Source organism: Lolium rigidum, chromosome 3, assembly GCF_022539505.1.
Source record: "Lolium rigidum isolate FL_2022 chromosome 3, APGP_CSIRO_Lrig_0.1, whole genome shotgun sequence".
NCBI lineage: Eukaryota > Viridiplantae > Streptophyta > Magnoliopsida > Poales > Poaceae > Lolium > Lolium rigidum.
Genome location: NC_061510.1, coordinates 310,751,040 through 310,823,128, shown reverse-complemented (window position 1 = coordinate 310,823,128; position 72,089 = coordinate 310,751,040). Strand labels below are relative to the sequence as shown.

General features: G+C 43.1%; 1 protein-coding gene across 1 annotated transcript; it reads right to left on the bottom strand.

The window, feature by feature from the left end:
• Positions 1-44,704: 44,704 nt before the first annotated feature.
• On the bottom strand, positions 44,705-50,382 carry LOC124699856 (protein PHOSPHATE STARVATION RESPONSE 1-like). Its single transcript, XM_047232085.1, has 6 exons — positions 49,852-50,382; positions 49,528-49,586; positions 49,116-49,164; positions 48,706-48,790; positions 45,415-45,547; positions 44,705-45,181 (listed from the first exon to the last, which is right to left on the bottom strand). Exons 1-6 carry the CDS (start codon positions 50,210-50,212, stop codon positions 44,795-44,797), a joined length of 1,074 nt encoding a protein of 357 aa, XP_047088041.1. The 5' UTR covers positions 50,213-50,382; the 3' UTR covers positions 44,705-44,794.
• Positions 50,383-72,089: the final 21,707 nt, after the last annotated feature.

The window sequence follows — 72,089 nt, the reverse complement described above, 5'->3', positions numbered from 1 at the left end:
GATTTGCCTTGTAACTAGCGAAAAATTTCTTTGCCTCCCAAACTCAATGACACATATTTATTTATTTATTTTTTAAAAAATCATATTCAAAGGCTTCAAACAAATCTGGAAAAATATCTAGATGTGGTCGATAATTTATCCTATAAACATGCAAAATTTCAAAGCTAAATTCTTTAAATTCTAGGCTACACAGAAATGACAAAATTAGATAAATTTTGGACCATTCAAAATAAGCATTGTTGACTAGAACCAGATCCATATTTTTCCCCATTTTTATGTATCTGATAATACAAAGTGTTTCAAATCAGGATTTTACACGTTTAAATCATTGACTACATCCAAAATATTTTCTTTGGTTTTTAGTTATAATTTTTCTAAAACTGTAGGAATGATTTTTTATTTTTAAAAAAATAAAAGGAGCATTGGAACTCGGGATCCAAAAATATATATACTATGTAACTAGCCACAATAAATAGAGGATGAGAGGAGTAAAGAGATTGAAGATTGAGACAGACTCACGTGAGACCTCGAAGCAATTCCTCAAGGGCATGTTTGGTATGATGGGCATTTCTATGAGGGACATGCCTTGGGAGGCATAGCCAGTCCAAAACAAGCTCCGGACCACGTCGTGGAATTTGTTTGGCAATCTATGAAGGAACTTTCTACAATAGGTAAGCAACTATTGCCCCTATGTTTTGTAGACTGCGCACTATCTTTTTGGCTCGGGTGATGCACGTCATTGATGTTAGGTTGCACAAATGAGGTTCCATATTATTACCATAGTCCAAACAAGATGAGCTTACCATGCCATTGCCTATTGCATCCAATCATAGAGGAATCTGAAGAACACGATCTTGACGATCACCATGATTAGGCCGACGATGATGAAATCTTCCAGCCTATACTCTCTCAAACCTGAGGTGCTCCTTTGCATATAGGCATAGGTACAATAGCCAATGGCTGATTAACCATTTCCTTATTAGCAATAGCATGACCAGCCAAGATGCTATGGTACTCCTCTTGTGCGTCCACCAAATTATCATATCCTCTCTTGCTGTTGTTAGAGAAACCATTCATTTGATCTTGTCAGATCCTCCATGAATTGTAGATATCTAGATGCCTCCCTCTTAACACCACATACCACTAAAATGGCATAGGAAGAACAAGTAAGCTCGAGCATCACAAGCACTAATGAAATCATAACAAAGTATCACAATTCAAAGCAGATCATAACTAAGAGGGGCATGCATGATCATTACCATAAGTGGATCACAAGTTCATCCTACCACTACAACTATGGTTTCAACCTACAAAAGTGGGTGTCATCCTAACATCGCAAGTTCATCATCACTTGAGGGGTTTAGTATATATATAACGTCATCAAAATATACAGGACATCAAAGGTTTGTATGCCCTAGATAGAACAAAAGTGTACATCATCATCATAACCTCCATGCATGCTTCCCTGCTCATGGCCCAAAGGCCACCACAGGTCAGGTCTACAGAGTGTAGTAGTACTTGGCCAGGTATGTCGACATGAAGGGGAGCAATTCCATTGTCCCCTTCTGTGTAGCCTTCTTAGCGTCAGCGCGGTTCTTGGTCTTTGTCTTCTTTGTGGGCGGAAATCCTTGTCGCAACCTATGTAGCAACCTTGTCCACCAGGATAGACAGAGGGCCCTCCTCCACCGGCAGTTGCACCACCTAGGTCTCAGCATTGGGTTGCGAACCGGCCATAAAGGAAGGGTTAATGAGTCCCCAACGCAGATCATGGCCTGGGTAAAATCGTCACACATCAAGTCCTACATTCAGCACTCACCACATATCATTGCAACAACATGCTAATCCACTAGTACATAGGATGCAAAGACAAAATATTTTACACAAGAGGTAGGACATGGTGTTTTGGCTCATAGTTCTAAATGCACCTATTAAGAAAAATGATTTTTATGTTTATTCGAGAATGTTGAAAAATTATGAAGAAAAATCCCGGATTTACATTTGAACATTCTATGTTCACACACAAAATTTTGTGGAAAAAAGACATTTTGTGTGGCCTATGTAAAAAGATAAAAACATGTCACGTACAAAGCTATTTTGAATCACCGGGAATTTTCTTTTTTACACAACCCATAAAAAATATCATTTCTTTGCGAATCTTACTATCTGAACATAGAATGTCAGGATATACATCCAAAATTTAATATATTTTTTGGAATTTTTAGATGTTTTGAAATATAATTTTTCACAACTGGTGCATATACACCTATGAGCCAAAGATGATTTCCCACAAGATGTGAATCTATATAGCTACAAGTTGAAGATAAACAAGACACCACACATGGCAGTGATAGATCTCATGAACATTTATACTATAAGAACATATCAACCCTACAAATGCTACATTAGTTCGGACCCTAGCACACTAAGATCTAGCTAGATCTGCCCTACCACACCAAGATCTAACCGTAGCATACGAAGGTTGAGGTGTGGTTACTTATAGTCATAAATGGATGCAAAGGTGAACTCCGCAAAGAAGAGGAAGTAGCCTTGCCACCGCCGCTGGCCAAAGATTGGAGCGCCTCTTACCTTCTGAGCAACCCTATAGTGGAACTTGAAAGGGGGTGGGGGGTTTGGAATCGGGTGGTGAGAGTGGAGGGTAGAAATAAGGGGAGGGCATTGTGCACCTTATTTATGGTATCCATCTCATAAAAAACCACTCATTTTCCCTAATTAAATAGCTCTAGTTTGTAAAGTTGTCTACCTTGACAAGATACATAACTCTGCAAAAAATGGGGTCATTATCATGAAGTGTGCCATGGATTTTGCCATCACCAAGGTCACTCATTCATGGTAGAAATGATTTTTAATAAGGTTTTTTTTTCCTCAACCCACCATATGACTAGTTTATTATTTTGCATCGGACTACAAGCCATATTGTGACTCCTTGCGCAAGTTTTCCAATTTTTGATTTTTTTTAGATTGGATTCAACACTTGTGGGATCTTGAATTTGTACTAGGAGGAAATAGAGCATGTGTTTCGTCATTATTTTGGGCTTACGCACCATCAGGGCACCTCCTTGTATTTTTCAAAAAATAATTAAAGCGTATTTTTCAGGGCACCTCCCCCGTTCAAATATGAATTTAGTCGGACTAAACACTACAAATAAATCAGTATATGGCTGCACTGATGACGGGAAAATGGCGGCGACAAAAATAGCTAATGCGGGTCCATGTCATAGAGACATATAGTATATAAATTTAAAGTTGCGCGAATGTAAATGACTAATATCAAAGATTGCGGTTCATTACTTCCGGAACTCATACATTTGCATATAAACTCCGTTAATTACATCTCCGAAGAGAAAACCCCTGATTAAGAATTCCAACATATCTATTACATAGCATTACATCATAGGGATTTCTATTTTCGTGCCCTCAGGTCCTTAGTTGTACTCAGTTTTCCCCAGCTCCTTAGTTTTTCCTCAGTTTTCCCCAAGCCCTTGTTTGAAACCCGCAGAAGCAGCTCATACGGCAGGATTCCCGTTTAGTTGACGTTCTGTCACGTGTGGGGCCGCGTCTTGTGGGGCCGAGTCGTGTGGGCCCGCGTCGCGTTGGGCTGGTAGAAAGGGACCGCGTGGGACAGGACGAGAAGCGTTTGGTTGCACGTGAGCAGGAGCTGGGTTCTGTCTCTCTCGGCCCCAAATTGGCATTATTAAGTGCACCTTTTTCCCCTCTTTCTCTCTCGTCCTTTTCACCAAATTAGTATAAAATCTAGAGAAGCTTGCATTTCGACTTTCTTCAATTATTTGTGCCTTTTGGCCCTCGTTGTTTGCCCAATATGGCAGCAAATCTAGTACTCCCTCCGGTCCATATGTATGTAGTTAAATCTAGAAGCAAATCTCCGAGGATAATGTACGATAAATTCACGGTCATAGTAAATCAAGAAAACTAAGTACGGCCAACAAAATATAGTAGACTAGGGATAGATAATCCCTAGATAATATGGATAGATAATAGGCTGCATACACAGCAGCCAACATAGTAACGAGGTTCTTCACGGCACCATCATACTAACATAACAACAAGGGATCCCTAGCTAACAACAAAGGGATCCCAACAACAAACTAGGAGGCAGCAGCGGCGAGCAGCACACGTTCGGGACTCCGCCTACCCCATCCGGCTCTCCCTCCACTTGTTGCTCTTGCTCCCCTTGGGAGCCTTGGGCTTGAGCGGAGGCATGCGCCCGACGGAGATCTCCACCCGCTGCAAGCTGCGGAGGTGCATGCCGAACGCCCTGTGCTTGGCGCGGAAGGAGTGGACGTTCACCGTCGTGCCGACCTTGGGGAAGGTGTTGCTGATGTTCTCGGCATGCGTGACGAAGCAGTTGAAGTCCGTGGCGCCGAGTCTCCGAGTGCGGAAGGGGCACCTGTACACCTCCTTGGCGAAGTAGGAGATGTGCCGGCCGACCTGCAGCCTCCGCAGCACTCGGCGAGTCTTGACGTCCTCCTCCTCTTCGTCGTTGCCGACGTCGCTGCCAGTACATCCGATCCATATCAAACAGAAACTAGTGAATGAGTTGCAACGATGACTAACGTACATGATAACAAAGTTAAGAAAAACAGAGTCAGCCTCGGTTAGAGTGGACATGATTATATATCTACGGGGAAGGTATAAGCGAACTAAAGCTCATGCACAACAGATTTGTACACAGCAATGGTTCGCTGAACCCTCCTCGTAAAAATTTGTGCCCAACCATTCATCATAGGCAAAGAAACAGATTCTAGATCTGAACTAGATCTGAACTTGAACACATTCGAGATTATTTGCAAAATTAAACGGTTGATATCTTTTGATTAGTGCATAAAATAACTGATTGAGATCCCATGATTACTTGCATAAATTAACTGATTGAGATCCAATATTACTTGCATAAATTAACCGAACAGCCGAACCCCAAATCTTAAACGAAATCAAGAAGTGATCAAAACAAAATGGAATAAAATCGGCGCAAATATTAGCCCAATACTCATCCATCTACAGATCCATCTACACCAGCAAAAATAGGGTTCAAAAAGGAATGGGGAACAAAAAAGGAAGCAAACCGTAGTTACCTCGTTCCATGGGTCCTCCGGGGAGGTGTCGTAGGGGTTCGGGGGCGGGACGTACGGCACGGGGTCGTAGGGGTCCCATCCCGCCGGGATCCGACCGCCACCGGCGGCGGCAGCCTCCGATGCACCGGCGACGGCGGCGGCGGCGTCGTCCGTCGAGGGGACGGGGCCGAAGATGGAGGCGTCGCGCTTCGAGCCAACCTCGACGATGGGATTGGCATTCCCCTTGTCCATCTCTCCGGCGGAGGAAGAGGAAGAGGGAGAGGGTTTTTTGCTTTGGAGAAGATGATGGGACGTGAGAGAGTTGGCGATGCGTGAGCGAGTGAGAGTGACAGAGAGAGTGCGAGGAGGCGTCTATAAAGGCGAGGGGTGGTTAATGCGACCCGCGTCCTACGCGTGCACAGGTGCACGTCTGCACGTCTTGGATTTCTGCAACGCGATACGCGTCCACGATTGCACGTCTCGACTTCTCCACCGCGACCCGCGTCTACGCGTCAACAATTGCACGTGTCCTCGAGTCTAACCCTGGAAATTTAGATATACTCAGGTATACCCTCGAGTCTTATACTAGCATTTTTTGTGTGCTCAATTTTCCCCTCGAGTGCTAATACTGGCTAGTGCAATATACTCAGTTTTACCCTCAAGTGGCTGGTCAACGGAGAGTCAACAAATGGGATTAACTAGTTAAATGAGTCATTTAATGTGCAAAAAAATCCTAAAAAGAGTGGCACTTACTCATGGAGTCTTTACCACAAATTGCCACTTCTCAAATCATAGATAAATCATAGATAAATCATAGATAAATCAAGTTTTACCACAAATTGCCACTTCTCAAATCACCTAGTAGCTATGAAGGTGCATGGTTTTCCACAATAAGCCCTTCCCAAAACAGCTTCCCCCAAATCATACTTTGTCTAAATGAGGCCACAATTCTCACACCGATGTATATTGGTATTGCAAATAGTTTGAGGTAGGCCAAGATGGGTTTCATTGTACAAAACACGCATTTTCCATTTTTTAAATCTCATATTTGAATCCCTTAGTCTATTTACTACTCGGGTGCCCTTGGTTTCTTGATAGTACTCAGTTTTGCCCTCTCTCTTCACAAATTCTCGCGGACGTGCATCATCGCTCCGATTGGTCTAGCCCATGTCACGCGGATCGTGCCCGCCGACCGTTGATCGTATGATATAGGGAACGGGCAGGATAACCCCTCTCTCTCTCTGTTGGCGGTTAATTAGCTTCCACCCTCTAAGTATGTCTGAAGGGCGGTTTTTCTGTATTATTTTTCACGCGCTAAAAATTATAAACTGTTTTAGGCGTTATTTTTCACGCAAAAAATGATAAACCATCACCGATTTGTTGTTACCATTACTTTTCACGCAAAAAAAAATGATAAACCATCACCGATTTGTTGTTGCCATTACTTTTCACGCAAAAAAATGATAAACCATCAACAATTTGTTGTAGCCATTACTTTTCACGCAAAAAATGATAAACCATCAACAATTTGTTGTAGCCATTACTTTTCACGCAAAAAATGATAAACCATCAACAATTTGTTGTAGCCATTACTTTTCACGCAAGCCCAAATGATAAAACATCAATAATTTGTTGTTGCCATTACTTTTCACGCAAAAAATATGATAAACCATCACCGATTTGTTGTTGCCATTACTTTTCACGCAAAAAATGATAAACCATCAACAATTTGTTGTAGCCATTACTTTTCACGCAAAAAATGATAAACCATCAACAATTTGTTGTAGCCATTACTTTTCACGCAAGCCCAAATGATAAACCATCAACAATTTGTTGTTGCCATTACTTTTCACGCAAAAAATATGATAAACCATCACCGATTTGTTGTTGCCATTACTTTTCACGCAAAAAAAATGATAAACCATCAACAATTTGTTGTAGCCATTACTTTTCACGCAGAAAAAACCTAATTTGTTACAAAAGCTGGTTTCAGTGAGACCTAACCAAGTTTGGCATACATGATGGCATACCTATAACAACAAGGAATATCTAAAAGGGAAAGTTTCAGAAAATTTGAAATTTAGGGTGAAAATGATGCCATACATGATGCTTGTTTTTCGAGGTTTTGACCTGAAAATCAATTGGGTATTGTAAAGGGAAATAAAAAGTTCGAAAAATGTAAAAACGAAACAATCTATCTATCTATGTATAGAAGATCAGCTGTATGAAATTTGAGGTTATTTAGAGAAGGTAGAAAAAATCACCTTGTTAGAAAAGCTGGTTTCGAGCGAGACGAAACGGCATGCGCTTAAGCAAAGTGATTTTTTCGAACATCTCCAAATGACCCCAAATTTTCCATACATGATGCCATACGTGTAACAACAAGGAACCCTATCTAAAAAGTGTCAAAAAAGTTTGCCCAACCGTATAGCTCTATCAAAAAGAACCTCACCATGGCGCTAGTATAATTTTGGGATAGTTACAAACTTTCGTTACCTAACCTTCAACATGAAACTTGTTTCAAATTCATTTTGGCCTACAAGAAACAAATCCCAACTTGATTCGAGCACCACAGCCTCCAAACGATGCCGATGCCGATATCGACATGGTCAGAACGGCTATGCTCGCCGCCACTTGCTAGGTCAACGTCGGGATGCACCCTCAATCCCGTCCCCTCATTCGATCACCGACACACCGAGAGATACCGCCGAGGCCAATGCCGAACGTACATGCTGATGCCAATGCCGAACATGCATGCACGCCGCTGTGGGCACGGCCACGCCGACCCGCTATGCTTGGACGCCACGGACCGCCGCGAGGTCTTTCCCTTCGCCACCACACTCTCCGAGCACCCACCTATACACGCCGGAAAGGAGAGACACTAGTTTTCTCTACATTGCTCGCGTTCGTGTCCGACACGGTCGGTCAAAGTTTTGAGGTGGTCGTCGATGTCGTCGACCATTTCTTCTCTTCTTTGCATGGTTAAACGCGTCTAGTTCATATCTATCTAATGCGTCCGGTCTCGCCTCATGCGGTTCTTTGTGGACGTCGATCTCATCTCGGCACCCCGCATGCCACCTCCTCCGTGCCATCGGCTGTAGAGCTCCGTTTAAAAATCTAATCCTACCCGTGTATTGCCCCTTGTATCGGCGTCATGGCCCCACTTGTCATTTGATATACCGAAGCCCCACTCGTTCGCGTTTTTGTCGGGGATACGAGCGATGCTTACGGTCAAACAAAGATGGATGGTCTGACGTGTCTTTGCGGGCTCTACGTGGCCCCACTAGTCAGAAGATAACGGTCAACCGTCGGGCAGCCGGCCGTTACATCACGTGTGATGGTTTCAGACAAACGCTTGGGTAAAACTGAGGAAAAACTAAGGAGCTGGGGAAAACTGAGCACAACTAAGGACCCGAGGGCACGAAAATAGAAATCCCTACATCATATGACTATTACAAAAAGGTGAAATAAACTAAGAAGTCCTCCTCGCGGTCGTTGATGAAATCTGCTCGCCGAACTTGAAGTTTGTCTTCCTAGATAGTTGGCATCTTTTTTTTAATATATGTTTTCCTAGCATGCTTCATTTATTTTACTACTTAAATATACGTAGCATATAATGAAGTTTTGATATAGCTAGGCATAGTATTTTCTTTGATCCTACATTTGCTGGATAGGATATATGCGCATGCATCGTCATTTATTCTTGCACTAGTATTATCAGTACAAGAAGCGCATGCAAATTTAGCTATGGAACATGCACATAACTTTTTAACTTGCATATAGCTAGCAAATATTAATTTCCACATATATGGTAGAATTTCTTTTGATGGCATCATTGTACAAAATATTGTCATTTACTTTAATATGGCGCAACTGTATTTCATAAGGTTTTCTCGGTGATGCTGATATATATTTTTTATCCGGAGGTCGAGTATTTATTGTTAACCGCACTTTGTAAATTTTGATCAATATTAGACCATTACAGTTGGAGGCGGTGCAATGTCTAGATTTATTATTATTTACATAAGAAAATCCCATTTAAATGATTTATTTAATTATCTAGTCATAATTATTATCCGAGACAAATCCGGTGTCAACATGCACATCGAGATAATTCATGATACCTTGGGAATGGCCATCCTACAAGGTCTATTACGTGTATTAGGCAGGTATTTGTTTATTTCCCTAGTGTTAGCAGCAAGATCTTCAATCCCTATAGGAATTTCTTCATTCAGTTGTTTATGCACTTCCTCTCCCGTGATTTTGTCCCCCTCCCTCCTTGCTCTTTTGTTTTTCTGCAATTGTTGCACTGGAACATCTGCCTCCACTTGTTGCACTACAACATATGCCTCCACTTGCTTCTCTTCAACATCAAGCTCTAGTTGCTGCATTTCAACATCTACCTCCAACCTGCTCCTCTTCAACATCTTCCCTCACTTTGTTGCACGTGAACATGTTGATCCACTTTCTCTTCCACAACTTCCTCAACCACAATCCCCACCACCCTTATTTACCCTCTCTTCTTGCCCTTCTTATTTCCATTCCCTTGTCTTCCTTTCTTTTGAGGATAAGCTTCAATTTCTGCATCTTCCTCAATGAAAACGGGGACATCTTCAAAGTTATGTGGAAAGGTTTTTTGCATAATTAACCTCTTGATATGACCAAATCATCCATGCCTCTTGCATTTTCTATGCTTGCTCCTAACCTTGAACCTTTTTTCCTTGGAGGCTTTCATATTAAGCCTTATGGTCCTTCCTGGGGCAGGGGCTCCTAAGAATTGGTGGTTCAAGTTTGAACCTTGTGCTAACAATCTGAAAAATAATTTTCATATGCCATTGGTGGTACATTTTCTACACATGTTGCAGCTAACTCTAACAAATTGTTGCAAACACAATCCACCTTGCTTGACTCACCAAACTTTCTTCTAGCCCATAGTTTGATGTGATGTTCTTCTAGGTATTTTTTTTTCACCTTTGGTTGTGTATATATGTTATTGAAGAAAGTATCATGCCTGCTTGGGGTGTATGTGTATGCTGATGGCCACAAGTTGTCTTCAAAGATCTTTCCTATGAATTTCTTCATGAAGTTAGTAGCGAGGTGCCACATGCATTCTCTATGATCAACCCCATGAAAAACAACATCAGCAATATTATATAGCCCCTTGCATGCATCACTGTGCATCACCAATCCTGGAGGTTAACCTATTACTCCACGTATCCTCTCTATGAACCATGTCCAGCTTTCATTAGACACACCCTCAAGAATTAAATAAGATATTGGAAAAAAAGAAATTATGGGCAGCTACAACACTTCATGTAGCTATATGTCATCTGAACTTCACTGTCAAAGAATTTGAGTCTATTGACAAGCTAGCAAGAGCGGATACGGAAGTTTTCTTGCGATGCGATACTAGATACACCCTCATACGTGTCACGTACACATTGTCCAATTTTCCAATAAAAAATAATAAAGTAGCAGAACCCGTGGGATACCTCTATAATATGGTAAATATACCAAAACCTAGCGGGTCCACTTGATGAATACCCTCAATCAACATGAACTACTTGCGCAACCCACTCCCTCTCGTTAACCTAGTATCAGCCATCATTGCCATGTATTTCTCGCCGGCGTCGCTAAAGAGGAGACGCCCCTCACCAGTGTGTATTACAACAGTCTAGAAACACGTTCCAACATTCCTTCACACAGACAAAACATCTCCTGAAGCATCTCTTGTCTACCATTTTACATTTCCTCCCTCTTGAGGATCTTACTCTTCCTCTCACAAATTTGTAATCAATGTCCACAACACTTCCGGGCGATCTCTTCTCTACCTCTTCTCCGAAACTGTATAACATGTGGAAACTATCATTCCACTTTACTTGAACTAGGACCAAAGCCATCTTCTTCCCATAATAAACTCTATGGTAGGGAATTACCACATTGAACTTCTCAGCAAGCTTCTTAATCAATTCAACAAGTCCAAATTCTTGATCTTCCCTCACCCCAATCAAGTATTGTAGCACCAATCCACTTTGTTGAAGAAGGTCTTATTTTGTCACTTGAAGCACTATTAGGAGAATTGGGTTTCTTGGTGTTCACCTTAATCAACATCGGACAATGATTTAATAAGATGAACACCATTTATAAAAAGATAAAATTTGAAAACAAATAAAAAATAGAGTATTGCAAGCTCTAGTGGGTACCCCCTACTCATCAGGGATGCATGCAGTCTCCACTTACACACTTTAGTTTCAGTACAAGGCAACCTTAGTATTTTACTACTTTCTGTGACATACTAAAACCCAACTTTTATTACGAAAGTAGCAACAGATATCTATAGTCCTCCACACTATCAAAGATAATCCCTTCATCTATTGTTGGGTTGTCCTTGTCAAAATGTATGATTGCACTGTCCTCATATTCATCCTGATATTGCAACCCATTTCCTCATGCATCCTTCTCCACATCTATCCCATAGTCAGGCTCAAAGTTTCGGGCAACAAAATATTCCCTACGTTCCATCCTATCTGGATCAGCAGCTACAATTAGGCATGCTTTCTACGTCGTCCTGCTAGCTTGGCATTATATAGCACACAAAATGAGCAGCTTCTTGGTAACGCTCGGTTGAGTAAGGAGAAGTTGCTCGGTTTCTCTAATTGATGGTCTGAAATCATTGATAGCACGCTATTCTCGTATCTCTTTGTTAACAATATGGACCGACATCAGCATAGTCGTCGTGCCCAGGTGTCTACCCAACATTAGGGACAAATTAGAGTCAGTTCTAAAATCGCAAAAACTGTTAAAATTGAGGTCATAGTACCTGGGAAGGAATCCCTCGTTTTGGCGACAAGGAAACTTGCCAAATTCCATTTGCAAGTAATCTAGAGTCAGGTCTACCGTGTCTACTGTCAATCGATAGTCAAATCCAACGCTAAGTGTAATTTAACCATCGGGAAGGGTTTGAGTTTGACACCCGTGCCAGATCTTCAATAGAAAAACCAGATGCAGCAAATGTCCTACGGTTACAAACACATATCCTTGTGATTACTAAGGGGATCTGAATCGCTTATTAAAGTAATAAACACATTAGACAAGGAATTTCAATTCTTACCCTTCACGAAGGACAAACGTCACATTCACAAAGCTCCATGGCTGCAAAACTTCCTGCAGCCTTTGTCTCTGCGTTGAACCCGCCCACAATCTTTGAGTTTGCCGGATCCATCTCCATATCAAGATCCGCTTCACATCAACCTTTGAAAACGTGACAACGATGACCGGGGCTCACACACTCCATTTCCGACCGCAAGAGGATAGGGACCATGAGGGAGGGCAAGAGGGCGTGTAGGCGTGCACGAACATGCTAAGGTAAGGCCCTAAGAGTGCACAATGGTGGGCAACAGAGTAGTGGTGACGGGAGGAGCAGAGTAGGGAAGGAGAGAAGCGAGCGACAAAGAATGAGAAATGACTATAAAATTGTGTGTCAAAACCTCGAACCTAGGACGTGAGCCACCTTTCCTACATTGGTGGGGCCATGTGTAAGCATAGCGGTTACAACATTCAAACGAGGTACAACCAAATGTAAGAAAATGAGTTAGAACGTCGACGCGAGGTGAGACCTGTGATATGTCCCAAACGTATCTATAATTTCTTATGTTCCATGCCACATTATTGATGATATCTACATGTTTTATACACATTATATGTCGTATTTATGCATTTTCCGGCACTAACCTATTAACAAGATGCCGAAGAGCCGATTCTTTGTTTTACGCTGTTTTTGGTTTCAGAAATCCTAGTAAGGAAATATTCTCGGAATTGGACGAAATCAACGCCCAGGGGCCTATTTTGCCACGAAGCTTCCAGAAGACCGAAGAGAAGACGAAGTGGGGCCACGGGGCGCCGCCACACTAGGGCGGCGCGGCCCAGGGGGGCCCGCGCGGCCCTAGCGTGTGGGGCCCCCGTGACCCCTCCGAGGCTGCCCTTCCGCCTACTTAAAGCCTCCGTCGCGAAACCCCCAGTACCGAGAGCCACGATACGGAAAACCTTCCAGAGACGCCGGCGCCGCCAATCCCATCTCGGGGGATTCAAAAGATCGCCTCCGGCACCCTGCCGGAGAGGGGAATCATCTCCCGGAGGACTCTTCACCGCCATGGTCGCCTCCGGAGTGATGAGTGAGTAGTTCACCCCTGGACTATGGGTCCATAGCAGTAGCTAGATGGTCGTCTTCTCCTTATGTGCTTCATTGTTGGATCTTGTGAGCTGCCTAACATGATCAAGATCATCTATTTGTAATGCTATATGTTGTGTTTGTCGGGATCCGATGGATAGAGAATACTATGTTATGTTAATTATCAATCTATTACCTATGTGTTGTTTATGATCTTGCATGCTCTCCGTTATTAGTAGAGGCTCTGGCCAAGTTTTTGCTCTTAACTCCAAGAGGGAGTATTTATGCTCGATAGTGGGTTCATGCCTCCATTAAATGCGGGACGAGTGACGGAAAGTTCTAAGGTTGTGGATGTCGTTGTTGCCACTAGGGATAAAACATTGATGCTATGTCCAAGGATGTAGTTATTGATTACATTACGCACCATACTTAATGCAATTGTCCGTTGTTTGCAACTTAATACTGGAAGGGGTTCGGATGATAATCTGAAGGTGGACTTTTTAGGCATAGATGCATGCTGGATAGCGGTCTATGTACTTTGTCGTAATGCCCAATTAAATCTCACTATATTTATCATATCATGTATGTGCATTGTTATGCCCTCTCTATTTGTCAATTGCCCGACTGTAATTTGTTCACCCAACATGCTATTTATCTTATGAGAGAGACACCTCTAGTGAACTGTGGACCCCGGTCCTATTCTTTACATCGAATACAATCTACTGCAATTGTTCTTTACTGTTTTCTGCAAACAATTATCTTCCACACAATACGGTTAATCCTTTGTTACAGCAAGCCGGTGAGATTGACAACCTCACTGTTTCGTTGGGGCAAAGTACTTTGGTTGTGTTGTGCAGGTTCCACGTTGGCGCCGGAATCCCTGGTGTTGCGCCGCACTACACTTCGCCGCCATCAACCTTCAACGTGCTTCTTGGCTCCTACTGGTTCGATAAACCTTGGTTTCTTTCTGAGGGAAAACTTACTGCTGTGCACATCACACCTTCCTCTTGGGGTTCCCAACGGACGTGTGTGTTTCACGCGCATCAAGACTGTTTTCTGGCGCCGTTGCCGGGGAGATCAAGACACGCTGCAAGGGGAGTCTCCACAATCCAACCTCTTTACTTTGTTTTTGTCTTGCTTTATTTTATTTACTACTTTGTTTGCTGCACCTAAACAAAACACACACAAAAAAATAGTTGCTAGCTTTACTTTATTTACTGTCTTGTTCTCTATATCAAAAACACAAAAAAATTAGTTACTTGCATTTACTTTATCTAGTTTGCTTTATTTACTGTTGCTAAAATGAATACTCCTGAAAACACTAAGTTGTGTGACTTCACAAACACTAATAATAATGATTTCCTATGCACACCTATTGCTCCACCTGCTACTACAGCAGAATTCTTTGAAATTAAACCTGTGAATCTTGTCATGAGAGAACAATTTTACTGGTGTTAGTTCTGATGATGCTGCTGCACATCTTAATAATTTTGTTGAACTATGTGAAATGCAAAAGTATAAGGATGTAGATGGTGATATTATTAAATTGAAATTGTTTCCTTTCTCATTAAGAGGAAGAGCTAAAGATTGGTTGCTATCTTTGCCTAAGAATAGTATTGATTAATGGACTAAATGTAAGGATGCTTTTATTGGTAGATATTATCCTCCCGCTAAAATTATATCTTTGAGAAGTAGCATAATGAATTTCAAGCAATTAGATAATGAACATGTTGCTCAAGCATGGGAGAGAATGAAATCTTTGGTAAAGAATTGCCCAACCCATGGACTGACTACTTGGATGATCATCCAAACCTTCTATGCAGGACTAAATTTTTCTTCGCGGAACCTATTGGATTCAGCTGCTGGAGGTACCTTTATGTCCATCACTTTGGGGGCGGCTACAAAGCTTCTTGATGATATGATGATAAATTACTCTGAATGGCACACGGAAAGAGCTCCACAAGGTAAGAAGGTAAATTCTGTTGAAGAAACCTCCTCCTTGAGTGATAAGATTGATGTGATTATGTCTATGCTTGTGAATGGTAGATCTAATGTTGATCCTAATAATGTTCCTTTAGCTTCATTGGTTGCTCAAGAAGAAAATGTTGATGTGAATTTCATTAAAAATAATAATTTCAACAACAATGCTTATAGGAACAATTACAGTAACAACTATAGGCCATATCCTTCGCTAATGGTAATGGTTATGGTAATTCTTATGGGAATTCTTACAACAATAATAGGAGTGTACCCCCTGTTCTTGAAGCCATGCTTAAAGAATTTATTAGTACACAAACTGCTTTTAACAAATCTGTTGAGGAAAAGCTTGATAAAATTGATATTCTTGCTTCTAGAGTTGATAGACTTGCCTCTGATGTTGATCTTTTAAAATTGAAAGTTATGCCTAATAAGGATATTGATAATAAGATTACTACTACAGCAAATGCCATCCAAGTTAGAATTAATGAGAATATAAGATTAATGGCTGAATTGCGTGCTAGGTGGGATAGAGAAGAAAATGAAAACTAGCTAAAGAGAATAATGTAGCTAAAGTTTGGACTATTACCACCACTAATAATGTTGATTCCTCACATGTTGCTGCACCTCCTACTATCAATGGTAAAATAATTGGTGTTGGCAATGTTTCTACCCCTAGTGCAAAGCGTACAAAACTGCCTGAAATTGCTAAAACTGCTGAAACTTGCTTGTGATAAAAGCTGCTAAATTTTTTCCAACATTGGGGGTGATGATCCCATTGCTGTAGATCATAATGGTTTGGATTTTGATGATTGTCACATCTCTGAAGTTATAAAGTTCTTACAAAAACTTGCTAGAAGTCCTAATGCTAGTGCTATAAATTTGGCCTTTACGAAACATATTACAAATGCTCTCATAAAAGCTAGAGAAGAGAAACTAAAACTTGAAACCTCTATTCCTAGAAAGTTAGAAGATGGTTGGGAGCCTATCATTAAGATGAGGGTCAATGATTTTGATTGTAATGCTTTATGTGATCTTGGTGCAAGTATTTACGTGCCTAAGAAAGTCTATGATATGCTTGACTTGCCACCATTGAAAAATTGTTATTTGGATGTTAATCTCGCTGATAATGCTAAAAAGAAACCTTTGGGGAGAGTTGATAATGTTCGCATTATGGTTAACAATAACCTTGTCCCCGTTGATTTTGTTGTCTTGGATGTTGAATGCAATGCATCTTGTCCCATTATATTGGGAAGACCTTTTCTTGAACCGTTGGTGCTACTATTGATATGAAGGAAGGTAATATTAAATATCAATTTCCTCTCAAGAAAGGTATGGAACACTTCCCTAGAAAAAGAATGAAGTTACCTTATGATTCTATTATTAGAACAAATTGTAATGTTGATGCTTCATCTCTTGATAACACTTGATTCACACTTTCTGCGCCTAGCTGAAAGGCGTTAAAGAAAAGCGCTTATGGGAGACAACCCATATTTTTACTACAGTACTTTGTTTTATATTTGAGTCTTGGAAGTTGTTTACTACTGTAGCAACCTCTCCTTATCATGTTTTTGTGCCAAGTAAAGTCTCTATGGTAAAGTTGATGCTAGATTTGGATTGCTGCACAGAAACAGCATTGCTGTCTCTCACGAATTCGCGCAGAAGTCTCTGTAAAAAAATCAGAAAAATCTGAAAATTTACGTGCGTGATCCTCAGATATGTACGCAACTTTCATTAGTTTCGAGTTTTTCCGTTTGAGCAAGTCTAGTGCCCCTTTCAGGTTCGTCTTTACGGACTGTTCTGTTTTTGACAGATTCTGCCTTTTATTTCGCATTGCCGCTTTTGCTATGTTGGATGAATTTCTTTGTTCCATTAATGTCCAGTAGCTTTGTGCAATGTCCAGAAGTGTTAAGAATGATTGTGTCACCACTGAACATGTGAATTTTTGATTGTGCACTAACCCTCTAATGAGTTTGCTTGAAGTTTGGTGTGAAGGAAGTTTTCAAGGGTCAAGAGAGGAGTATGATATACTAAGATCAAGAGGAGTGAAAGCTCTAAGCTTGGGGATGCCCCCGGTGGTTCACCCCTGCATATTTTAAGAAGACTCAAGCGTCTAAGCTTGGGGATGCCCAAGGCATCCCCTTCTTCATCGACAACATCATCAGGTTCCTCCCTTGAAACTATATTTTTATTCAGTCACATCTTATGTACTTTGCTTGGAGCGTCGGTTTGTTTTTGTTTTTGTTTTTATTTGAATAAAATGGATCCTAGCATTCACTGTGTGGGAGAGAGACACGCTCCGCTGTTGCATATGGACAAATATGTCCTTAGGCTTTACTCATAATATTCATGGCGAAGGTTGAATCTTCTTCGTTAAATTGTTATATGGTTGGAATCGGGAAATGCTACATGTAGTAATTCTAAAATGTCTTGGATAATTTGATACTTGGCAATTGTTGTGCTCATGTTTAAGCTCTTGCATCATATACTTTGCACCCATTAATGAAGAAATACATAGAGCTTGCTAAAATTTGGTTTGCATATTTGGTCTCTCTAAAAGTCTAGATAATTTCTAGTATTGAGTTTTGAACAACAAGGAAGACGGTGTAGAGTCTTATAATGTTTACAATATGTCTTTTATGTGAGTTTTGCTGCACCGGTTCATCCTTGTGTTTGTTTCAAATAACCTTGCTAGCCTAAACCTTGTATCGAGAGGGAATACTTCTCATGCATCCAAAATCCTTGAGCCAACCACTATGCCATTTGTGTCCACCATACCTACCTACTACATGGTATTTCTCCGCCATTCCAAAGTAAATTGCTTGAGTGCTACCTTTAAAATTCCATCATTCGCCTTTGCAATATATAGCTCATGGGACAAAATAGCCTTAAAAACTATTGTGGTATTGAATATGTACTTATGCACTTTATCTCTTATTAAGTTGTTTGTTGAGCGATAACCACGTTCCCGGGGACGCCATCAACTCTTTGTTGAATATCATGTGAGTTGCTATGTATGTTCGTCTTGTATGAAGTAAGGGCGGTTTTCACAAACAAATGGTTTGAGTATGCATACTGTTAGAGAAGAACATTGGGCCGCTAACTGAAGCCATGAATCATGGTGGAAGTTTCAGTTTGGACATAAAACCTCAATCTCTTATGAGAATATTAGCTGTTGTTGAATGCTTAAGCATTAAAAGAGGAGTCCATTATCTGTTGTCTATGTTGTCCCGGTATGGGTGTCTAAGTTGAAGAATGATCAAAAGCGAGAAATCCAATGCGAACTTTCTCCTTAGACCCTTGTACGAGGCGGCATAGAGGTACCCCTTTGTGACACTTGGTTGAAACATATGTTATGCAATGATGATCAGTGTTAACCCAAGCTAATTAGGACAAGGTGCGGGCACTATTAGTACACTATGCATGAGGCTTGCAACTTGTAAGATATAATTTACATAACTCATATGCTTTATTACTACCTTTGACAAAATTGTTTCATGTTTTCAAAATAAAAGCTCTAGCACAAATATAGCAATCGATGCTTTCCTCTTTGAAGGACCTTTCTTTTACTTTTATGTTGAGTCAGTTCACCTATTTCTCTCCACCTCAAAAAGCAAACACTTGTGTGAACTGTGCATTGATTCCTACATATTTGCATATTGCACTTGTTATATTACCTTACATTGACAATATCCATGAGATATACATGTTATAAGTTGAAAGCAATCTGCTGAAACTTAATCTTCCTTTGTGTTGCTTCAATACCTTTACTTTGATTTATTGCTTTATGAGTTAACTCTTATGCAAGACTTATTGATGCTTGTCTTGAAGTACTATTCATGAAAAGTCTTTGCTTTATGATTCATTTGTTTACTCATGTCATTACCATTGTTTTGATCGCTGCATTCATTACATATGCTTACAATAGTATGATCAAGGTTATGATGGCATGCCACTTAAGAAATTATCATTGTTATCGTTTACCTACTCGAGGGCGAGTAGGAACTAAGCTTGGGGATGCTTGATACGTCCCAAACGTATCTATCATTTCTTATGTTCCATGCCACATTATTGATGATATCTACATGTTTTATACACATTATATGTCGAATTTATGCATTTTCCGGCACTAACCTATTAACAAGATGCCGAAGAGCCAGTTGTTGTTTTCTGCTGTTTTTGGTTTCAGAAATCCTAGTAAGGAAATATTCTCGGAATTGGACGAAATCAACGCCCGGGGGCCTATTTTGCCACGAAGCTTCCGGAAGACCGAAGAGAAGACGAAGTGGGGCCACGGGCGCCGCCACACTAGGGCGGCGCGGCCCGGGGGGGCCCGCGCGGCCCTAGCGTGTGGGGCCCCGTGACCCCTCCGAGGCTGCCCTTCCGCCTACTTAAAGCCTCCGTCGCGAAACCCCCGATCCGAGAGCCACGATACGGAAAACCTTCCAGAGACTCCGCCGCCGCCAATCCCATCTCGGGGGATTCAGGAGATCGCCTCCGGCACCCTGACGGAGAGGGGAATCATCTCCCGGAGGACTCTTCACCGCCATGGTCGCCTCCGGAGTGACGAGTGAGTAGTTCACCCCTGGACTATGGGTCCATAGCAGTAGCTAGATGGTCGTCTTCTCCTTATGTGCTTCATTGTTGGATCTTGTGAGCTGCCTAACATGATCAAGATCATCTATCCGTAATGCTATATGTTGTGTTTGTCGGGATCCGATGGATAGAGAATACTATGTTATGTTAATTATCAATCTATTACCTATGTGTTGTTTATGATCTTGCATGCTCTCCGTTATTAGTAGAGGCTGCGGCCAAGTTTTTGCTCTTAACTCCAAGAGGGAGTATTTATGCTCGATAGTGGGTTCATGCCTCCATTAAATGCAGGACGAGTGACGGAAAGTTCTAAGGTTGTGGATGTGCTTGTTGCCACTAGGGATAAAACATTGATGCTATGTCCAAGGATGTAGTTATTGATTACATTACGCACCATACTTAATGCAATTGTCTGTTGTTTGCAACTTAATACTGGAAGGGGTTCGGATGATAACTCGAAGGTGACTTTTTAGGCATAGATGCATGCTTGGATAGCGGTCTATGTACTTTGTCGTAATGCCCAATTAAATCTCACTATATTTATCATATCATGTATGTGCATTGTTATGCCCTCTCTATTTGTCAATTGCCCGACTGTAATTTGTTCACCCAACATGCTATTTATCTTATGAGAGAGACACCTCTAGTGAACTGTGGACCCCGGTCCTATTCTTTACATCGAATACAATCTACTGCAATTGTTCTTTACTGTTTTCTGCAAACAATCATCTTCCACACAATACGGTTAATCCTTTGTTACAGCAAGCCGGTGAGATTGACAACCTCACTGTTTCGTTGGGGCAAAGTACTTTGGTTGTGTTGTGCAGGTTCCATGTTGGCGCCGGAATCCCTGGTGTTGCGCCGCACTACACTTCGCCGCCATCAACCTTCAACGTGCTTCTTGGCTCCTCCTGGTTCGATAAACCTTGGTTTCTTTCTGAGGGAAAACTTACTGCTGTGCACATCACACCTTCCTCTTGGGGTTCCCAACGGACGTGTGTGTTTCACGCGCATCAAGACTGTTTTCTGGCGCCGTTGCCGGGGAGATCAAGACACGCTGCAAGGGGAGTCTCCACAATCCAACCTCTTTACTTTGTTTTTGTCTTGCTTTATTTTATTTACTACTTTGTTTGCTGCACCTAAACAAAACACACACAAAAATTAGTTGCTAGCTTTACTTTATTTACTGTCTTGTTCTCTATATCAAAAACACAAAAAAATTAGTTACTTGCATTTACTTTATCTAGTTTGCTTTATTTACTGTTGCTAAAATAAATACTCCTGAAAACACTAAGTTGTGTGACTTCACAAACACTAATAGTAATGATTTCCTATGCACACCTATTGCTCCACCTGCTACTACAGCAGAATTCTTTGAAATTAAACCTGCTTTACTGAATCTTGTCATGAGAGAACAATTTTCTGGTGTTAGTTCTGATGATGCTGCTGCACATCTTAATAATTTTGTTGAACTATGTGAAATGCAAAAGTATAAGGATGTAGATGGTGATATTATTAAATTGAAATTGTTTCCTTTCTCATTAAGAGGAAGAGCTAAAGATTGGTTGCTATCTTTGCCTAAGAATAGTATTGATTCATGGACTAAATGTAAGGATGCTTTTATTGGTAGATATTATCCTCCCGCTAAAATTATATCTTTGAGAAGTAGCATAATGAATTTCAAGCAATTAGATAATGAACATGTTGCTCAAGCATGGGAGAGAATGAAATCTTTGGTAAAGAATTGCCCAACCCATGGACTGACTACTTGGATGATCATCCAAACCTTCTATGCGGGACTAAATTTTTCTTCGCGGAACCTATTGGATTCAGCTGCTGGAGGTACCTTTATGTCCATCACTTTGGGGGCGGCTACAAAGCTTCTTGATGATATGATGATAAATTACTCCGAATGGCACACGGAAAGAGCTCCACAAGGTAAGAAGGTAAATTCTGTTGAAGAAACCTCCTCCTTGAGTGATAAGATTGATGTGATTATGTCTATGCTTGTGAATGGTAGATCTAATGTTGATCCTAATAATGTTCCTTTAGCTTCATTGGTTGCTCAAGAAGAAAATGTTGATGTGAATTTCATTAAAAATAATAATTTCAACAACAATGCTTATAGGAACAATTCTGGTAACAACTATAGGCCATATCCTTCTGCTAATGGTAATGGTTATGGTAATTCTTATGGGAATTCTTACAACAATAATAGGAGTGTACCCCTGTTCTTGAAGCCATGCTTAAAGAATTTATTAGTACACAAACTGCTTTTAACAAATCTGTTGAGGAAAAGCTTGATAAAATTGATATTCTTGCTTCTAGAGTTGATAGACTTGCCTCTAATGTTGATCTTTTAAAATTGAAAGTTATGCCTAATAAGGATATTGATAATAAGATTACTACTACAGCAAATGCCATCCAAGTTAGAATTAATGAGAATATAAGATTAATGGCTGAATTGCGTGCTAGGTGGGATAGAGAAGAAAATGAAAAACTAGCTAAAGAGAATAATGTAGCTAAAGTTTGGACTATTACCACCACTAGTAATGTTGATTCCTCACATGTTGCTGCACCTCCTACTATCAATGGTAAAATAATTGGTGTTGGCAATGTTTCTACCCCTAGTGCAAAGCGTACAAAACTGCCTGAAATTGCTAAAACTGCTGAAACTGCTTGTGATAAAACTGCTGAATTTTTTTTCAACATTGGGGGTGATGATCCCATTGCTGTAGATCATAATGGTTTGGATTTTGATGATTGTCACATCTCTGAAGTTATAAAGTTCTTACAAAAACTTGCTAGAAGTCCTAATGCTAGTGCTATAAATTTGGCCTTTACGAAACATATTACAAATGCTCTCATAAAAGCTAGAGAAGAGAAACTAAAACTTGAAACCTCTATTCCTAGAAAGTTAGAAGATGGTTGGGAGCCTATCATTAAGATGAGGGTCAATGATTTTGATTGTAATGCTTTATGTGATCTTGGTGCAAGTATTTCTGTGCCTAAGAAAGTCTATGATATGCTTGACTTGCCACCATTGAAAAATTGTTATTTGGATGTTAATCTCGCTGATAATGCTAAAAAGAAACCTTTGGGGAGAGTTGATAATGTTCGCATTATGGTTAACAATAACCTTGTCCCCATTGATTTTGTTGTCTTGGATGTTGAATGCAATGCATCTTGTCCCATTATATTGGGAAGACCTTTTCTTCGAACCGTTGGTGCTACTATTGATATGAAGGAAGGTAATATTAAATATCAATTTCCTCTCAAGAAAGGTATGGAACACTTCCCTAGAAAAAGAATGAAGTTACCTTATGATTCTATTATTAGAACAAATTGTAATGTTGATGCTTCATCTCTTGATAACACTTGATTCACACTTTCTGCGCCTAGCTGAAAGGCGTTAAAGAAAAACGCTTATGGGAGACAACCCATGTTTTTATTACAGTACTTTGTTTTATATTTGAGTCTTGGAAGTTGTTTACTACTGTAGCAACCTCTCCTTATCATGTTTTTGTGCCAAGTAAAGTCTCTATGGTAAAGTTGATGCTAGATTTGGATTGCTGCACAGAAACAGCATTGCTGTCTGAAAGATCGAGATGTCGCCTAGAGGGGGGGGGGGTGAATAGGCAATTACAAATTCTCGCGGATTTGTCTTGTAAGAATGCGGAATTAAACTATCGTTTAGATTATAAGCACAAACCCTAAATATGCTAAGCTCAACTAAGTGTGACAATAGCAACTAGAGCTAAGCAAGATAGGCACAAGATATATGTAGCACAAGTGATAGCAAGATATATGTACTTCAAGCACGATGGCTATCACAAGGAAAGAGAGCTCGGGTATAGAAATAACCGAGGCACGCGGGAGACGAGGATGTATTCCCGTGTTCCCTTGCTTTGCAACAAGGTACGTCACGTTTGGAGGAGTGGAGGTCCCACGAAGGATTCCCCGCGCCACGAAGGCTCACCCTATTCTCCGAACCACACCCACGAAGGATAATGGCCCTTTCCTTATGGTTAGCTTTTCCTCCGCTCCGGAGATGGCAAGCTCCACAACCACTTCACAAGCTCCACGAAGGAGAAGCCCGGGCCTCTTCACAATCTTCTTGAAGAGATCACCGGAGCACCAATCACCAAGCCAACTAGGAGGTCACCCTCCAAGAGTAACAAGCTCACGGTCTCTCACTCGAACAAATCGTGGTGGAGAGCTCAACACTATGCAATGATGCAAAGCAAGAACACCGGAGGTGTTCAAGTCCTTCACACTCAAATCCCACCAAAGCAACGAATGCTAGGATGAGATTGGAGAGGAAGAACAAGGGGAAAGTCAACCAAAGACTCCAAGATCTAGATCCCAAGAGATTCCCTCACTTAGAGAAGAAATGGTTTGGTGGAAGTGTAGATCTAGATCTCCTCTCTCAAATCCTCAAATATGAGCAAGAATGGTTGGAGGAATCAAGGGGAGAGCAAGTTCTTCAAATAGCAACAATGGAGGTGAGAGAATGGGAAGAACTAGTTGCTCAAGGTGGAAGAAGAGTCTATTTATAGCTAGGAGCAAATAAAACTGTTGGGGGGGAAAAAGACAAGAAAACGGGCAAAAAAACTGCTCTAGAAAGTTGCCCAGCCGGCCGACCGGCCCAGGCGCTGAGGAGGCCGGTGGCCGGTCCGGTCGGGCCGGCCTGCCAGCCGGGCGGTGCACATGGGCCGCGTGGAGGCGCCAGGCCCAGGCGGGGCGAGCCGGCCGCGTGGACCGCGCGTGGGCAGCGCGTAAGGCGAGGGCGCTCGGTCCGGAGCAGGCCCGGCCGGGCCGGGGAGGTGGCCGGGCGGCCCGGTAGCTGCCGGGCCCGTGGCCGGACCGGACCGGGGAGGCCCCTGGATGCGGCCCCGGATGGCTCGAGCGGGCAGGCCGGATCTGGCCGGGTGGGCCGGCGCTCGGCCCGGCAGGCCGGCAGACCGGCCGGCTGCTCCTCCTCCTTTTTCTTTTTCTTTTCTTTTTATTCTTTTCTCTTTTTCCCTTTTTCTTTAATAACAAATGCTCCCGAACTCCGATTCGAATGAAACCAATTTTGTTTGGAAGATAACAACGAATGCTATCTAATAGAAAGTGAAAACCCAAGAATCTGTAGGAGGGGATTTTATCATGAATATAAAAGGTAGAACCTTATATCATGAATAACCGGTAAAATCACCCAACCTCGAAAACGCAATAGAAGATGCATGTGAACTCCGTTTTCGATGAACTTGGGCTTGTTGTAAAGCTAGCAACAAGCTCAAGAACCTCACATAGAGAAACACCAAGAAGCAATAAGGATATGCAAAGTATGCAAAGGGTTGAGCTCCCTAAGACGATGTGATCAAGTTACCCAACCGAAAGCCCCTCTTAATAGTGCGGCTATCTATCCTATAATCCGGTCTCCCAACATCCACCTTGAGACCGGTAAAAGGAAAACCTAGCAAGGCCATACCTTTGCCTTGCGCATCCCGCTTGATCTTGATGATAACTCTTCAAGCTTCACTCAAGCCGGAATGCCTCTCTTGACCAATGTTGCTTCGTGACGACTCACAAATGCTCCCCCATACACTATGATGGGAAAGCTCCATTGATGCACATCTTCACAAGTCCATTATCATAAAATGGACGGCAAGCTTCAAGTATGTGATTCACTTGAGACGCTCATCTTGAACTTGCCCAACTCAACCTTGTATCTTCACATACTCACATAAGATAGAGCATGGCTAATATTGAGTCCCACATAAGAACTCCATCTTCATTTCTTCTTATTGATCATATCACAAATATATATCTTCATACCGATGATCTTGATGCCAATATACAAGATATACCTTTATCTTCATGGCATCCATACTTGAATCCAACACATGGAGAGCAAGTAGTACCTATGGAATATTCCTTCATATAAACTCAATGAAAACATTAGTCCATAGGGATTGTCATTAATTACCAAAACCACACATAGGGGCAATGTACCCTTACAATCTCCCCCATTTTGGTAATTGATGACAACCACAATAAGAGGGTTTATATAATGAATATTAGTGACAAGTACGCAACTTATCCGAGAATAAGTTGTATACAAGAGGTTGTATTTGATATGGTCAAGTAACACAAAGCTACTAGCCCATATCAAAACCGGCTCTACTCACACAACTACAACAAATACAATGGATGTGAGTAGAACCAATATATATAGAGAAAACTCCCCCACAATGTATGCACGTGTGATGAACATGAATTCATTGCATACATTATCAAGATTAACCTTTGGGATAGTTTCCACTATATATATACAACCATGCAAGACATATAAATGTGGAATGCATGAGAGGCAAAACACTTAAGCACAAACCAAACTTAAGTAAAAAACCATTCCCTTAAACCCTCTAAACTTCTCCCCCATTGGCATCGATTGTCAAAATGGGTGAAAAATTTAGAAGGCCAATATAATGTGAGTTCCTCCCCAAAGTGTGCACTTCTCATAATTTGAGTGGAATCAAGTGCACATATCCAATGATGAATACTTGAAGGAAATCAAACTATATTGAGGATCAAAGATTGCATAAAGATAACATGGTGAAGTGAGCTTCAACAAATAAAGCAAGCAATCAAAGATCCAATTGGACAAACAAGGATATCATGATAAGAGAGATATAGTGCTTCTAGAAATAAGAAAGCTCCCCAAGGTTCGTGCACAATTTATAATGTTTGCATTTGAATACAATATGCACAAAAATGGAATCCTCACTCCCTATATATCATTTAGAACACAACTAAGATAAAGTGAATATGCTTATCAAGAGCAACTTGAGTCCAACAATTACGAGATATGAGTGCATGAAGAAAAACAAATAAACCAAGCACTCATAAATCTTCTTTACCAACAACACTAAAATCAAAAGGATAAGAAGATGGTTGGCAAAGAACAAGGATATCAAGGTGATGGATTAGCCCTCTTATGTATATGAGTTTCTAAAGTGGACAAGGTGGTCCATAAAGAAACATGCACACACGAGAGGTTAATAAAGTAAGTAAGACAAGATATCCAAGATGAAGTCATAGGATATACCAAAGGATGTTTGCTTAAAAAGCACATATAGCCTATGGCTCCAATTTTCACTTATGGTATATGAATGAGCTTCAACCAAGTAAAATCTCAAAAACATCACAACCAATAATAAGGGATGTAAAGCTAGTTGGAATGTTTTGAGAGAGGCAACAAGTATCACAAATGCGGATTTATTTCGCAATTTCATCAATATTGCACATAAGAGTTCTTTGAGGAATTGATATGCAATAAATTGCTAGAGGGCATATTTGGGATAAGTGAATCATAAACATGATATATATATATCCCCATCATATGCATCTTCTCAAATTACTCAAGTGTACAATAAGAAGTTTTCTTTAAAAGGATTTTTCAAGAATCTCAATATTTTCTAAATAAAGAATTTCATGCCAAGATGCAACCTACAAGAGGTTGGATGCTATATGAGTATGCATGAATAAGATACTTGTTACCGAGATAGCAATGGCATGATGTAGTAGATAGGAGTTCATAGATCATCCTAGTCTTGACTCCAATTCTCATATGGTGATAACACCTTCCTTATAGATGAGACAAGCCTCCATTGCATCTCCAATGTACCTAAAACATCATTCAAGTACATCTTGGTCCCCAAACTTATTGGGTCCAACATGGTTAGTCTAACCACAATATATAGGATACACTCCATATCAATATGTGCATATTTAGATGAAGTTTGAATTTCATGCACATCTTAGCCATTTAGGATTTGATGGAGTATATCCTACATAATGGATCGAAAGAAAGCAAGCATGCTACAAGTATAAACAAATTACATATAGGCATGCACCAAAACTTTTAAAGATCCAAGAAAGATATACTTTGGACAAAACACCAAAAGAATTAGATAAGGCATAGAGGTGCCACAAAACAAATTTGTTGTCCAAGTTACATCTAAGAAGCAAATCTCAAAAGATTTGTTCAACAAAGTTCAACAAATGAACTAAGAAGAAACCATTGAGCATAAAGGATGAAATAAAGCAAACATGCTCAAGGATTTATCTCATTCAAGCAAATAAATCATGTAAGAAAGAATGAGATAGCAAACTCCCCCAAAGAGCAAGGTTCAAACAAAATAAACCAAACCCTATACACTTTTCACAATGGCACAATGTACCGTAAGGAAAAGATTTGTCTTCCAAAACAAACACTTGATATGAATCAAGAGAATTTATCAAAAGATTTTTCAAAGGGACAAGGAAGACACATGGGAGCAACAAAGATTTGTTGGAAATAAAATAAGGCAATAAGAAACAATCCAAGGTGAAGATGATCCATGAATTCAACCACATACAAGGTTATCAATTGTCAAAGACAATGAATATATTGGACATAATTTCCGGTGGTGAATTGACAATGATAGTAAGGATCAACTTCACAAATAAAGGCATAGGATAAGTATATATAATTAAGCACTATGCACGGATGAAGATTCTTGATGGCTTCAATTAGTCAAACAATCTCGCACGGCAATGATTAGAATAACTTGAAGCAAACGGTGTCCCAAATAAGATATAGAGATATGTATTTGAGGAAAACCGTACCAAGAATTTCTTACTCAAACAAGAACCAAAAGATGAGCAATAAAAGCTTTTTACTACAAGTGGAGCTTGTTTGAGCAAACATGCCACCTAGGATCAAGATAATTACGTGTATCAACACTAAGTGGCATAACTTCATATGTTCACATTTTCTAGGCTTGTGATATGTACATAACATATTACTCCCCCATAATGTGATAAGTCATTTCTTCTAAAACAAGAGGCAACTAAAATTCGACTAGAGATGATTAATGGACATTAGAATTTGAATTTCTCATGAGTATGACACACCACATAGTGACTAGATAATCTTGCAATATCAATACTAAGTGGTGGTATCCATGTACACATATTTTAAAGAAAGAGAGATGCACAAAGCATATCACTCCCCCAAAATGGGATGTTCCATTAATCACTTCAAAGAGAGCCAAATAAGATATCATCAAGATGCATTAGGCTCACAACAATACACAAGTATATGATGAGTCAAACAAACATACTTGAATACACAAGATAGGTAAGTAAGACACAACACATACACACAAATATTTGGTACAAAACCAAACATGCAAAGGGGCAAGTAACTTACAATAAATATGATGAGTTGAAGTATAAGTTACCGCAAGGAGGAACATTGGATATAAGTTATAGATGATAATCCATACGACTTGGCTTGGTAAAAATATAATATATGAAGATCCCTTAATTCTTCATGAAGTAGCCAAGTATCCAATGCCCTCCACCTACACCTATTGATCAAATTTGAGCTTGTTGGTCCCCAACCAAGTTGGGTCCTAAGAGGTTAGTCACAATAGGCTTGGCAACCCAAATGGTTCTTTTCTTGAAACCACTCTGAGTTCCAACAAACTTGGCAAACACATTGCCATTCTTATCCTTCCCTAGAGAATAATCATCATCAACAATTATAGGGTTAGATAAGGTACCACCTAAGCAAGAAGAAGCAAAGTGCCCCTTCTCACGGCATAAGTAGCAAGTGTTCCCCTTTCTCTTCTTTATTGATTTCTTCTCTTGGGGAACAATATCTTGATTCTTCTTGGGAAGTGGCCTATCTTCAACTTGAGGTCGAGCATGAGCTTGACCTTGACCTTGTGGCCGTTTCCCTTGTTGTTTCTCACTCAAGTGCTTCTTCTTCTTCAATGGGCATGATCTAACATGATGCCCTTCAACCTTGCACTTGAAGCAAACCAACTTGGCCGGATCCTTGACTTTGTCTTGGCCCTTCTTCTTGTTGCTCTTGCTCTTGGACTTGTTCTTGTTATTGGAGTTGAATCCAAGTCCACACTTGTCATTGGGGGATTGTTGCACACTTAGCATCTTGTCAAGTGCGGATTTCCCTTCATGACGTTTTTTCAAGTCTTTCTTCAAAGAAAGGACTTGGGCCTCGAGCTCTTTGATTTCCTCTACATGGTTAGTAGAAATACAAGTACTAGAGGAAGTAGAAGCTTCATTGTTAGAGCAACAAGGCAAAGAAAGTAATCCAACACAAGGTGTATCACTAGTTTGACTAGATGGATTACAAGTACTAGCACATGGCAATATAGCATTTGTAGTAGAGATTGTGCTAACATCCATATGAGGCTCACAAGATGTTACCTTAGTGATACTTGCCTCATGAGCTAACTTTAGCCCATCATAGGAAATTAGAAGATCATCATGAGAGCTTGAGAGCTTTTTATGACTTTCTTCCAATTCCCTATAATTGCTAGTTAGCAACTCAAGTTGAGCCCTTAGCTCAACATTCTCCTTTAAGGTCGATGCTTCACAAGAATTAAAGTTAGTAGCACAAGCATCAACAATAGTTTTCTCATTTTCATGCATATAGGATTCAATTTTTTGTGTAAGCATGAAATTAGCATGCTTCTCATCTTTTAGCTCATGCTTGAGGAGAGTGAATCTCATTTCCCCATTTTCAACATGGGACTCCAACTCCACTATGGTTTCCCTATATTTATTCAAGGTATCCATAGAGTGTTCGAGATAAGCACGAGCTTCTTTATTACCACGAAGAGAAGCATATACCATTCCCATATCATGCACCAAGATATTATGTTCTTCATCATTATCATCATCATCACTCTCATCATTAGAGGATGTGTTAGGAGTCAAAGTAGGAGATACCTTTGGTCCATTTGCCATAAGGCACATGTGCATACCGGAGGATGAAGATGAATATATTCTTGAATCCTCATTTGAAAACATGTCTTGATCCATAGAGTGTTCGATTTCCTCTACATTGTTAGTCAACAAATAACTAGAGGAAATAGAAGCATTTTGATTATGGGAGCAAGACAAAGCAAGCATATCATCATGGGATCTATGTAAGCAATTTACACATGATATGCAAGGACTATCAACACAAGTATGTAGGTCATTTTCAATGCTAGATGTGTTTAAGTCCAAAGAGAAAGCATTACAATGGGATAGAGATGAAGAATCTTCACTATTGAGCACAATATCAACATTGCAATTTCCCTCACCACTCCCCATATCATTACCTCGTGTCTTGCTACACGTTGGTGAAGTGAAAGAAGATGATAACTCATCACGACCGGAGGTGGAAGCAACTTGGAGCTCTTCATGATGTGAAGGGGAAGAGAGCTCCTTGGAGTCACCACCGACCAATTGAGAAGTGGATCCACCAAACATTTCCTTAAGATTGATCCACATCTCATGAGACGATTTTCTCTTTATATATATCAAGAACCTACGAAAATCGGGTCTCAAGGAGAATAAAAGCTCATTAGATACTTGAGCTTCAAGATGTAAGTTTTTCTCATCCTCTAAAGATAGATTTTGAGGATCCATCGGAGGAGAAAAACCTACATCTAGAAATTGCTCAATGTTTGGACACAAGGTCCGAAGTTTACAAAGCAAGCAATTTCGCCACAAATGATAATTTGTGCCAACAAAGATAATTGTGTCATTGTGCACTAAATTACTAGCCGACATCTTTACTCTCAAGGCGGTGAAGCCTAAAACAAGGAGAGACCTTGCTCTGATACCAATTGAAAGATCGAGATGTCGCCTAGAGGGGGGTGAATAGGCAATTACAAATTCTTGCGGATTTGTCTTGTAAGAATGCGGAATTAAACTATCGTTTAGATTACAAGCACAAACCCTAAATATGCTAAGCTCAACTAAGTGTGACAATAGCAACTAGAGCTAAGCAAGATAGGCACAAGATATATGTAGCACAAGTGATAGCAAGATATATGTACTTCAAGCACGATGGCTATCACAAGGAAAGAGAGCTCGGGTATAGAAATAACCGAGGCACGCGGAGACGAGGATGTATTCCCGTGTTCCCTTGCTTTGCAACAAGGTACGTCACGTTTGGAGGAGTGGAGGTCCCACGAAGGATTCCCCGCGCCACGAAGGCTCACCCTATTCTCCGAACCACACCCACGAAGGATAATGGCCCTTTCCTTATGGTTAGCTTTTCCTCCGCTCCGGAGATGGCAAGCTCCACAACCACTTCACAAGCTCCACGAAGGAGAAGCCCGGGCCTCTTCACAATCTTCTTGAAGAGATCACCGGAGCACCAATCACCAAGCCAACTAGGAGGTCACCCTCCAAGAGTAACAAGCTCACGGTCTCTCACTCGAACAAATCGTGGTGGAGAGCCGTTGATCGCCAAAACCCACCGGCGGGCAGCGGCCTTGTCAACACTCGTAGAGCCGGGGGAGCCTAGAGCTGCGGCTGGCTGAGACCCCTCCGAGCGACGGCCCGCAATGCTCTTCCGGTCACACGCGGCGTTGCGAAGTGCAAGGGCGTGCCACCTGACCTATACCTGGTCGGGAAGGTGATGAGGTTGCCTCGCTTAGTTTCTGCAGGGCATACATGTAAACGTTAAATACGAGCCTCGATCGGCTCTCGGGTTATCCTGTGAATCGGCTCAAAGAGCCGATCCACCCATGATCCGTACGGGGTGCACGAATACTTGGTGGTCCTGCTTGATCAAGATGAAGCTAATGAGATCTACGACGATTTAGGGTTTTCACCGCATAACCGGATCATCCTACTCCGAGGTTGGGCCTTGCGGCCACGCACGGTGCTCGTAAGCCGATCCTAAACAAGGCCAAAAAACCAACATGAAGTTGATCCTAGGAACATCCCGTTTAGGACTTGCGAACGCCACCCTACGTGCCACTGGATCCTCCCCCCATTGTAAGGCCAAACTATTGCGGATATTAAACTAATCCTTGTAGAACAAGGAGCAATCGTAACGGATCGGATCTACTAAATAATGATCAAGCGGGGTGCCGCCCCACACCTGAGATAGGCGTGAGGACGGCTAGATATGCAAGGGTTGCACTACGTAAGCATGCTTAAACGAAGAACAATGCTAACCCTAACACATCTAATGATAACTACGTTGCTCGCCATCAAAAACGCTTCAGTACGAGCAACGCATGAACAACGTGGGGCTTGTGCTGCCTAGATCGCAAGATGCGATCTAGGAAGCATGTCGCTTACCTGATAGAAACCCTCGAGATGAAGGAGTTGGCGATGCGCCGAGATTGGTTTGTTTTTGGGGTTGAACGTGAGTTGTTGTTTATTCCATAAACCCTAGGTACATATTTATAGTCCGACGGACTCTCTAATGCGGGCGTGCACCAAACCGTGCATGAATAAGACTCTATCTCTAAACTAAAATACGATCTAATATGTTACAGATACACGGGCAATTAAGCCCAACTTGGTATAAAAGGCCGATCCACATACTTCTTCTATATATTTCTTCACACCCATCTTCGATCGCGGCCCACCTCTGACTTGGTCAAATTCTGGTGATAACACATGCCCCCCTGGTTTTGGAAATGATATTTCCAGAATCATTACGTTTTTCTTTCGTCGGGTCATGTCATGGCAGAGCAGAACCATTGCAGCATTTTTCGTCGGGTCATGTCATGGCGGAGCGGGAACCATTGCTCCGCACAATTTGACCGTTGTCTTTGAGTACCGCCTCCTCGAAAACTGCTTGTGGCATTGAATTTTTTCACCGTGGCCCTCTTTATTTAACCGCTCTGAGCAATTCGCCATTTCACCATCCTGCTCTGTTCTGGCCATCGGCACCCAAAAACCCCCAAACTCCCACAGCCATGTCTTCCTCTTCTTCTTCCTCCTCGTCGGTCTTCCACGACTCTTCCTTCGAGCTTTCCTACGGGTCTTCCTCCTCCCGCGAGACGCCACCGGACATCCGCGCCCCAGAAGCATGGGACCTGGAAGACCATGCCTCCTCTGTCTGGTCCGAAGACGACCAGTCCCTGACCAGCGGGGACGGAGATCTTCAGTTCCTCGCCGTCGGGGAACTGGAGTCGGAGAGCGAGGACGACCAGTTCCCCTGGGACGGCTGCCCCACCTCTGAAGAAGAGGAAGAGGAAGATGACGATGACTCACTCGAGGGTTATCCGCCAGCGAAGCGTCTCCGCATGTGGTGGGACGACGACGGCGGCGACGATGAAGACGAAGACGAAGCTCCCGTAGAGGGTTACGGAAGCGGCGACGAGGAACCCATCGGCGGTAGTGCCGATGAGAGTTCCGAGGACGACGACGAAGGAAGCGACGGCCCATAGATTAAGATCTACTAATATAGGCCTAGCAATAGTAGATTGGTCAATAGACCCTTCTTTTGTTCTCCCTTCCCAAGCAATCGGCTCTTTCTTTGTAAGGAATCCCCTCATCAATGAAGAAAATCCCTCAACTAATTTCCCCCTTGTCGATTGCCGAATGGAGTTGTCGTACAGGGAGCCGATGGCAAAATATCGGCTCATCTTGCTGTCTGAGGCCAAGCTGTGTATAAACTTATTTTGCTAAAGTCGATATCAGCGTACCGGCTCTGTTTTCTGAAGTCGATGCCCGTGCATCGGCTGTACTTGCAAGCTGTTAATCTCCATATGTTTTCTCAAGTCGATGCCTGTGCATCGGCTCTGATGTATATATATATTTTTTTTTTGGCCGATTCTGGAATCGGCCCCCACATCTTCTTGTCCATCATCCCACATGCTTGGGAAATATTTCTTGAGGTGTTGACCATTAACGGCCACGGGGAACTTTTCGCCGCTCAATTCCTCCAGCATGTACGCATTACCTTTCAAGGCCTGGACCACTTTGTACGGGCCGTGCCAATTAGGAGACCATTTGCCATATGCCTTATCCCTGGTTCCCAATGGCAACACAGCTTCCCACACAAGATCACCAACTTGGAACTCCTTTGGTCTAACCTTTTTGTTGTAAGCACGAGCCACCCTGGCTTTGTTTTCCTTAATCTTCTCCAACGACCAAAGCCTGAGTTCTGTTGCGTCCTCAATAGTGTCGCTCATCAAAGCTGCATATTCTTCAGCTGTCAGATCATTCTGAAACGTGACGCGTCTTGATCCAGCCGTAATTTCCCAGGGCAATACGGCCTCCTGTCCATATACAAGCTGGTACGGCGAGGTCTTTATAGCTCCATGACACGACATGCGGTAGGCCCATAACGCTTCTGATAGCTTCTCGTGCCAATCCCGAGGGTTCTCGTCAATTTTCCTCTTGATCGGCTTGATCGAGGCTTTGATTGGACGCCTCGGCTCTGTCCAGTTAGCTTGAGCATAGTAGGGGGATGATCGGATCGGTTTAATCCCGACATCATCACAGAACTTCCCGAATTCCTTAGAAGTGAAGACCGAACCTCCATCGGTCGTGATAGTCCGGGGATTCCAAACCTATGAATGACGTGTTCTTTCACAAACTTGATCACGTCCTCCGATGTTACTTTTTTCATAGGGACGGCCTCCACCCACTTGGTGAAGTAATCTGTGATAACCAAAATCCATTCATGTTTTTTACCTGATGCCGGATGGATTTTGCCGATCATATCCATGCCCCACCCCCGAAACGGCCAAGGTTTGATGATGGGGTTCATCGCTGATGCTGGCACCATCTGAATTTTTCCAAACATCTGACATGCTTGGCACCCCCTGTAATAACTGAAGCAATCTTCAAGCATAGTGGGCCAATAAAACCCTGATCGCCTGATCAACCACTTCATCTTATGAGCCGACTGATGTGTTCCACAGGCGCCTTCATGCACCTCATGTAAGAGCCGATTTGACTCGGTCGGTCCTAGGCACTTGAGTAACAACCCTTCTAATGTCTCGTAGAACATATCGTCTCCTATAAGGACATACTTCATGGCTCTGTATCTCACCCGTTTAGGTGCCCCCCGAGCCGAATCTTTCAAATAATCGAAGATCTCGGCTCTCCAATCATTCTGTTCCAGGAATTGTATCTGAACTTCTGCTCCGTCGGCTATGTCTATGTAGCCTGACGCCATTTGTGCGAGGTTGTTGGCATCGGTATTCCGGGACCTTGGGATCCAATTGAAGTTAATGTACCGGAACTGTGTCATCAACTCACGGCATTCCACCCAATATGGGAACAGCGATTCACTTTCGCAACTATATTCCTCCGTGAGCTGGTTAATCACCAACTTTGAGTCCCCGAAGAGCTCTACCGCTTCAGCTCCAGCTTCCAATAACAATTCCATTCCTTTACGTATTGCCTCATATTCTGCTACGTTATTGGTGCAAGGGGTAGATAATCTGATGGAGAAGGAGTATTCTGCCCCCCGAGGTGATACGAGTAAAATGCCGATGCCGCAACCACCGTCACAAACCGATCCATCGAAGAACATAGCCCATGCACGAATGGATAGATCGGCTAACGCTTGGCCCTTAACTGCCTTCGCAGGCTGGTACCGGAGATCAAACTCTGACAGCGCAAGCATCCATTTACCGAGTCGGCCTTTCAAAACAGGGGCCGACAACATGTGTTTGACGACGTCTGATTTACGGATGACGATGATCTCCGCCGTCGGAAGGATGTGATGGAGCTTGGTGCGGGTGAAGAATAAACGAGAGGCAAAGTTTCTCGACCTCAGGGTATCTTGTCTCCGCGTCCAGCATCCTCCTGGCTGAGGTAGAAAACGACTCTCTCAACGCCGTCGTAGAGTTGCACCACTGCTGAAGCGATGGACGTATCGGCCTGCGACGGGTAGATGTAGAATGGCTCTGTCTTGCTGGGGCGGAACTAGCACGGGCGGCGTTGTCGGATATCGCTTAATTTCATCAAACGCTCGTTGCTGTTCTGCCCCCGGTGAAACTCGTCGTCGGACTTGGTCTTCACCGGCGCCATGAACGGCTCGATTCGTCCCGACGGATTAGAGATGAACCGCCGGACGAAATTGATCTTGCCGATGAGGCGTTGAAGCTCCTTTTTCGTGGTCGGCGGCTGCATGGTACGCACCGCCTCCCGACTTTTCAGGCCGATCTCAATTCCCCGTTCATGAACCGGAAAACCTAGGAATTGACCGGCCGTCACGCCAAAAGCACACTTCTTCGGATTCATCCTCAGCCCGAATTTCCGAGTCCGTTCTAGGACGCGCCGTAGATCGTCCAAGTGCCCCTCCATGGATACCGATTTGACCACCACGTCGTCGATATAGATCTCCACCAACTTGCCGATCAGATCATGAAATATATAATTCATGGCTCGGCTGGTACGTTGCACCGGCATTCTTCAACCCGAAGGTCATGACCACGTATTCGAACAAGCCTACCGCCCTGGTACTCGAATGCAGTCTTGTGTATGTCTTCCGGAGCCATGAAAATCTGATTATAACCGGCGTTGCCATCCATGAAGCTCAACACCTTGTGGCCAGCGGCGGCGTTTATCAATGTTTCCGCCACGGGCATCGGATATTCGTCCTTTGGGGTAGCTCGTTAAGATCTCGGAAATCGATGGCCACGCGCCATCGGCCGTCTTTCTTCTCCACCGGAACTATCCTGGAGATCCACTCAGCATACCTGCATGGCCTCGATGAATCCGGCGGCCAACATTTTCTCAATCTCCTTCTTGACTTCTTCCGGAATCTCGGCCCTCATCCGACGTGCTCGTTGTTGGAACGGCCGAAATCCTTTCTTCAGGGGGAGGCGATGCTCAATGATGCTCCTGTCCAAACCAGGCATCTCTGTGTAATCCCATGCAAAGCAATCCGGGTATTCCTTCAACAGGGCTATCATCTGTCCCCTGAGCTGCGGATCTAACTTCTTGCTGATAAAAGTAGGTCGAGGCTTATCCCCGGGACCGATGTCAACTTCCTCTAGCTCATCGGCTGATGTGAACCCGTACCCCGGCTTCCCGTCACCCGTAAGGTCGACTCCGCATACTGGGAGAGCGGGCGATACGGATACAGCGGGCCGATTACTAGCATCGGCTTCTACCTTGATCATCACCAGGATGTTTTGGCGGTGTCGGGGCCGATCACATGGAGCAGCCTCTTCCTTGTCTTTGCCATAAGAGCGAGTTGCCCTCGCCTTTATCTTCATCAAGGGGTGCCCCGGTTCTATCATGTTGATGTTGAATGGATGTCCTGGTTGGCACCTCCGGGGGTGAGTACCGTTAATCCCGTCAACGGCACGCGCCGGTGAATTATGCGTTCCTGGTGTCGCCGATGTGCGCGACAACGGCAAGCGGGGCTGGAGTGACACTTTCCCTTGGTAGGTTCTGAGAGCTGACTCCAACAAAGAGTGCGGATTCTTCATGACCTCCCTGATCATCCGAACGGCGACATGCTCCAAAGTATTCACCGAGGCTCTCGGAATGGAGGCGCAACGAGTGAGCCACCATGCCACCAATCTCGTGGCGTACGGCCCCGGTACGTTCTTCCGACGGGACGAGATAGGTCCACTTCGTCGAGTGCGCCTTCCGGTGAGAAATCTTTCCGCGTGACGTCATGCGGACGGGTCCTGTGATACGAGCCGATGAGGTCGGCTTCGAGGGTAGCCTTGATCTCGTTGTATTGCTTCTTGAGGTCGTCAGGCAGATCCTCGTAGGTGACTGGCGTGCCGTCCGCCATCTCGGATGTAGATGGCGATGTGGTTGATGTAGACGATGGTCCCACCGGGCGTGCCGGAATGTGTTGACCGCCAAAACCCACCGGCGGGCAGCGGCCTTGTCAGCACCGTAGAGCCGGGGGAGCCTAGAGCTGCGGCCGGCTGAGACCCCTCCGAGCGACGGCCCGCAATGCTCTTCCGGTCACACGCGGCGTTGCGAAGTGCAAGGGCGTGCCACCTGACCTATACCTGGTCGGGAAGGTGATGAGGTTGCCTCGCTTAGTTTCTGCGGGGCATACATGTAAACGTTAAATACGAGCCTCGATCGGCTCTCGGGTTATCCTGTGAATCGGCTCAAAGAGCCGATCCACCCATGATCCGTACGGGGTGCACGAATACTTGGTGGTCCTGCTTGATCAAGATGAAGCTAATGAGATCTACGACGATTTAGGGTTTTCACCGCATAACCGGATCATCCTACTCCGAGGTTGGGCCTTGCGGCCACGCACGGTGCTCGTAAGCCGATCCTAAACAAGGCCAAAAAACCAACATGAAGTTGATCCTAGGAACATCCCGTTTAGGACTTGCGAACGCCACCCTACGTGCCACTTGGATCCTCCCCCCATTGTAAGGCCAAACTATTGCGGATATTAAACTAATCCTTGTAGAACAAGGAGCAATCGTAACGGATCAGATCTACTAAATAATGATCAAGCGGGGTGCCGCCCCCACACCTGAGATAGGCGTGAGGACGGCTAGATATGCAAGGGTTGCACTACGTAAGCATGCTTAAACGAAGAACAATGCTAACCCTAACACATCTAATGATAACTACGTTGCTCGCCATCAAAAACGCTTCGATACGAGCAACGCATGAACAACGTGGGGCTTGTGCTGCCTAGATCGCAAGATGCGATCTAGGCAGCATGTCGCTACCTGATAGAAACCCTCGAGATGAAGGAGTTGGCGATGCGCCGAGATTGGTTTGTTTTTGGGGTTGAACGTGAGTTGTTGTTTATTCCATAAACCCTAGGTACATATTTATAGTCCGGCGGACTCTCTAATGCGGGCGTGCACCAAACCGTGCATGAATAAGACTCTATCTCTAAACTAAAATACGATCTAATATGTTACAGATACACGGGCAATTAAGCCCAACTTGGTATAAAAGGCCGATCCACATACTTCTTCTATATATTTCTTCACACCCATCTTCGATCGCGGCCCACCTCTGACTTGGTCAAATTCTGGTGATAACAAGAGCTCAACACTATGCAATGATGCAAAGCAAGAACACCGGAGGTGTTCAAGTCCTTCACACTCAAATCCCACCAAAGCAACGAATGCTAGGATGAGATTGGAGAGGAAGAACAAGGGGGAAAGTCAACCAAAGACTCCAAGATCTAGATCCCAAGAGATTCCCTCACTTAGAGAAGAAATGGTTTGGTGGAAGTGTAGATCTAGATCTCCTCTCTCAAATCCTCAAATATGAGCAAGAATGGTTGGAGGAATCAAGGGGGAGAGCAAGTTCTTCAAATAGCAACAATGGAGGTGAGAGAATGGGAAGAACTAGTTGCTCAAGGTGGAAGAAGAGTCTATTTATAGCTAGGAGCAAATAAAACTGTTGGGGGGGAAAAAGACAAGAAAACGGGCAAAAAAACTGCTCTAGAAAGTTGCCCAGCCGGCGGCCCAGCCGGCCGACCGGCCCAGGCGCTGAGGAGGCCGGTGGCCGGTCCGGTCGGGCCGGCCTGCCAGCCGGGCGGTGCACATGGGCCGCGTGGAGGCGCCAGGCCCAGGCGGGGCGAGCCGGCCGCGTGGACCGCGCGTGGGCGGCGCGTAAGGCGAGGGGCGCTCGGTCCGGAGCAGGCCCCGGCCGGGCCGGGGAGGTGGCCGGGCGGGCCGGTAGCTGCCGGGCCCGTGACCGGACCGGACCGGGGAGGCCCCTGGATGCGGCCCCGGATGGCTCGAGCGGGCAGGCCGGATCTGGCCGGGTGGGCCGGCGCTCGGCCCGGCAGGCCGGCAGACCGGCCGGCTGCTCCTCCTCCTTTTTTCTTTTTCTTTTCTTTTTATTCTTTTCTCTTTTTCCCTTTTTCTTTAATAACAAATGCTCCCGAACTCCGATTCGAATGAAACAAATTTTGTTTGGAAGATAACAACGAATGCTATCTAATAGAAAGTGAAAACCCAAGAATCTGTAGGAGGGGATTTTATCATGAATATAAAAGGTAGAACCTTATATCATGAATAACCGGTAAAATCACCCAACCTCGAAAACGCAATAGAAGATGCATGTGAACTCCGTTTCGATGAACTTGGGCTTGTTGTAAAGCTAGCAACAAGCTCAAGAACCTCACATAGAGAAACACCAAGAAGCAATAAGGATATGCAAAGTATGCAAAGGGTTGAGCTCCCTAAGACGATGTGATCAAGTTACCCAACCGAAAGCCCCTCTTAATAGTGCGGCTATCTATCCTATAATCCGGTCTCCCAACATCCACCTTGAGACCGGTAAAAGGAAAACCTAGCAAGGCCATACCTTTGCCTTGCGCATCCCGCTTGATCTTGATGATAACTCTTCAAGCTTCACTCAAGCCGGAATGCCTCTCTTGACCAATGTTGCTTCGTGACGACTCACAAATGCTCCCCCATACACTATGATGGGAAAGCTCCATTGATGCACATCTTCACAAGTCCATTATCATCAAATGGACGGCAAGCTTCAAGTATGTGATTCACTTGAGACGCTCATCTTGAACTTGCCCAACTCAACCTTGTATCTTCACATACTCACATAAGATAGAACATGGCTAATATTGAGTCCCACATAAGAACTCCATCTTCATTTCTTCTTATTGATCATATCACAAATATATATCTTCATACCGATGATCTTGATGCCAATATACAAGATATACCTTTATCTTCATGGCATCCATACTTGAATCCAACACATGGAGAGCAAGTAGTACCTATGGAATATTCCTTCATATAAACTCAATGAAAACATTAGTCCATAGGGATTGTCATTAATTACCAAAACCACACATAGGGGCAATGTACCCTTACACTGTCTGTCACGAATTCGCGCAGAAGTCTCTGTAAAAAAATCAGAAAAATCTGAAAATTTACGTGCGTGATCCTCAGATATGTACGCAACTTTCATTAGTTTCGAGTTTTTCCGTTTGAGCAAGTCTAGTGCCCCTTTCAGGTTCGTCTTTACGGACTGTTCTGTTTTTGACAGATTCTGCCTTTTATTTCGCATTGCCGCTTTTGCTATGTTGGATGAATTTCTTTGTTCCATTAATGTCCAGTAGCTTTGTGCAATGTCCAGAAGTGTTAAGAATGATTGTGTCACCTCTGAACATGTGAATTTTTGATTGTGCACTAACCCTCTAATGAGTTTGCTTGAAGTTTGGTGTGAAGGAAGACTTTTATGTTGAGTCAGTTCTCCTATTTCTCTCCACCTCAAGAAGCAAACACTTGTGTGAACTGTGCATTGATTCCTACATATTTGCATATTGCACTTGTTATATTACCTTACATTGACAATATCCATGAGATATACATGTTATAAGTTGAAAGCAGCTGCTGAAACTTAATCTTTCTTTGTGTTGCTTCAATACCTTTACTTTGATTTATTACTTTATGAGTTAACTCTTATGCAAGACTTATTGATGCTTGTCTTGAAGTACTATTCATGAAAAGTCTTTGCTTTATGATTCATTTGTTTACTCATGTCATTACCATTGTTTTGATCGCTGCATTCATTACATATGCTTACAATAGTATGATCAATGTTATGATGGCATGTCACTTAAGAAATTATCATTGTTATCGTTTACCTACTCGAGGGCGAGTAGGAACTAAGCTTGGGGATGCTTGATACGTCCCAAACGTATCTATCATTTCTTATGTTCCATGCCACATTATTGATGATATCTACATGTTTTATACACATTATATGTCGTATTTATGCATTTTCCGGCACTAACCTATTAACAAGATGCCGAAGAGCCGATTCTTGTTTTCTGCTGTTTTTGGTTTCAGAAATCCTAGTAAGGAAATATTCTCGGAATTGGACGAAATCAACGCCCGGGGGCCTATTTTGCCACGAAGCTTCCGGAAGACCGAAGAGAAGACGAAGTGGGGCCACGGGCGCCGCCACACTAGGGCGGCGCGGCCCGTGGGGGCCGCGCGGCCCTAGCGTGTGGGGCCCCCGTGACCCCTCGCGAGGCTGCCCTTCCGCCTACTTAAAGCCTCCGTCGCGAAACCCCCGATACCGAGAGCCACGATACGGAAAACCTTCCGGAGACGCCGCCGCCGCCAATCCCATCTCGGGGGATTCAGGGAGATCGCCTCCGGCACCCCTGCCGGAGAGGGGAATCATCTCCCGGAGGACTCTTCACTGCCATGGTCGCCTCCGGAGTGATGAGTGAGTAGTTCACCCCTGGACTATGGGTCCATAGCAGTAGCTAGATGGTCGTCTTCTCCTTATGTGCTTCATTGTTGGATCTTGTGAGCTGCCTAACATGATCAAGATCATCTATCTGTAATGCTATATGTTGTGTTTGTCGGGATCCGATGGATAGAGAATACTACGTTATGTTAATTATCAATCTATTACCTATGTGTTGTTTATGATCTTGCATGCTCTCCGTTATTAGTAGAGGCTCTGGCCAAGTTTTTGCTCTTAACTCCAAGAGGGAGTATTTATGCTCGATAGTGGGTTCATGTCTCCATTAAATCTGGGACAGTGACAGAAAGTTCTAAGGTTGTGGATGTGCTGTTGCCACTAGGGATAAAACATTGATGCTATGTCCAAGGATGTAGTTATTGATTACATTACGCACCATACTTAATGCAATTGTCTGTTGTTTGCAACTTAATACCGGAAGGGGTTCGGATGATAACTCGAAGGTGGACTTTTTAGGCATAGATGCATGCTCGGATAGCGGTCTATGTACTTTGTCGTAATGCCCAATTAAATCTCACTATATTTATCATATCATGTATGTGCATTGTTATGCCCTCTCTATTTGTCAATTGCCCGACCGTAATTTGTTCACCCAACATGCTATTTATCTTATGGGAGAGACACCTCTAGTGAACTGTGGATCCCGGTCCTATTCTTTACATCGAATACAATCTACTCGCAATTGTTCTTTACTTGTTTTACGCAAACAATCATCTTCCACACAATACGGTTAATCCTTTGTTACAGCAAGCCGGTGAGATTGACAACCTCACTGTTTCGTTGGGGCAAAGTACTTTGGTTGTGTTGTGCAGGTTCCACGTTGGCGCCGGAATCCCTGGTGTTGCTCCGCACTACACTTCGCCGCCATCAACCTTCAACGTGCTTCTTGGCTCCTCCTGGTTCGATAAACCTTGGTTTCATTCTGAGGGAAAACTTACTGCTGTGCACATCACACCTTCCTCTTGGGGTTCCCAACGGACGTGTGTGTTTCACGCGCATCAACCTGCATGTAAGAAAATGAATCAAAGAGACGACGCAAAGCTAGCCAGACCAAACGGTAGTCCACGTCACATCCATCCGCTGGCATACCCACAACGACTTCGCGAAAGTTAGTGGCGTCTAACCAATTCACCGACTCACGGTGGCAGCGTCATAATATTCATGAGAACTAGGGAAAATGTCATAAAAAGGTGAAATTCAATTTGGTTCCCGAGTGCATATGCTCCCTCTAACAAAAACATATTTTGAAGTGTAAAAAATTTCAACAAAAAATTCTACATGTACATCTCCATAGTACATGTGTGTTTGTCATGAAAAACATATATTTTTTGTGGTCTATGTAAAAAAGAGAAAACTTATCTTGTGGAAAGCCTTAATTTTTTCACCGAATTTTGTCTTTTTACACACACCACCCGGCAAGTCAATTTTTCATGAAACGATTACGTGGACGTGTAGCAACTGAAGATGTGCACGTGCGAATTTTTTTGTTTCAAATTTATTACCATTTCAAAATGTGTCTTAGATAAATTATGAAATAAAGGAAGCAATATACTCTCATAAGCCAAAGCACTACTCCTCCCGGTCCGCTTGAATCATGGCCAGTCCCGATGTATATTATTAGAATCATCATGAAGCCCCTAGAGTATTTTTTTAAATAATAATAATAAAAAGAAGAACCAAATTTTGTGTTTCTAGGGACTTGAACCTGAGGGCTGGGTTGGACATCTACTTCTCTAACAAAGTGAGCTAGGCTTACAGTATCAGTAAAGTTATCATAATGCTTTAATCTAAGATCTACATCGGATTAAATCATGGAAAATGCCAAGTTAACACACAAGTAGTACATTCTTTTAGAAAAGGAAGCAGCTAGCATCTTGATCTTATTCTAATTTTCACTCTCACTCTATGGAATTAAAATCAGTGATAGTATCAGATATTATCACAAGCACTTTAGTAGAGTTAGCTCTTTGGACGCCGAGGACTCGACGCTGCGCTGTCCCTGCCGCTGCTGTTGCTCCATGCCATTTTGCCACCCCTGCCTCCCCAGACTCATCTCCAGGCTCGGTATCCTTGATGACGCGTGCTGCTGCTTCGTGCATGCTTGCTCTGCGGCGCTGCCGGCACTCCTGCCGTTCAACTGTAGTGAGGGCGACAGCGATGGTGACGACGATGACGACGACGACCATCTCTTTGCAAGACCTGCGGCGGACGATCTAATCCTGTCCGTTTCATCATGGCCTGCATCTACACGCAGACGCTGTCCTTTGTCCTGCCCTGGGCGCTGGAGCGCACCATCTTGCTGTAATGCACCGCCGCCCCTCCATCCCTGTACAAACATGCATGCTCAAGTGGTTCTTTGGCAATGCAAATGTGCAATGGCTATGGTTTTCTACCAAATACAGATCAGCAATATCCGTTCAGTCTTCAGTGCGCAGGATGAGTAAATGATGCTCGTCCGGGCAATACTCACGACAGTAAGGAGTACTACGATGCGATGCCTGAACCTATCGCCTTTCCAGCTAATAGTAATACAGGATCCGAGAGTTAACGAAAGATCACCTGGTTTTGTTTCATGAAGTATTGCTGAATGGACATGAGGTAGGGGCTAGGTAGCTGCATCCCGCCGCTGGCTTGCTGCTGGAGGTACGGCAGCTGCTCCACCGGCCGCGACGTCCACGGCTGTCTTCTGCAACTTGTACCAAATAATGTCAGTGTTCGCCTCAGATTTTACTCATCTCGTAACACAGTGAAGTTAGATGAGCTTAAGGTAATAAAGAGAAAATGAAGGGGCCTCTCGTGACCTATCACTGTGCATGAGGGTCCGATCCATGCAGGCAGGCAGACACAATGAGTACAAGAGCCAGCAAAACAGTTAAAACCATCAGGTCGATCGTCACACGAGCGAACCACGTATATGTGCGTACATGCGGCAGGAATTAAACTACCCCTGCGCTGCGCATGCAAGGCCCAGACCAAGAGGAGACTAGAGGCAAACACGACGAGCAGAAGACGCCTAGATACTGCATGCAGGATGCAGCTGCAGCCGGCGTAGTTCCTGCTGTATATGTCTCTCTCACTCTCTGTGACTGAGTGTTAATGCAATGGAACGCTGGCAAGCCTAGCTTGTTCCTGCTCGCCACTCACTCACTGTGAATTTAAGCTACCTGAGGCTGGGCTAGAGTGGGTGCGGCAGGCTTTCTCAGCCGGTCAAGCTAAGGACAATGGATGGATGGCCGGATGGAGCGATCACATGAATGGACGGGTGGGTGGACGGTAGGCAGGCTGCGATCGACTGCGAGCGCCCTTGTCTTGTTCTACTTGTCTCGCGCCAAGATTCCAGCCACACCACCCGGCGCAAATGGCCAGCCCCTGATGGGCGCAGGGGGACAATTTATATGGATCTGAGAACGATCATCACAATGCAGCGAGTCTTAGGCTGCTAGCTGCTCTCTCGCATAATGACATCTCTCCCTCTCAGCTGCATGCGATCGTAGTACCGCGAGTTAAGACAGGAGGGGAAAGAAAGTCTTGGCATCCATCATGATCAATCTTCCTTCCCCCAGCCGGGTGGTGCCAGTACTGATCATCGTGGTACAATGTTTTGCGTGATTGATTTGCTAGAAGTTACTTTCCCTTTAAAGACCTGTCCCCCATGGCCATGGCCACCCCAAGCTGGGCGCTACATGCATGGCTCTATATATATCGCAGTATGATTAACTGGAGCAGAGCGTAGAGCCAAGCTTGCTTTTAGCGCCTTCTCTGCATGGGAGTTTGGAATCAAACATCCGAGGACAATATGCCTGTGTGTACCAGACATGCAGCGAACTGTCACCTTGGCTAACTACAAACCCCACGGCTGTTGCTCTACGTGTTTGTGTGGGAATGGGATGTGTGTATTTGGATCCATGGGTGAAAATTATATATGGTGCTGAAATTAGAACTTCTTACTCTATTTTAAGGGGGAAAGTAATTTAAGAATTAGCTTTGATGTTGTGAAGTGAAAGTAAAATACTTGGTTTACCTTGCACTCGGTTAATATCCTTAGATTCGAGTCAGTTCATATATAATTGTACGGACAAATGGTTATGAGATAATTACAAGTGTCCATTAAGTAGATTTATTATATTAATTTCTCTCATGTAAAAAAATGATGGTTCAGCAACAGCCAAAACTAGTTGAGTAGGCCATGCAATTTGTGTAGCTAGATCATTCTGTTGTTCTTGGATGTGAATTAAACTTTAAGACATTTTCAACTAACCAACACCATTTAAATTTGACCCCACAATAATATGTGAGACATATATTTTATTTCCCCCCTGGAACTAATCTTCGAAATCATAATAAGACCCAACCAAAAGTTGATGTGGAGATCCCCTCTTTTCTTTATAGCTAATTTAGTATTAATAGAGGGATCCACATGTGTAGTACTACTACTTTCACTAAATGTGATAACCTCATTTATCCATTGATGTAAGAATTTCTGTCGCAAAAATCAAATGTGGTATCTTCAGTTCACATGTTTTTTACTTACATATATCGTCACTCAAAGCCTTCCGGTCTTATTAAAATGATAGTTGTTGTACCATGGGAGTTAATTCAAAGTAATTGTATACTAGCTCAAGTGAACTATAAAGTGAGTGTTAAGGACATTACTCCATATGAATCTACATATATTAAATTCAGGCGTACATTTTAAAATTTCAATCACATTTATAACATATAATTATATTTGGATAGCAATTATTTAAGTTCATGTGAAAAATGTCTCATGTAAAGTGTACTAGATTAAACAATTATAGTATTGCACACACTTTTACAAATCAAGAGAGGATGATTATGTGTTTTTGCATAAAAGATATTAAGGTAATACACTCTTGTTATAACCATTTCATACATTGCAAAAAAACGAATTTAAATGTTAAATGGCACCTTTATTATATTTAAATATTTTTAGTACTTTGGTGGAAAAATATAAAAATGTTACATGTCGTACCTGGATTTTCTAAATTCCTCCTAGATGCACATCAATTTTATTTCCCTGAAGCGCCCTACTAACAATCTATGTATCTCTTAATTCTCTTAATTGGATTATTGTCTGCATTGTGCACATCACATTAATCAGATATAGCACGTTGTGTGGCTTATGTCCAGGATTTCGAGTTCATGGTTGCATTTCCAAGTAAAATTAGCAGGGCATGTATTAATATATATACTGATGGCATTGTGCAATTTAAAATACATAATGTCTCATTATGATTTCGAAGATTAGTATAAACGATGCCAAAATTTGACAAGAAATATACTTTTCCATTGACCAAAATTCCATGATACCATATCTTGTGAAGTTATAATAAGTTGCCTTGGAGATCAACTAGCTATAAGTTTCTAGTAAATTATGTAAATAGTTATGACAGTAACAAAAACTTTTGCATCAAAGATTTAATCATTTTTATATTGATCTATAGTTTTCATGCATCGTCCAAATTAATCCATATATAGATGCAAAACCTTATTCTATTGAGCATCCTAATCCATCCAAGTTTATTCTGGAGATATCAATTAATATATTGTTGTCAGATACCTCCAAAATTCTGCCATGCAATTCAACTCCATGCATATATATAGTTTATCGCAAACATACAATCTGCTTAAATGCTTGCACGCACGGACTTTTTTAAAGGATATGCACATGCAAATAAAAACAAGATCGACATCCAAATGGAGCAAATACGGAGGCTGCAGACTTGCACACACAGTGACAAAGGAATAATACAAAGCAACTTATTCTACTTGCATGATCGACATATATTATTACTTGAGTATTATATGACTATAAATATATTTGCAAACCTTGAAGTGATGTTGCCAAACACGTCAAAGCTATCCACTTCACCACCTCTCCTCAGGAAGCCCATATCTCTCATCTGGACATGGCCTGCAGAACACCATTTATGCATGTCTAAACAATTAATAATAAATTATAATGATAAATAATTTTCGAACATATGTTTGTTTGTGGATGTATGGACCATTCAGTATGTGTTCCAAGAAACACAACTACAATTACAGCATCCTTTTCTATTTCAGTGCTAGCTTTGTATAGTGTATATATACCAGACTAAGGCGCATGCAAGCACCACACATAGCCCATGCCAATAATTCAGATAGGATTATGTGATTTGACATTACTGGATGTGATCATTCAGATAATAAAATATGTCTCTGAAAAGAAGAAAACAAACATGTTGGCCGAATTTTACCTGCAGCACATGATCTGTCTGCAGCAGTTCCCTTCACTGTTCTGTACATCTGCATCAGGTCAAGCAAATAAAAAATTAAGGAAAGGGAAGGATTAATTAATTTGTCAATGCCCCGTGCTGCCATTTGGTTTACTCTTGCAGCATACTAATTTAAAACTTATAATGGTACTATGAATTAGACACAAGGGATTAGGTGAAAGAGACAAGAAGTACTTGGCAACAGCTAGCTAACTACCTTGGCAAGAAAAAAGAAATAGTGGAGATGAGCTGAGATACATAAATCATAAGAAAAGACTAAATTATTGTTTCGTTCTTGAATGTTGCGAAACTATCAAGAAAAGCATAGATGATAAGAAGAGAAAAAGATGAGTTCTCTCGACATCTGGTTACTTGCCTGCAGGTGGCTCTTGACATGAGCCAGTGTGAGATCCTTCACGTTCATCAACTCCAACACTGATTTTGGTGTTGCTCCTTGAAGATAGAAAATATAGATAGCTTAATGTTGGGACATAGATATACATGTAATCCAAATGATTTACGAATCAATATAGGGATAGAAGAGACAAGGGATTTGAGAATAAGATTGCACCATATTTGTTGACTTCCTAAACATTCAGATACATTGGCTATCTCAGAAAATTGGCTCATGTGATTATGAAGTAGCTCCAATCTAAGCAATGGCTCTTCTTAATCAAAAACCGAAACGAACAAACTGAATTCATTTTCATGAACGTACTCTCATGGCCACCAAGAAGCTGGACGGCTTGCACGAAATGCGAATGGAGCGCCGTCGTCCACCGCATCCGTGGAGCCCTGGAGCTCTTCTTGCCACCAGCACCAGTACCAGATCTTGCTGCACCGCCGGAGGAGCCCGCCTGGCTGTCACAGGAGCTCTTCTTGAATCTCGGGATCTGGCTAGGTTGGTGCAGACGCTGCTGAAGGTCGGAGTGGCCATTGCGCGGCGCCGTCACCATGTCCAGCCCTAGACAAAGCTTCGTGGACTCTGCAGTGATGGCCATTTCGTCGCCGCCGACGTTAGTTGCTGACGGCGGGCTGATGTGGAGCGATAGATCCGGGGCAGCAGGAGCAGTCGCCATTGCAACTCACTGGCTAGCCGGCCGTAACAATGGTGCTGCTGCGACGATCGAGGAGTATGTGTGTGCGTGTGTCCGGGAAGCTACTTTCGAAGCTCGAGAAATGGAGTGATTAGGTCATGAGTGGTACATGATTCTTCTATAGGGGTTTGTGTTGTGTTCGTGTGGGTGAGATGAAGGTGCGGTAGTAGATGCATAGGGATGGGGGCTAGTGTGAGAGGGACGATAGCAATAGCAAGGTTGGTGGATCGTGAGGCCCCAGCAGAAGTGTACCAGAGAGAGAGGAGAGAGAGCTAGCTTCTCCCTGTTCCATGAAATGGTTAGAGCCTTAGAGGGGTGGAGAGGCTGCAGGCGCCAGGCAGGCACTAAAACCTTCGCAATTTTGGAGGGCTGTGACAACTGACAATGAGACATGGTCTTAACTCTTAGTTACTGGGTGTGGGATATCATGCACGGGCTAGCGCGACTGATTCCAAATGATATGGGCATTTTTTATGTATACTCATTTGTCGTTTATATTGTATGCACCGGCTTTAGTATATTCGTTTGTCACGGCCCATGCATGTATTTTTTGAGGTATCAGAGAACCAAGTTCATTAGATTCTGAATAAATCCTGAAATGAAAGTGATTCTGAATGAACTTTGCTCCGCAAAGAAACATGAATTGCGTGGACTTGGAATCAAATACCAACAAATATTCATTACATCAGATTAATGCTGACGTAAGAGAATCGAGTATTATTGACTCAATTTTTTGGAATTAGTTGTATCCAGAAGATCGACGTATACTCCCACTGATCCACTAAGAGTCTAGGAGCACAAAACATTATAGTTCAATTCAGTGTGTAGCCATTTTCTTGAGAGTTAATTTTATCTTTAGTTGGTTGTGTTTATCCTAGCTATGCAGAGGCCAGGTGTAATACTTTTTTTAACTAATAAAACGTTAAACGTTCATTACTGAAAAAGAAATTGGTGCATCTCATCTTGTTAAGAATAAGGTTGTTCCTAGACCAACCTATAAATGAAACAACATTTCATATTTTAGCTTTATTTTTTCTCCATTCCATTTAACAACTTCCCAAACATATCGGTAATAATGGTTCAAGATGTAATATTGTAAGTCATATATACGCCAGACAATACAAGCAAAAGGAAAAAAATGGAAGTTTTTATCCATGCATTTTGCATCATTAATATTGCTACATATATGATTAGTTTTCATTGTTGTTTGTCATCATACATCATTATCTATGCATTTTTAGTCGATTTTCGGAACTTTCTTAGAAAGTCCCGTTCATTGTTAATTTCTGAGAGGCAGAAAACCTCTTTTTCGTATTTTATTTATTTCGGAACTTTCTGGATCGCTAAAAATCGAGAAAAAATTACCAGATCAGTTTTTCACCCGGCAAAGGATCATGGGCAAAAGAATCACGCGAGGGGAGCCACGAGGGCCAAACGGCACCAGGTGGCGCGCCCAAACATGTAGGGTGCACCACCCAGGCCCATTTGCGCATCGGGCATCGTCTCGGCGTCCCTTTTGTACCAGAAAAGCTCCATCTCGTCTAAAAACCTAAGCCATACTATTCTCGAGATTTATTGAGGCGGCAGCGAAGGCGAAAGTCCTCTCTACTCCGGGAGAGGGCAGATCCAGCTGCACCGGTGCCTCCGGTGAAGGGGGAAATCGACGCCATCAACATCCCCACTCCTCTTGGCTTGGGATGAGGCATCTCCATCAACAACTTCATCAGCACCATCTCTATCTACGAGATCGATGTCATAGTTTGTGTTGAATTGAACCCCGGATATTGGTTTTAGTGTTATTGTATGTTCGTGATTGGTACTTTGTCATTATTTGGTGGGGAGATTATATATTCAGATTATTTTTTAATCATTATGCCTCTGGTCCATATCATGTTTAACATTTGTGAGTAGTTCCCCAAGTTCCTGAGGGCATAGGATGATCTGGCTATGATTTTATATGATGTGCAATGAGTATTTGGTCATGTTTTCTATCTTTTATGTTGTTCTATGATGGTTTTATGTGAACAGTAACTGCATATTACTTCACCCACATGGGCTCATAGATCTGCACTTTAATATAATGGATAAGTGTTGGAAGGGATGGATTGACAGAAACCGTTTTTCAATATTATGAGTTGCATTAGAGGGGTTTATGTCGGGGACCAATGACCTTATGGCTATGATGGGGCATTTATGTCTTAATCATTCCTATACTTGCTCATGAAATGGCTTTAGGACCCATCATAAGGGGTGTGCTTGCACATATCTATGGCTGCACCTAGCTTAGACTCCGTCTCTAATTGAATTAAGCTTGACAAAATATTTACCATGTTGTTTAGAACTTAGATGCTAGTGAATCCATGCCACCCTCGGGAACTTTAGTCTCATATAAGCACACACACTTGAGCTTATCCTCTTTCTGCATGCAGGATTGGGCTATACTCCCATCGAGAGCATTTACTTATTTGCTATTTACTTTCTGCACTTTATTTTTACTGCAAACTATACACCCAAAAACACCAAAATTGTTACTTTATTATTACTGGTTTCTTGTCAATTCTGCTAACCAATACCTTTAGCTCCTTGTGGGTTCAGCAACCTTTGTTATTGAAAAGTACTCCCTCCGTTCCTTTCTATAATGCCTATATATTTTTGGCATTTGTTTCAAAATGTAAGGTTGTAGCTTGGCTCTTTTTCAATTACCCCCTCTACCGGTCAGCTCCCACACGACAAGCATGAAAAAAATTCATACAAAAAGGAAACAATTAATTGAGATTCCTAATGCATGATCCCAACGATTTCTTAGATTTAGGAAGCAATGTTTTTATTTCCTTAATATAACCTGGTTGCACATATATGGAGAGTCAACCAGAGAGATTTGTGGGATTTGTTATGTTAATTTAGGAAGTTACCGATTTTCCTCATTTTACTCTGATCTCAAATCGTTAATCTAGGGGGTCTTGTGTAAAGAACACTCTTGTGCTAATTTCCGTGCCAAAAAACTATAGGCACTATAGAATGGAACGGAGGGAGTACTATAATTGATCTCCTGCACATGGGAGCCATCAAGACACTTTTCTGGCGCCGTTGCCGGGGATTGTAGCTCTATTGGTAAGTGAATGGTAAGGAAGATTTCATGGATGACTTTTCTGTCTATGGGAATTCTTTTGATAATTGTTTGCGAAACCTTGATAAAGTTTTGCAGAGATGTGAAGAAACTAACCTTGTTCTTAATTGGGAGAAATGCCACTTTATGGTTAATGAAGGAATTGTATTGGGACATAAAATTTCCGAGAGAGGTATTGAAGTTGATAGAGCTAAAGTTGAAGCAATTGAGAAGATGCCCTATCCTAGGGATGTTAAAGGTATTCGTAGTATTCTTGGTCATGCTGGTTTTTATAGGAGATTTATTAAAGATTTCTTTAAAATTTCAAAGCCTCTTACTAATCTTCTTCAAAAAGATGTACCTTTTGTTTTTGATGATGATTTTAAGGAAGCTTTTGAAACTCTAAAGAAAGCCTTAACAACTGCTCATGTAGTTGAACCTCCTGATTGGAATTTACCTTTTGAAATTATGTGTGATGCTAGTGATTTTGCTGTAGGTGCTGTTCTTGGACAGCGAGTAGATAAAAAATTGGATGTTATTCATTATGCTAGTAAGACTCTTGATGCTGCTCAAAGAAATTATGCTACAACTGAAAAAAGAGTTAGTAGCTGTAGTTTTTGCTTGTGACAAGTTTAGACCTTATATTGTTGATTCAAAAGTCACAGTTCATATTGATCATGCTGCAATTAGGTACCTTATGGAAAACAAAGATGCTAAGTCAAGGCTTATTAGATGGGTGCTTCTTTTGCAAGAATTTGATTTACATATTGTAGATAGGAAAGGTGCTGATAATCTTGTTGCTGATAATTTTTCTAGATTGGAAAATATTGCTTATGATCCTGTTCCTGTTAATGATAGTTTCCAAATGAACAATTGGCTGCAACAAAGGTGAGCTCGCGAGATAGTCCTTGGTATGTTGATTATGCTAACTTTATTGTTTCCAAGTAATTGCCTCCAACCTTTTCAGCTCAGCAAAGGAGGAAATTCTTTTATGACTTGAGGCATTATTTTTGGGATGACCCACACTTATATAAAGAAGGAGTGGATGGTATTATGCGAAGATGTGTCCCCGAATATGAACAACAAGAGATATTGAGTAAGTGTCATGGTAGTGTTTATGGAGGACATCACGCCGGAGATAGAACTGCACAAAATGTTCTACAGTCAGGATTTTATTGGTCAACTCTCTTTAAAGATGCAAGAAAGTTTATTTTATCTTGTGATGAATGTCAAAGAGTTGGTAATATCTCTAGACGCAATGAAATGCCTATGAATTATACTCTTGTTATTGAACCATTTGATTGTTGGGGATTTGACTTCATGGATCCTTTTCCTTCTTCAGAAGGTAACACTCATATACTTGTTGTTGTTGATTATGTTACTAAATGGGTGGAAGCCATACCCACAAAAAGTGCTGATGGTGAGACCTCTTTAAAAATGCTTTTAGATGTTATTTTTCCTAGGTTTGGAGTACCTAGATATCTTATGACTGATGGAGGTTCTCATTTTATTCATGGTGGTTTTAGAAAAACTCTTGCTAAATATGGTATTAATCATAGAATTGCTTCAGCTTATCATCCTCAAACTAGGGGCAAGTAGAATTATCAAATAGAGAAATTAAATCTATCTTGCAAAAGACTGTTAATAAATCTAGGAAAAATTGGGCTAGTAAGTTGAAGGAAGCGTTGTGGGCTTATAGAGCTGCTTATAAAAATCCTATGGGTATGTCTCCTTATAAAATGGTTTATGGAAAAGCTTGTCATTTACCTTTAGAACTAGAGCACAAAGCTTATTGGGCTGTAAGAGAACTTAATAAAGATTTTAAACTTGCCGGTAAGAAAAGGTTGCTACAATTGAGTTCTTTAGATGAGTGGAGAAGTGAAGCTTATGAAAATGCTAGACTTTTTAAGGAGAAAGTTAAGAAATGGCATGATAGAAGAATTATTAAAAGAGAATTTAATGTTGGAGATAAAGTCCTATTGTATCGGTCTCGTCTAAGATTTTTTGCAGGAAAATTACTCTCAAAATGGGAAGGACCATATGTCATTGTGGAGGTGTATCGTTCAGGGGCAATAAAAATTGCTTCGCTGAAAGATGATGCCACACAAGTGGTGAATGGACAAAGACTCAAACATTATATTTCTGGAGATTCTTATAATGAAGATGTTGATGTTATTCGAGTGGTGACTCCGGAAACTTTCATCAAAGATCAAATTGATAGTTCTGCAGAGTTCGACTTCGAATAGGTAACAGTTTTGGTAGTAAAAAGTCCGCGTTTAACTTTCCGAACAATATTTTTGCTATTTTTAGAAAATATGAAAAATTATGAGATCGAATCGGAGTGGACGAGGCGCACGAGGGCGCGTCCCCACGTGGTGGAGCGGGCCCCACCCTGGCCGCGCCGCCATATGGGGACGGCTCCTCGGAGTCCCTCTCCCACTCGGGTTCGACCTGGTGCTTTCCTTTTGTCATGAAATTTTTTGTTATATAATCCCCCGGATCTCCCGAGGTCTGTATATCGTCTTCTCGTCGTGTTTTGTTTCGACCTGTTTCTGTTCACATGTCGTCGCAAGGTTCATCCTCAGAAGATTATGCAATGCGTCGCAAACGTGAGCTCCTCCAGGATCTAGATCAAGGAACTTTCGTTGGATGGGCGGAAGAGGAAAGGGTCATGACAAGACGGAAAGAGATGGATGAGAGTGTCAAGGAGGAAGTGAAGAAGATGTCATCAATAAAAAGAGAGCGGCAAGCTGTGGGGAGTAAGCCAATCTTGGTGGGATCGGTTAACACTCGATGTTCTTTTTCTCATAACTTGCAGGGACCTTTACCACCTGCTCCTAGTCTCAACTCTTTCCCTGCTGTGGAGGAAGCTTTTCGGGTTACCGATGAGTTTTGTGATCAATACCGTGTTCTGAGAAGGGAAGTGGAGATACTTCAGGAGGAGAACAACCGACTTCGCAGAATGCTAGAGCGGTTCCTCACTCCCATCATGGTCGTCCCACCATCACCACCGAAGGAGTAATTCATCATTGGTATTGGCACCCCCTTGGCTTGTTCCAAGCTTGGGGGGAGTGCCGCGGTATCACATCATCACTATCTTTTACCTTTTTACTGTCAAGTAGTGTCATATCATGAGTAGGAAAGTTATCATATAAGATGGTTTGCAGTGTGGAACTATCTCTCTTTTAGTTGGTTATCTATGTATCCCTTGGTGTGAGTTATCGTTATGGAATATTAATGAGAAGTTTTATCATTTAATTTTTGCACACCTTATTTTAGTTTGCAATTTCTGTTATATGATTGATCTTGTTGTTAGTATTGATATCACTTTGGGAGCATCAAGTAAATCTATTTGGTTTTTGCAAACTTAGCATTGGTCAACAGCAACAATACTTTGAGGCTTAAGTAGAAAAGAGGGAAGTACATGTAGATATATTATTTCATTATCTTTCTTTCTTGTTAGCTAATGAGCTTAGTATTCTGAAGTTAAAATTGTTTGTGCTTACAAGGAAGATGCATGATTGTTTCTATCACATGTATATTTGTTTGTTTCCCTCAACTCTTAAGCTTGCTAACCAACCTTGCTAGCCAAAGACCTGTACTGAGAGGGAATGCTTCTCGTGCATCCAAAACCTTAAACAAAACCCATTCCATTTGTGTCCACCATAACTACCTATTATGTGGTATTTTGCGCCACTCCAAGTAAATATTTCATGTGCTACCTTTAAACAATTCAAAAGTTATTATCTCTTATTTGTGTCAATGTTTTATAGCTCATGAGGAAGTATGTGGTGTTTTATCTTTCAATCTTGTTGGACAGACTTTCACTAATGGACTAGTGGCATATACATCCGCTTATCCAATAATTTTGCAAAAAGAGCTGGCAACGGGGTGCCCAACCCCAATTAATAACTTTCATTAATAATTCTCTTCACATGTTTTGCCCTGATTTATCAGTAAGCAACTTAATTTTGCAATAGACACTCCTCCATGGTATGTGAAATGTTAGAAGGCACCCGAGAATTCGGTTAGCCATGGCTTGTGAAAGCAAAGGTTGGGAGGAGTGTCATCCATAAATAAAACTAAAGTACATGTGTAAACAAAAGAGAAGAAGGATGATCTACCTTGCTGGTAGAGATAACATCCTTCATGGGAGCCGCTCTTTGAAAGTCTGTTTGACAAGGGGGTTAGAGTGCCCACTACCATTCGTTGACAACAACAAACACCTCTCAAAACTTTATTTTTATGTTCTCTTTATGATTTCAAAACTTAAAAATCTCTAGCACATGATTTAATCCCTGCTTCCCTCTGCGAAGGGCCTATCTTTTACTTTTATATTGAGTCAGTAAACCTATTTCCCTCTATCTCAAGCAAGCAATTGAGTTGTTGTGATCCAACCATTTATATTGTGATCTATTTAATCATGTCTTTTATTCTTCCTTGTTTAGTACAAATTTTATCTGAATGAATATGACTTTGAAGGTTATCAATGATTATGAGGAGATTGTTATGATTGAGCATGTAAGTTCTGCCATATAAGCTCTAATATAAAGGCTCGCTCGAAAGATAAGTACAATCTGTTAATTGTTCTTTGACCAAGAACGAAGTTTGCCATCACCAATTATGATTTCCTATGCACCTTTATTTGTGATTTCCCTTTACTTGTTTCAAGTTGAGTTATATGAAGAAGTTGTTTACTAGAATGTCTTGTGTGAATTAATAAATGTGATGCTTCTTGTCCGTATTTTATTTATCGACTCTTCACTCCATAAACATGTGGTCTTTTTTACTGAGTTCAGTTTCGCTTGGGGACAAGCGAGGTCTAAGCTTGGGGGAGTTGATACGTCCATTTTGCATCACTATTTTATATCATAATTTACTATTATTCATTGATATATTTCATATTTAGAGATGATACTTATGTTATTTCACCTATTTTGCATGTTTCATGATTATTGGAGAATTACTCACCGGAGTCAGAATTCTGCTGGAAAAATCACCGTCAGGATACACTATTTCTGAAGTTCAACAATTGATGGAAAATATACCGAAGCTCCTATTTTTCCAGATGACGGAGCCAGCCAAAAGGGGAGGCCGAGGAGGGCCGCCATGGGCCCTCCCCATGGGCCAGCGCGGCCACCAATGCCGGCGCGCCGCCACGTGGGGAGGGGGCCCACGAACCCCTCGGCCATCGCCCTTTCACGTACTTCATCTCCCAGAAATCCTAAGGTGCGGGGGAACATCGAGGATAGTCATCGCTGCCTCCTCGAGGCGGAAAACACCAGAGAGAAAAGAGCTCTCCGGCAGTGCGAAATCTGCCGGGGAAATTCCCTCCCGGAGGGGGGAAATCGTCGCCATCGTCACCGTCATCGAGTTGGACTTCATTGGGATCATCATCATCATCTCCACCACCGACACCGTCATCTCCACCGCTGTACCTCGTCTCCGCTGTAACATCTAGGGTTGAATCTTGAGTATTTCATAGGGGAAACTCTCCCGGTGTTGATTACTCCTTGTTATTGATGCTATTGAGTGAAACCGTTGAATCAAGGTTTATGTTCAGATTGTTATCCATCATCATATCACCTCTGATCATGTTCCATATGATGTCTTGTGAGTAGTTCGTTTAGTTCTTGAGGGCATGGGTGAAGTCTAAATGTTAGTAGTGAACTATGTTGAGTAATATTTAATGGTTTGATATTTAAGTTGTGGTGTTATTCTTCTAGTGGTTGATGACCCACAACTATAGGGGATCGCAACAGTCTTCGAGGGAAGTAAAACCCAAATTTATTGATTCGACACAAGGGGAGACAAAGAATACTTATAAGCCTTAACAACTGAGTTGTCAATTCAGCTGCACCTGGAAAAGCACTGGTAACAGGGGTGATGTGAAAGCAGCAGTAATATGAGAGCAATGGTAACAATAACACGAGCAGCAGTAGCAAGTAACACGGAGGCAATGGCACCAGAAAATAGTTGATACTACTTCTAATGGCATATAGGACCGAGTGAGTATTTGATGATGAAAGATGGACCGGGGTTCCCAGCTATCTACACTAGTGGTAACTCTCAAATAAGAAGTGTTGGGTGAACAAATTACAGTTGGGCAATTGATAGGATTGAAATAGCATTAAGACAGAACATCCAATTTATTAATCATGTAGGCATGTTTTCCATATATAGTCATACGTGCTCGCAATGAGAAACTTGCATAACATCTTTTGTCCTACCAGCCGGTGGCAGCCGGGCCTCTAGGGAAACTACTGGTAATTAAGGTACTCCTTTTAATAGAGCACCGGAGCAAAGCATTAACACTTGGTGAAAACATGTGATCCTCATATCTAAGCCTTCCCCTCCGGTTATCCCAGTTATTGTCACTCTGGGGCCTCGGGTTCCGGACAGAGACATGTGCAAACAACTTGTAGATACAATCTAAGCAATAGTTATAGAGCTTAAATTCTAAGATCATGCCACTCGTGCACTAGTGACAAGCATTAAACACAACAAGATTGCAACAACAATAACTTCACAAACTTTATAGATAGACTGATCATAATGTAACAATTCATCGGATCCCAACAAACACATCACCGATTACATCAGATGGATCTCAATCATGTAATGCAGCTCATGAGATCATTGTATTGAAGTACATGGGAGAGAGAGTACCAACTAGCTACTGCTAGAACCCGTAGTCCATGGGGGAACTACTCATGGAGCATGATGGAGGCGGTGGCGTCGATGGAGAAGCTTCCGGGGGTCAATCCCCTCCCGCAGAGGATGCCGAAACAGGAACTTCTGACCCCCGAAACTATGTTTCGCGATGGCGGCGGCGCTCCTGGAGTCTTTTTGGAATATGATCTGTTGATGTAGGGTTTTCGCATCGCGAGAGAATATATAGGCGAAAGGGCGGAGCGAGGGGGTGCCCGGGGGGCCCACCCCATAGGGCGGTGCGCCCCCCTCCTTGGCCACGCCCCCATATGGTCTGGAGGCCGTGGGCCTCCCCCTGGCTTGCCCTTCTGGCTCCATGTGTCCCTCGGAAAAATAGGAGGTTTGGATTTTGTTTCATCGAATTCCGAGAATATTGCCCGAACAGCTTTTCTGGAACCAAAAACAACAGAAAACAGGAACGGGCACTTCGGCATCTTGTTAATAGGTTAGTCCCGGAAAATGCATAAAAACATTATAAAGTGTGAGCAAAACATGTAGGTATTGTCATAAAACTAGCATGGAACATCAGAAATTATAGATACGTTGGAGACGTATCGGTGGTGTCATGTGAACGTCGACTACATGATACTTCACCTTTATGGGCCTAGGGGAATGCATCTTGTATTCGTTTGCTAATTGTGGGGTTGCCGGAGTGACAGCAACCTGAACCCCGTTGGTATATCGATGCATGAGGGATAGCAGGATCTCAGAGTTTAAGGCTGTGGTTAGATTTATCTTAATTACTTTCTTGTATTTGCGGATGCTTGCAAGGGGTTTAATCACAAGTATGTATTAGTCCTAGGAAGGGCGGTGCATTAGCATAGGTTCACCCACACAACACTTATCAAAACAATGAAGATTAATCAACTATATGAAGCGAAAGCACTAGACTAAATTCCCGTGTGTCCTCAAGAACGTTTGGTCATCATAAGTAAACAAACCGGCTTGTCCTTTGTGCTAAAAAGGATTGGGCCACTTGCTGCAATTATTATTCTCGCATTTTACTTACTTGTATTTTATTTATCTCGCTATATCAAAACCTCCCGAAAACTTGTCCGTGAGCATTTACAGTGAATCCTTCATCGAAACTGCTTGTCAACACCTTCTGCTCCTCGTTGGGTTCGACACTCTTATTTATCGAAAGTACTACGATACACCCCCTATACTTGTGGGTCATCACCCGTTTACTATGGTAAAGGCTTTAGACCGTCTCACGATACGCATGGCTTCCACTGGATCCTTCGGTAACCGTTGTTCTATTAGATATGCTAAAAAAGGCTTAGTCCAAAGAGGCTCAAGAAGAAGGACCTGCTCTGTGAGTTGCAATGTAGGATTTTCGACATCTTTTTTCAGTTCTACTCCTGAATCGTCAGTCGATACTTTTGGAGGTGCCGACACTTTTTCCTTGATCGATCGCTGAGTGAAAACTTCATAAAATACACCATCTGGAATAGGGGAGCACATGGACCCTATGTTTGCCAGAGCATCGGCTTCCTCATTGCTGGCTCTGCCGATGTGTTTTAGCTCGCACCCTTCAAATTTGGCTTCCATATTCTGGTATAATTGGCGGTAGGCAATCATATTATCACTGATTGCGTCACACAAATTCATCGACTGTTGTACCACAAGGTTTGAATCTCCATAAATTTCCAAACGAGTTGCTCCACCCTCCTTGGCCATTCTCATTCCGTGCAATAGTGCTTCGTACTCTGCTTCATTATTTGTCGGCAGCGAGAAATTCATGCGTAGGATGTACCTCATCTTGTCCCCCTGTGGTGAGATCAATATTATTCCTGCGCCCGCACCTGTACTTCGCTTCGACCCATCAAAGAACATTGTACATGACCCATACACACTACAAGAAAAGTTCTGATAGACAACGTCTGAAAATCGTCCGCTAAGGGGTATTTTTCGTCGCCTATGGTGACATGGGCATACCCTTCGGGTACCCATTATTAGTATACCTGGCTCGGCCCAATATGGAGGAGACCCAATATGGAGAAGGCCCAACAAGGCAACCCGAAGAAGTAGTCGACTAGGACTCTTGTAAAACCCTAGGCTGGTTGCATATATAAAGCTAGCCAGGGCACCCGAAAGAAAGAGGACAACAGATAGACAGAATATAGACAACATAGCTCCGCCTATGGCGCCACCATGTAAACATATTATGCTCATATACTGGATTGCTAGCAGCACGTAGGGATCCTCCACCGAGGGGACCCGAAGCTGGGTACGTCGTGTGCCTAATCTCGTCCCCGGAATCTCCATCGTCGCTCTTCCCGAAAACCCTAGTCTACAATACGTAGGCATTGCCGAGGTGATCCCTCGTCAATTGGCGCCGACCGCGGGGATCGCGACGACTGGATTTTGTCATCCGGGCGGGATCCGTCGTCAACAACGTCTATACTGTGTCAGCCGAGAAGAACATCTGGTCCAACGAGTTCATCAGCCGGGGATCGGAGAAATCAGATTTTAACTAACAAGCGGCGCACGCGGCGGCTCCTAACCGACAAGCTATTGCGAAACAGGCTCGTCATGATATGCTGGAGCAGTTGATCTGCCCTGAATCACGTCTTTTGCTAGGCAGCAGCGGGAGTCTGACCCTACGTTTTGATGAGCGACATCTTCAGCAAGAGCAAGAATTACAGGCGCGAGAATTTCAGGTCCCGGTGGCTCAACCAGTCGTTGAGCAGTGCATACAATTCAGGTGCTGGTGGCACGCCGGCCGGAGCATCTTCGCTCCTAGCATCAGATTGGTAGGTGAAGTGGTAAGCATCAATGGAAACCAGAGTTCACACGGAAGCGAAATCAGAGAACAAATATTACTCCACTACGTGGATCCAGGTGTTAGCTATCCAGTCCATGTTCCTACCAATAATTAAATTCTGCCCAAACTATTTCTTTTTGGCTCGATCTATTTTGTATGTGCAGGTTTTCGTAAAAGCCTTCAATCACGACAAGGAAAACGAAGTCGTTCATTGCTGTGGGCTTAGTTCCCACAGGGAGGAGAATTGGTGTGGCCAAACCACACAATTTACATCAAGTGTCAAGCGGACCGCTTTTCGCCGATTGGATATCACGCACTCGCCATGTTTGGGGCTCACCTTTCGAAGATCCACAACATCGACTGCGTCTTCTTCATCAACTACTTCCGGTCAGACGCCGCACAACTTCATTGACCACGTCGGCCACACGACCTGCTTTCACGTTGGCTCCGCCGCACCCGATAATAAAGCTAAGTGTTCCTCTTTCAAAAGTTAACTATTATTTATTTTCGCCACACCCAAATACTCGGGGGCTGCGTTATTACATCTTTACAGCAAATTCACCCAAACACTGGGGGCTACTCCATTACTTTGTTACCACAAATACACTCGATTACTTGACGAATTTCTTTTCATCGCCTCTGGATATATCTCCTTCGGCTCCGTGGATTTATTTTCGGCTTAGTGAAATTACCTTCTTCGGATTAGTGGAGTCATCTTCTTCAGCTTCCTGGATTTTTCTTCATCGGATTCATCTTATAAGATTCATCTATATGAATATTACTGGCTTACTCTTATACAACATTACCCGAGGCGTTTCGGGTCACTGGATTTATCATCGAGGATTATTACTGGATTTATTTTCTTCGGCGGATTCATCTTCTATGGTTATTACTGGATTCTTCGGTTCAATGGATTAATCTTCTATAATTATTACTGGAACTATTTTCTTCGGATCAATGGATTCATCTTCTATGATATCAACGGATTCATCTTCTATGGTTATTACTGGATTCTTCGGGTCAATGGATTCATCCTCTATGATATCGATGGATTTATCTTCAATATATGTTTTATATTTAATGGCGTAATCTTCAATATGGATTCATCTCAAATACTTCATCTGGGGTTCATCTTCATATATTATTGTCTATGGCTTCATCTTAAATGGCGTCACCTTATATGACGTCGCAACTTCGTCAACTTCTTTCGACATCATGGCTAAACAATAGGGGGCTCGACCATGACTTCGCCTCGGGTCGCAACTGCGACACAACATCTAAGCAACAATCATGATATCACCTCAGTAGCGCTTGGCGCTCGGCTATTTCTCCATCAATAATTTGGCGGCATTTATTTTCGCTATTTGGTGGTTTCTACTTCGGCTCAACTTTTTCGTTGCACTCGAAGACCTTATCGCGCATCGACTCCGTTTTGCCCAATAAGCTAAGTGTTCCTTTATTCACATAAAGTTGATTATCATTTACTTTCGCCGCACCCGACGCTCGGGGGCTGCGCGGCATATATTCACTTTACATATCATCGAATCCGAGCATCTAACACCGCATGCGAAAAAGAGAGTCAAGAAAAAGATAGAAAAAGTTTGTTTATTTGTGCAGGAGAAAGCAAATTTCAAAGTATGTAAGAGAGAACCCGACGAAAAATTATCTTCAAGGAGGTCCCGAAAAATTATCTTCAAGAAGGTCCCGAAGAATTATCCTCAGGGAGGACCCGAAGAATTGTCCTCAAGGAGGACCCGAAGAATTGTACTCAGGGAGGACCCGAAGAATTGTCCTCAAGGAGGACCCGAAGAAATTTTCTTCAAGAAAGAACTCGACGAAATTTTCATCAAGAAGGAACCAAAAAAAAAGAGATGGACAAATCTTCGGGTCCATTGACTCGTCATATTCTTCCGAGCAAGAGCATCGGTGATGAACCCGACAATATAGAAGAATCCAATATATTCGGCTGTCTCATCACGCCCGAGAAAAATATAGAAGAGCCCGCAAAATGGGTCATTGCATCAGCCGAACAAGGCACTCGACAATATATTCTCAGAGCGCCAAAAGTCGCGAATAATCTCTCGAATGCCGCAAAACTCTGCGAAGGTAAGACCCCGGATCCGTTCCGAGCGGCGTGGCACCGTCTCTGACGTCGGTTTGCTACTTTTATCCGTATCAACAGATACGAATAAAAATCCTAACGGACGCGTTAGGTAACCGATAAAACATGACTGGGACTCGACAGAATGGTAAGACCTTAAGCGGCACCTATCGAGTTAACACCAGTATCCCGGGATCATGTCCAGGGATGTGATCTTGAAGTAGGTTTTTGCGGATTGCCACTAGAGCAGTTAACTAGTACCTGATCCGTCAGATGAACTAGCCCCAATTACCATTATCCCTGTACAATATAGATATGGATGTCAAATAAAAATAGCAACGGCCTGGAGTCGATAAAAAGTGGGGCAGCGCCAAGTTCTTTATCGAGTAATACAACTTGAGCCTATGCCTAGGTGCAAGCACCTGCCCATAGGCTCGGGGGCTACTCTTATCGAGAGTATTGTTCACCCTCCCGATAAGATACAAGAAAGAGGAAAAATTGTGGTGTCGATTAAAAGCAAGTTGAGCCTACACCCAAGTGCAAACACTTGGCCGTAGCCTCGGGGCTACTCCCATCGGGAGCGCTGGCCGCGCACCCGATAGAAAGATAACTTCGACAAGCATCTACGGCAATTAAGGTTTGTAGACTCAACTCGATTCTACGACTCGAGTGGAGCCTACTCCCATCGGGAGCACATGGATTTCATCAAGTCTTCCGGAAATATAGTTAAGTTCTTCATCGAGTAGTACAACTTGAGTCTATGCCTAAGTGCAAGCACTTGCCCATAGACTCGGGGCTACTCCCATCGGGAGCGCTGCCGCGCACCCGATAATTTCAAGAATCGTCGACATCATCTACGCTACACATGATCTACGACATGGACCTCGCCTTGTATTTTCTTCGACTTCGGAGATGGTTATGCTTGGAGTTTCTACGCAAGTCTTCGACTTCCCTATAAACTCGGGGGCTACTGACATGGGCATACCCTTCGGGTACCCATTATTAGTATACCCGGCTCGGCCCAATATGGAGGAGACCCAATATGGAGAAGGCCCAACAAGGCAACCCGAAGAAGTAGTCGACTAGGACTCTTGTAAAACCCTAGGCTGGTTGCATATATAAAGCTAGCCAGGGCACCCGAAAGAAAGAGGACAACGAGATAGACAGAATATAGACAACATAGCTCCGCCTATGGCGCCACCATGTAAACATATTATGCTCATATACCGGATTGCTAGCGGCACGTAGGGATCCTCCACCGAGGGGACCCGAAGCTGGGTACGTCGTGTGCCTAATCTCGTCCCCGGAATCTCCATCGTCGCTCTTCCCGAAAACCCTAGTCTACAATACGTAGGCATTGCCGAGGTGATCCCTCGTCATATGGGCCTAACCTGACGATATGGGTTCTGTTGTGGAAACTGCGTCAGGCAAAGTCCTACGACGATTTTTTCGGTCCGTCGCGCTTGGGCGCCCTTCCGCCACGGAAAATCGGACCGTTGCGCAAGTATTTCCGGGAGCCCGTTGACTGCCGACGTCATGCAACCGACACGTGGCGTACGCCGTTAACCGGCGGTTAACGGCGTTAACCGGCTGAAACCCCGTGGTAGATGGTAGGCCCACACGAGGCCCGCCACGTCTTAAGCGGGCCGGCCCATTAAGTTTGCGGTGCCGGGCCGGCTGACTTAGTTTGACCGGTCAACTATATAGCCGGGCTGGTCCATTAGTTACGTGGGCCGGGCCTAACCTCTAAGGTTGGCTGGTCAAAACTTTAATGGGCCGGCCCACTAAGCATGTGGGCCGGGCCGAATGCACTCGTTTGACCGGTCAACGAGGCAAAGGGCCGGCCCACAAGACATGTGGGTCCCACTTTCTCGTTATCGGGCCGGCCCATTTACAAAGTGGGGTCCACATTAAAGCAATGGGCCGGCCCAAGAAGTTAGTGGGCCGGCCCAATTAGCATGTGGGTCCCACTTTCCTGTTAAAAGGCCGGCCCATTTAGTATGTGGGGTCCACCATATAGCAAGTGGGCCGGCCCAACAAGATAGTGGGCCGGGCCAAAAACACAGGTGGGTCCCACTTTCCTGTTACAGGGCTGGCCCATTTAGCATGTGGGGTCCACCATAGAGTGAGTGGGCCGGCCCAACAAGATAGTAGGCCGGGCCAAAACGCTGGTGGGTCCCACTTTCCTGTTAAAGGGCCGGCCCATTTAGTATGTGGGGTCCACCGTATAGCAAGTGGGCCGGCCCAACACGCTTGTGGGCCGGGCCAAAAACACAGGTGGGTCCCACTTTCCGTCAAAGGGCCGCCCATTTAGTATGTGGGGTCCACCATAGAGCAAGTGGGCCGGCCCAACAAGCTAGTGGGCCGGGCCAAAAACACAGGTGGGTCCCACATTCGTCTTAAAGGGCCGGCCCGTTTAGTACGTGGGGACCACCACAAAAGCAATTGGGCTGGCCCAACTAGTTGGTGGGCCGGCCCAGTAGTGGGTGGGGTCCACCTTAAAGCAAGTGGGCCGGCCCAATAAAAGTGTGGGGTCCACAGTTAATCAAGTGGGCTGGCCCAATAAGTAAGTGGGCCAGCCCGTTTAGTTGCTGTTTATATGCCGGCGTAAAAGGCGCTTTAGGATTTTGCGGGCCGGCACGTATGTGATTTCGCTTAATTGGGCCGTTTAAGGGATGGGAATTCGTGATTTAGATACGAGAATATTTACGCAGCATTGATTTACGTCGGATAGCCTCACTTACGACAAGCACCAAAGAAAAAATGCGCGAAAGAACTATAAAAACTAACTAAATATTACATCGAGTGCAAGGCTTTGAAAAAATATTACGGAACCCGGAGAAATTGAATGGTAATTAAACCTAGCAATACAATGAAGCGATCCGGCAATCTTTTAAGTTGTCCATGCAGCACCTATATCTGAAACAAAGACATTACAAGTTAAGACAAGCAACAATGGAAACGCAAAGACACCGCAATATTGTTTGCCAAAGAATTTGGAACTCATCATTTCGTCGTTATAACAAGATCATTGTAATGCGCACAATAAGCAAACAAAGAGTGCATGCCGCATACCAACAGCCAATATAACGAGCATGTTAGAATGAAACAAGAGACTTACTACTGCCGAGTCCCATGCAAACCAACATGTTCGTGGAGTACAAAATTGGCATGAACAACATAGTAGCAGAGCTATAAATTTTGTAACAACGACTGAGCAAGATGAAGTTATGATGGCTACATCTACAGAGCAAGGAATGTAAACCAAAAATAGAAGTTACGATGGCAAAAGCTAAAGAGGAGGGAATGTGAACCAACATGTGCCAAGTGCAATTACTTAATTTTGGCCGTGAACTAAATAATACTCCTGAACTTATAGTGAAGGGGATGCAAATCAAGATGTTTAGGGATATAAACTTGTAATGAGCAACACATAGAGGATAGTTAATGCTGGAGCTTAGGATGGACCGGATACGTAATATAGTGGGATCACCCGTGAACTTGTATAAGAGGGAATGCAAACCAATATGTTCAGACTTTCCATATGTGAGCGTCATGCCAAGTCGTAGAAACAAGTCAATAATGCAGCTTTTGAAGAACAAGATGGCACGCAAAATTATTATCTAGTAGTATGACAAGTTTATTTGTACTACAAAGCTAGATAGCAGAGTGATAGCATGCCAAACTAAGTCCTTACTTTGTTAGCTTACAATGAACTAGATACAAAACAATGGCATCACCCGTAGTACAGGGAATGCAAGCCAACATGTTCATGGAGTAAAAAATTGGCACAAACAACATAGTAGCAGGCCATAATTTTTGTAACAACGACTGAGCAAGATAAAGTTATGATGGCTAGATCTACAGAGCAGTGGAATGTAAACCAAATATAGAAGTTACGATGCCAAAAGCTATAGAGCAGGGAATGCGAACCAACATGTGCAATTACTTAAAATTGGCCATGAACTAAATAATAGCAGGATGTTACTATAATACCTATAATTTTTGGTAACAACGACCGAGCAAGATAGAAGTTATGATGGCTACATCTACGGAGCAGGGAATGCAAACCAAAATGTTCAATCGCTTAAAGTTAGCAATGAAGTAGAAAATAGCAACGTGTTACGGTCATAGCTAGGAATGAACTAAAAGAGCTTCAGTACAAACAAGCATCCGAACCCGTAACATGGCGCTAAAACAAGGGACTTACATTAGGAGAAGCACTCGTGGGAGTCACAAGCAGATCTTCCCGGGGTTGATAGATCCGGTGATGAAGTACGCTACATGTGCTACTTGGGGTTGGAGAGACGGCCATTACACTTCATGATTACTCATCTCATCTGCAAAAACGTAACGGCGCGTCGTTAGCACAAACAGGTTCCCCCAAGATTAAACAAGAACTTGCAGGAAAGCAATAGAAAAGCGACAGTAGAAGAGTTTAGATCATGCACAGCGCCGGTGAAGCAGATCCGGTTCATGCACAGCGGTGGCGGTGAGCAAGATCCGATGCGGTGGACGACGGATCCGGCGAAGCGGCTCACCGAAGCGACCGCGGTAGACTCGCTGGATGAGCATATGGTTTAGAGGTACGGCGGGGATGATCCGGTCCGGTTGATGACGGCGTCGATGAAGCGGCTCCGGCAGGCAGCCGGCTGACGAGGATCGCGAGGGCTCGGGTAGACCAGGGAAGTCCGGCGGGGATGTTCCGGTGCGGTGGTCGTGGAGGTGGGAGAGAGGGACTTGGGAAGTTCCGGTGGGTGGTCTGAGGGAAATGAATTTTTTTGGGAGGGTCTCCGGGCTAGGGAGGTGGTGATCCAAAAAATGACGGGCAGACCCCCCACCAACCGACTTTGCTGCCATCTCCACAGGGGTAGAATGGGAATTTGGAAGCGTGTGAAATTTTTGTATTTTGTGGGCGGGAAGTTTTGCCGCTATGAGATTTTGAATTTGGCTACCGTCCAAGTATAATGATAAAAAATGTGAGACCGTACTAGTACCTCTGTTCAAGGCCGAGTGCAAAATCAAATCATCATCACATTAAATACCGGTTACTATCATCGTGATCTATCTTGTTATCCCATTCAAAAACCCGTCTCGAAATATTTCAGGATTGGCGGGAGATTTTGCCGCCCGACTGAGATTTGATTTTGAATATGGCTATGGTCAAGTAATATAATATAATACTAATATAAAGACGGTACACCTGGTTAAGTACTAATTGCTCTGCTCCGGCATTCAAGGCCAGCAGCAGCCACATCAAGCCATCATCATTACAAAGAAAATCAGTCAAATCTAGAAGCTAGTATAGGAAAAATCACAGCAGCATAATAAATCCAGAAAACTAAGTACGGAGTATAATACATCAACTCGCATACAACAGCCAAAAGCAGCCAATAATAATGTTAATGTTCACGACAAACTAATCTGAAAATAATACAAGACGCAATGTATGGCCAACATGAAGATTATGATACCCCAAGATGAATGAATCTGATCTTCATTCAGCATATATTTCTTCGTCACTCCGTTCTCTGATCTGAAGGAAATATTCATTGAACTCCTTCCGTCTGCAAGTGTGCAGCCAATACATCCTCCAAACGGTATGGCCTTTGTTCATTTCTCATACCATAGTTTCCTAATCTATCCACACGTATTGGCCACTCATCCCAGGCCTTTATATCATCAAAGTACTCTCTCGATATAACCCAAATCTGCGTAGTACATGCAGCCGAGTCGAAGTGTCGGGTGCACTCAGGTGTCGACGGAGATACACCGGATATAATGGACGAAGAAGGCACGACTGCCAATGTTATTGACGGCATGGAGAGAGCGGCTCTCAGTGTCCACACGGTACACCAATGGTTGACCTTCCTCCAAATGCTTGTTGTCCAACAACACAAGCAGCAGAGCACCATCCGACTTCACAAGGTAGAACTTGTTATTTCCAAGTTCTGGAAATGAAAATAGTGTATCCATGTTGACACTCGCCGCGCGCTGCTCCAACCGGACATTGTTGGTGTACACTAATTTTCCGAACTCAAAATTGTTCACAGTGTATTGCATACAGTTCACCATTGAACGGGGTAATGCAACGCGAGAATGGTGCTCTGGTCGAAAATCTTCCTTCTCCCCAGCCTTCATCTATACCCTTAGTTGGAGTGCTCTCATCGACCCAAGCAATTTCCGCCGGGTAATCTTTGGAAACGAAGACCATAGTCGGGGACTTCATTACAGCGACTGACTTCAGAATAACATATGGCATATGCGCCTAAAAACTTGTATTCAATGTCTTTGTGAGTGGGTTCAAAAGCCGTATCTTGTGCGGCTGGTTCTTCTGGGCAAGGACGATGACGCCACGGTAAAAGCCGACGAAGTAGTATCTAAAATATATTGATGAAGATAACATTCAGCACTAAGATGTTTACGATTGAAAATAAAAATAGATTAACTCTATAGATATGGAGGAATTTGAACCTTGCATGAACTTCCGTAAGATCGATGGTGACGTAGCGGGATGTGCGGAGGTGGAGGAAGGTGAAATCAGCAGCGCGTGGAAGGACGTGTTCTACCATGATCCATTCATGCAGGTGCACGTCGGGCTCATGTAAACCTCGAGCGCCAATTTCTACAAACTTGCCTCAAAGCGAGTAGGTGTCCATGTACTCCTCGTTCGCCGTAAGCAGTCCCCGATCTTGTGAAGTGGTCCGTCAGCCCTGAGAGAGGCCCAGTCCACAGAGGCGCCGCGCTTGGATGCGCCGCCCTCGGAGGCGACGGTCTCGGGGGCGACGGCCGCCGGCGCATTCTTCTTGTCCATCGCCGGCAGGGAACGCACGTAGGGCGGTTGGTGTTTTTTCATTCGATTTGGAGAAGTTGATGGGACGTGAGAGGCGTGGTTGCGTGCGTGAGTGAGAATGAGACTGTGTGCAGAGGGAGGGACAGCTGTACAGGCAACGTGACGGTTGGTCTCGGCAGTTTCTCAAAAAAGCTAGACGTTTGGTCTCAACACGCGCACCGCCTAACCGCCGCGCACCACGACACGCGTCCGTGGTACTGCACGTCTGCACCGTTACGTGTACTCAGTTCTACCGTCGAGCCTTACACTGGAAAAATATATGTACTCCCACTACAAGAAAAGTTGCCATGGCCGACGAGGTTGAAGTCGCGCCGTGGTTGC

Coding starts and splice junctions, on each gene's coding strand:
- LOC124699856 (XM_047232085.1), bottom strand. CDS start 50,212: ATGGCGACTGCTCCTGCTGCCCCGGATCTATCGCTCCACATCAGCCCG. Junction 49,165..49,527: donor AGGATCTCACACTGGCTCAT/GTCAAGAGCCAC, acceptor GACCTGATGCAG/ATGTACAGAACAGTGAAGGG. Junction 45,548..48,705: donor TTTGGCAACATCACTTCAAG/GTTTGCAAATAT, acceptor ATTTGGTACAAG/TTGCAGAAGACAGCCGTGGA.